This window comes from Sorghum bicolor, chromosome 7 (genome assembly GCF_000003195.3).
Source record: "Sorghum bicolor cultivar BTx623 chromosome 7, Sorghum_bicolor_NCBIv3, whole genome shotgun sequence".
Taxonomy (NCBI): domain Eukaryota; kingdom Viridiplantae; phylum Streptophyta; class Magnoliopsida; order Poales; family Poaceae; genus Sorghum; species Sorghum bicolor.
Window position 1 is genome coordinate 58,473,827 of NC_012876.2, and position 70,183 is coordinate 58,544,009.

General features: G+C 46.9%; 6 protein-coding genes, 1 non-coding gene and 1 pseudogene across 8 annotated transcripts in view; 4 read left to right on the plus strand and 4 right to left on the minus strand.

Moving 5' to 3' along the window:
- On the minus strand, positions 1,197-3,252 carry LOC8083514 (homeobox-leucine zipper protein HOX27). The gene is made up of 4 exons (XM_021464638.1): positions 2,704-3,252; positions 2,215-2,597; positions 2,016-2,095; positions 1,197-1,873 (listed from the first exon to the last, which is right to left on the minus strand). Exons 1-4 carry the CDS (start codon positions 2,981-2,983, stop codon positions 1,468-1,470), a joined length of 1,149 nt encoding a protein of 382 aa, XP_021320313.1. The 5' UTR covers positions 2,984-3,252; the 3' UTR covers positions 1,197-1,467.
- Positions 20,067-20,139, minus strand: TRNAA-AGC. The gene has a single exon. It is a non-coding gene; the product is annotated as a tRNA-Ala (tRNA).
- Positions 22,343-25,270, plus strand: LOC8080656 (eukaryotic translation initiation factor 6-2). The gene is made up of 8 exons (XM_002444437.2): positions 22,343-22,477; positions 22,628-22,686; positions 23,289-23,385; positions 23,493-23,578; positions 23,658-23,702; positions 24,400-24,530; positions 24,621-24,731; positions 24,824-25,270. Exons 2-8 carry the CDS (start codon positions 22,677-22,679, stop codon positions 25,079-25,081), a joined length of 738 nt encoding a protein of 245 aa, XP_002444482.1. The 5' UTR covers positions 22,343-22,477; positions 22,628-22,676; the 3' UTR covers positions 25,082-25,270.
- On the minus strand, positions 26,635-28,521 carry LOC8083515 (annotated as a pseudogene).
- Positions 32,136-33,943, plus strand: LOC8080657 (cytochrome P450 76M5). The gene has a single exon (XM_002444438.2). It carries the CDS (start codon positions 32,220-32,222, stop codon positions 33,783-33,785), a length of 1,566 nt encoding a protein of 521 aa, XP_002444483.1. The 5' UTR covers positions 32,136-32,219; the 3' UTR covers positions 33,786-33,943.
- Positions 51,274-52,859, plus strand: LOC8083516 (cytochrome P450 76M5). Its single transcript, XM_002444439.2, is given in 2 exon segments — positions 51,274-52,565; positions 52,568-52,859. Coding segments are annotated over 2 exon segments (1,329 nt in total). The 5' UTR covers positions 51,274-51,400; the 3' UTR covers positions 52,732-52,859.
- LOC110437016 (glutamate decarboxylase-like) lies at positions 54,998-60,447 on the minus strand. Of its 2 annotated transcripts, none has more exons than XM_021464994.1 (7): positions 60,144-60,447; positions 59,516-59,720; positions 57,029-57,229; positions 56,726-56,940; positions 56,061-56,314; positions 55,918-55,970; positions 54,998-55,771 (listed from the first exon to the last, which is right to left on the minus strand). In XM_021464994.1, the coding sequence occupies exons 1-7, from the start codon at positions 60,239-60,241 to the stop codon at positions 55,286-55,288; spliced, it is 1,512 nt and encodes a 503-aa protein (XP_021320669.1). In that variant the 5' UTR covers positions 60,242-60,447; the 3' UTR covers positions 54,998-55,285. The 2 variants fall into 2 exon arrangements, with proteins under 2 accessions (XP_021320669.1, XP_021320670.1); XM_021464995.1 differs by lacking the exon at positions 60,144-60,447 and adding an exon at positions 59,859-60,114.
- The window catches only part of LOC8083517 (DNA polymerase epsilon subunit B), a 4,709-nt gene continuing 3,534 nt past the window's right edge, over positions 69,009-70,183 (plus strand). The window contains exons 1-3 of the mRNA XM_002444440.2: positions 69,009-69,225; positions 69,333-69,513; positions 69,965-70,118. Coding sequence (XP_002444485.2) covers positions 69,054-69,225; positions 69,333-69,513; positions 69,965-70,118 — 507 coding nt within the window. The 5' untranslated portion in view covers positions 69,009-69,053. The remainder of the gene's footprint in view (positions 69,226-69,332; positions 69,514-69,964; positions 70,119-70,183) is intronic.

Sequence of the window (70,183 nt, forward strand, 5' to 3'; positions counted from 1 at the left end):
ATTTTTTATTAGTATTTAAGGGGGGCGAGCTATGTAATTTGTTTTTTATTAGTATTTGAAAACTCCTCTCGATATTCTTCCAACATATCCGATATCACACCTACAAATTTTCTTTTCTCCAACTAAACAAGGTGTGAATTGGGAATATTATAAAACCCTCCTCCAACGCATCAAGTATGGTATTATGGTATTGAGGCCTAGTTTAGATTATTTTTTTTAGATTTTGACAATATAGCACTTTCGTTTGTATTTAATAATCATTATCCAATTATGGACGAACTAGGCTCAAAAGATTCATCTCGTAAATTATAAATAAACTGTGCAATTAGTTATTTTTTTATCTATATTTAATGCTCCATATATGTGTAGATAATTTTTAGAAATTGCATAGAAAAAATTGCTCCAACAGATATGCTATTTGGTTTTGTAAAATAAAAATTTGACTATCTCTTGAGGTGGCTATATATAACTAACCATTAATACTGACTATCTGATTTTATAAAATAACAAGATTATTATAGACTTCTTTTTTAAGAAGTTTTTTATTTTATAACAAGACTATTAATACTGCTCTTTCATCGGAGAGAAGTGGCCGTGCAAACTGCAGTGACAAGCAACGGCACTCATAAAAGGAGCTGACAGCACGGCGGTGTATGCATCTCTCAAAAAATTTCGTCCCTGGGAACGCGTGCGGCGCCATAATTTCGCAAATCTGCACCCTTGTACGAACCAAAAACTTTTCAAGATTCTCCGTCACATCGAATCTTGTGGCACATGCATGAAATATTAAATATAGACGAAAACAAAAACTAATTACACAGTTTAGCTGTAAATCACGAGACGAATCTTTTGATCCTAGTTAGTTCATAATTAGATAATATTTGTCACAAACAAACGAAAGTGCTACAGTACCGAAAACTTTTCACTTTTCGCAAGTAAACAAGGCCGCAGTCCATAAATAGTGGCAACACTACTTCTTCCTAAGGCGTTTCAAAATATTTTGCAAAATCGACACTGTAGCTTTTTCGTTTGTATTTGACAAATATTGTCAAATTATGGACTAACTAGACTCAAAAGATTCATCTCGTCAATTTCAACCAAACTGTGCAATTAGTTTTTATTTTTGTCTATATTTAATACTTCATGCATGTGTCTAAAGATTCGATGTGACGAGAAATCTGAAAAATTTTGAAAAATTTTTTAGGAACTAAACAAGGCTTAAAACGAGCTTAAACCCTACACCATTCGTGCTTAACATGAACACTTGACGTTCTTTTACTAGAAAGTAGAAAACGTAAACAGAGAGCAAATCAAGGTTAACAGCGCCGTCCCAGCAGCCTCCGCTTCTCGCATCCCAGCCGTCGACGCGACGGCGACGCACGGCCTCGGAAACCCCAAAAATTCTCACGAGAACCAACCCACAGAGGGAAGGAGAGGCTGATGGCGATGGCGCGCGCGCGCGCGTATTTACAAGCAGTTGCTGGCCGGTGCCGGCGCCGGCGGCCGAGGCTGGGATGCCAGCGTGAAGCTGCGTGTGGCCGCGAACAGCGCGGCGAATGACGAGGGCGGCCGGTGCTCGCCTCGCACGACGGGTGCGGCGACGGCGGTGGCGGTGGCTGTGGCAGGCGGCGAGGATGATGACAGTGACACAGGTGCCGAGGTGGAGGCAGCAGGGTTGGGCCCGGAGGCGACGCGCTCGCAGGAGGGGCACATGGACAGGGTGGTGGCCGGGAGCCGCATGAAGAAGGGCGGCGCCGCCTTGAGCGCGCGCAGCTCCGCCAGCTCCTTGTGCAGCCGCCGGTTCTCCTCCGTCAGCGTCTCGCAGCAGCGCTTCAGGTACTCGCAGTCCACCTCCGTCTGCTTCAGCTTCGTCCTGCATGCATGCGAAGGTTAGCTGAGAGCTCCGTGGCCGCCGGCTGGACCGGCCGGAGCGAGGATATCAGGAGAGCTCCGTGGCCGCCGGCTTCAGGTACTCTTTTTTTTTTTTTCTTCTGTATGTGCCTGCACGCACGCACCTGGCTCGGCGGTTCTGGAACCAGACTTCCACCTGTCGCGGCCGGAGGTTGAGCTGCTTCGCCAGCGCCGCCTTCTGCTTCTGCACGCCGGCCGCCGGCGACAAAGGTTAGTTCGTGTCACTCAGCATCAAGACCATGAACGTACAGTACGTACTACTAAGATCGATGAGCAAGTTTCCATGGATTGGATTCTTCTTACAGGGTTGAGGGTGCTGTGCTCCTTGAAGCTCTCCTCCAGGAACGCGGACTGCTCCTTGGAGAGTCGCAGCTTCTTGCGCGCGGACGCGCCGTCGTCCTCATCGCTCGCGCGAGACGACGACCGCTCGCCGCCGCCGCCGGCGGCCTGCGCCGCGGCGCCGCCCTCGGCGTGATGGGCATGCGGGCCACCACCCAGGTCCAGCGGGAAGGAGCCCGCGCTGTCGTTGGGCGACGACGACAGCGCCGCCGCCGCGCCCGGGTCGTCCTCGTCGTCCTCCAGCGCCAGCAGAGCGCTCGCCGCCACCGCCGACGACGACGGCGCCGGCCGGTTCACGTCGAACCCGCGCGCCGCCGGCGCCTCGGCACGCCCTGCATGACAGATGCCTGCAGGAAAGGAACAATGGCATGGCATGGCACGGTCAGTCGGTCACGGCACGCACCACCCAAAATCAGGAATCGGAAGAAACAAGAAGAACACGGCGGCTCTCACCGGCGTCGGAAGGCGGCCACTGAAGGCCGAGGCTGCTGGACACGAGGCTGAGCCGCACCGCCGCCGGCTCAGGCGTGGCCGGCGCCGCCCACCACCTCGTTCCCGTTCCCGTCCCCGTCCCCGGCGCTGCCCTGTTCCCCGTCCCGCCCTCCTCACGCCTTCCGCTTCCGGCGGCGGCGCTGGCTCCAATCCCGACCCCAAGCCCAAGGCCCAGCTCCGGCACCGCCGCCCTCCCTGCGTCCGGCACTGCCGCCTCGCCCAGGCTCAGCCGCAGCTCCATCCCACCAGAACCAAGAAAACAGCAGCAGCCGCCCAGGCTCAGTGCCCGTGTGTGCGAGAGCGTGGCAAGTCACGGCACGGCGTGGGAGTGGGAGAGAGTGATGGAGCAAGCTGGGAGGACGAGGACCGGGGGTTTGGATTGGTTTTGACCCTTGGGGACAGCGGTTTGACGAGCGCACGTGAGTGGCCCGGCAAAAGGGAGCAGGCAGGGGGGATCGAATCATGAGGGCAGGATTAAAAAACCGCAGGGCGATGGGCGATGGCGATGGCGATGGCATGGCATGGCCGCGCTCGGCTCCGTGGGCCGTGGCCGTGCTCTCTTTTTCTTCGGATGGCATGGCGATGGCATGCAGATGCAGCACTGCACAGCGAGCGTTGCAGTGGCAGCGAGAGCAGCAGGGACAGCAGCATGGGCCAAGCTGGCAGCAGCCACTAATAATTATGTTAATCATCGCCGTGGGCGGGGGCGGGCGACGTATCTTTCCCCTTTCGTTAGTAGCGCCCACGATCTTTATCAGAAAGCTGGGAGGGGCAGATGCAAGCTCTTCTCGCCCGGCTCCGCTCGACTCGGCCGGGATGTGCGTATTTCTTGGGGAGCGTATTGTTTTTGTCCCAGGTGCTGCCATCAACAACTTGTAGCAGAACTTCCTTTCTCACTATTTATAATATTCTTTCTAGACAAAACATTACCAAGAACAACCATGATGAATCGCCCCATATAGACAAATAAAATTAAGGTCTTGTTTAGTTAACTTCAAAAACCAAAAACTTTTTAAGATTTTTCATCGTATCGAATCTTACGGCACATGTATGCAGCATTAAATATAGATGAAAATAATAACTAATTACATAGTTTGTCTGTAAATCGCGAGATGAATCTTTTAAGACTAGTTACTCCATGATTGGACAATATTTATCACAAAAACAAAAATGATACAGTATAAAAATTTATTTATTTTTAGATTTAAACAAAGCCTAAATGTTCTTAAGGTTTCATAAGACACCACACCAAAAGAAGTGTGTCTATATACTAGCTTATTAGCTGCAGCAAAATATGGCAGACAGACAGCTATGCCTATACCGTCCCTCAAAACACGTGTATTTTCTGATATATAAAAGGGTTTGACAATGTGTGAAGTGGATTATCTAATACTATGAACTAGTCTTTTAGTAACATACATTGGTAGTTTAGATGCGGATTTAATGTGTGAAGTGGATAACCTAATACTCCACTATGAACTAGTCATGTTTTATACAATAGCTAGATTTGTACTACAAAATAAAACTATCCAATGGCTATTATTGTCAAACATTTAGTGTTTGCCAAAATTGATGACCTTTTCTTTCTTTTTTTGGTTAGAATCTTTATGATTTATGTAAAGACTAATGTGTAGAGGCTTCATTAAGGCCTCAAATTAGTAACAGTAAAGATTACATTGTCGAAACTAATATAAAGTGACCATGATCTTTATCTAAATTACCCACCTATTTTATCAGGAAAAATAATATAAACTAACCCTTAATCTTGCATCTACATCCATATCAATCATCAATACAAATAACCTGCAGCGATCCATTATGCCACTATAAACAAAAATGTAAAGAAAAAAACCCTAAGTTTGCTTCTAAATTGTCACTATAAAAGATATCCCAAAGTGTTTATATTTGTGCTTCCAAGGGCCTGCTTGGATCGCCTATGGATTATTACAATATACATTGTAAACTGGATCATAATAATTTGAATTGTGGATTATCATAAAGCTACTTATAACCCAAAGTGTTTATATTTGTGCTTCATCCAAGGGCCTGCTTGGATCGCCTCTGGATTGTTAGAATATAGATTGTAAACTGGATCGTAATAATTTGAATTGTGAGTTATAGTAAATATGTTATTTGAATCCCTGGATTATATAGTTGCTGCGCTATAGGATTCAGGTTTTGGAGCACCGATAACCTTCTATTAGTAGGCTTGAGAATGATTATATTATTACAATAATCTGTTTGTTGGGCAACCCATAATCTAGGATGTTTGGTTCATGGGACTTTTTTGTCCGATTACTATAATTCAAAAGTGATCTAAATAAGCCCTAAACTACACATTATACCATTATCAATACAGAAAAATAACTCAAGCCCTAAAGGAATACAAAATTGACATGTGGCACCGTTCACACCATGTATATACATATATATACACGAAGCAATGGCCATATCTCTATTTCCACGTCACACACATATCTCAAGCTAAGACTTCAACTAAGCAAACACCATAGAGAACATAGAGTGAAAAGCAGAGAGAGTGACGTTTATTGCAATAATAAAAAATAAGAAAATGTATCGCTATATAGTTTTGTGTTACAACATAAACAAATTAAAGAGATGAAATACAAAGAAAGTTTGATGACATATGGCTATGTGTAAATAATTTTATCCACATGGACTAGTTTGTGTATTTTTTTAGGGTTTTTCCTTTTTTTTTGGCCAAGAGTGGATCTATATAAATTGTAGGGTGTGGGCGGACCCATGAAAAAACGATACGATATATGTATTTCTTGGGTAATGTCCACATACCTCTGTATAAGGCCTCGTTTACTTTCTCCCAAAAACGAGGCCTAAGACAAGTGCATCTCTCTCATATTTGGCCTTGTTTAGTTCGCAAAAATTTTTGTTTTGGCCTTGTTTAGTTCGCAAAAATTTTTGTTTTTGGCTACTGTAGCATTTCGGCTTTATTTGACAAACATTATCCAATCACGGAGTAACTAGACTCAAAAGATTCATCTCACAAATTACAGGTAAATTGTACAGTTAGTTTTTATTTTTGTCTATATTTAATGCTCCGTGCATGCGACCAAAAATTCGATGTGAAGGGGAATCTTAAAAATTTTTGGAACTAAACAAGGCCTTTGTTTTACCTCCGCCCTTGCTTTTGGCCTTTGGACTGGTCAGGGTACCTTTGGCCATGTTGTAAGGTAGTACACAACACTTCTGTGTTCTCTAAAACTAATATTCTACCGGAGCATCTCCAACAACTTGTTATTTCAATATGTTATCCTACCAAATTTTCTAAAAGCATAAAAATCCTCCTCCAACAACTCCTTATCTTAACTTGCTAAATTTCCCAAGTTGCTATCCAGAGGTTTCTACTGCCGAGATTTGTCAAGTTGGGCCTTGTTTAGTTTCAAAATTTTTTGCAAAATCAACACTGTAGCATTTTCGTTTGTATTTGACAAAAATTATCCAATCATAGAGTAACTAGGCTCAAAAGATTCGTCTCGTCAGTTTCGACCAAACTGTGCAATTAGTTTTTATTTTCATCTATATTTAATACTCGATGCATGCGTCTAAAGATTCGATGTGACGGGGAATCTGAAAAATTTTGCAAAATTTTTTGGGAACTAAAACAAGGCCTTGATATCCCAAGTTACTATCCCGAGCGCAACTTGTTGGAGACACATATTCTATTACTAAGTGAGCGGGTTCCATCTCTCATCCTCTATTTTTACCAAGTGAGAATAGCAACTTATTGGAGACACATCCTTTTTTCTTTTGCTAAACAAATTAGCAACTTGCTATAACTTAAGATTTGACAAGTGAATTTTACCAAGTTGTTGGAGATGCTCTTAGCTGTATTTTTTTTTTAAAAAAAAGATACTAGATATTGTACAGTAGAGCGATCGTGGAACCAAACACAGCACGTGATGCACCATACCAATGAGGAATCATAATCTGTACATGTAACCTTTTGCAAGAAAGCCTTGTAAACTCCAAGTCGTAGACGGCATGATGACGACTCGTTGTTCCGGATATAGGCCACGAGCCCACGACATGATACCTCACTGGCTCACTCACACACACACACACACTCGCCTTTGAGCACACAATGATTCTGCGGGCATGTCGCCCTACCCTAGCTAAACCATGTTTAATACTACTACGTAGTAGTACTAGAGTAGTAAACAAGCAAAGCCTAGCAGGAGTCCCTCCGTCCCAAAATAAGTGTCGTTTTCGCTTCCCGAGAAATTACTTTAACTAAATATATAGTAAAAAATATTAATATTTATAATACATAATTAATATCATTGGAAAGATTTTTAAGTCTAGTTTTTTAACAAATTTATTTAGAGATATAAATATTACACGTATTTTCTAAAAATCGAGTCAAACTTGTGGCACGAAAACCTAAAACGACACTCTTTTTGGGACGGAGGGAGTATGTAGGAGTAGTTTGAGCAGAGAGCAAAGCCTTTAACAGTGTCTTGGATAGCTGAGACGATGATGGACCACGCGGCATGCAGGCCAGAGGCAATGCATATATATGCATATGATTACGGCCATCAATCCCTGGTCCGAGGCCATGATGGTCACGGCATGGTGTGTGTCTCCTGACTCGGGCGTGATTGGAGTGTTGCGCAATCGCGGCGATGCTGCTGGGGGAACCGACGGGTTTGTTCTGTTCGCTCGCACCAATCATGGAGGAGCATCATGGTGTCGCCCGGCCCGCTTGTGTTGTGGCCGTGCTCGCTGCTGCTGGCTGCTGTGAGGTCGACGAGTCGAGGTCGATCGCGGCCAAACGTGGATGTGTACTGTGATGACGATCGGCCGGCGATGCTTGCGGTTGGACGGTTGGCAATCAATCATTCGCCATGGAATGGACAGTGTGGTTACTAGCTCCTCCTAGTACATGTGTAGGAGTAGTACATGCATGATGCATGCGTGCTTGGAAGAAACTTGGATGGGTAGGAGTAGCTACTATTACCAGGAGCATCTGGCTGTATGTGTACGGCAACGTAATAGGAGTTGGGAGTAACGTGCCTTTGTTAAGGCCTTGTTTAGTTCCGAAAAGTGAAAACTTTTTGGAACTGTAGCATTTTCGTTTGTTTGTGATAAATATTATCCGATCATGGACTAACTAGGATCAAAAGATTCGTCTTGTGATTTACAGCTAAACTGTGTAATTAGTTTTTGTTTTCGTTTATATTTACACAAGATTCGATGTGACGGGGAATCTTGAAAATTTTTTGGTTTTCAGGGTAAACTAAACAAGGCCTAAGCTGTTCTTGTCACGCCAAAAAGAGACAAAAGTGTGTCTTAATTGAGGCTCGTCCGTCCAGATGAAAAAGACGCTGTGCCTGACTCATTTTCTGTTCTCACATGAAACATGCTAACAAGTTTAGGCCTTGTTTAGTTCGCAAAATTTTTCAAGATTCCCCGTCACATCAAATCTTGCGGCACATGCATAGAGCATTAAATATACATAAAAACAAAAACTATTTGCACAGTTCATCTGTAAACCGCGAGATGAATCTTTTGAGCCTAGTTACTCTATAATTGGACAATGTTTGTCAAATAAAAACGAAAGTGCTACAGTGCCGTTTTTCACAACTTTTTGCGAACTGAACAAGGCCTTAGCCGCAGCATAGTATAGTAGAGCCATGCTTAAACACATCACATGCATGCATGCATGCATGCATGCATGTACTAGAGGCAAAACTAGTGTGTGTCATCAGCGTGTCAGGAGAAGCACGCCGACTGGGCGGGCCGGCAGGCCGCATATCCGTGCACCGCGCTGCCCACACCTCGCGTACAATTACGCAGGCCACGGCGGGTGTGTGGTGGTGGTGTGTTTACGTCGCCCGCCCGCCCTCGTTCCGCGCCCCCCACCCCACCACGGGATCACGCGCGGCGGGAGGGGGCGGGGGGCAGCCGGCGTTAATGCCCGGCCGCGCCGGCGGGGTCGCCGGTGGCCACGCACGGACCGACGGAGGGTACTAGTACGGAGCAGTGCGTACAACTCGTGCCACCCACCCGACCAAGGGCCACCACGACGCGCGCGCGCGGCTGCTCAAGTCCGTCTGTCGCCGCGCGCGCGCATTGAACGCGGCGCCAGGCCACGGACGGTAGCCTGGCTGCTGCTCTGCACGGCATGCACCGGCCCCCCTCGCTCGCTGCTCCTGCTCCTGCGTGCTCGCTGTGTCGCTGGTCCATGGTGGCCTGTGCCTTGTGTGGGTCGCGCATGCAAACGCCAATCTGTAGCCGCACGATGACACGCTTTCCTTCTGCTTTGCCCCCCCGGCCCCGTCGCAGCAGCAGCAGCCATGGCATGTGCGGCAGCGTGTTGTAGCCTAGCTACTGTGTCCCAGCTGCCTGTGCTGTGCCTGGCTGCCCTGCCTGTCCGAGTAGTTCCTCTTCCACGCACCATGCATGTCTTCAGCTGCTGCTAGTGCTACTGCTAGACCTCAGCTGCTGTGCGGTGTAAACACGGGATGCAATGCAATGCAAGGAGGAGTACTGTACTGTCTCGGCTGCTGCTGTTGGTGCATGCATCCGTCCCTCCGTCCGTGTCAGTAGAGGCCTCATCTTCTTGTTGGACGTGATTTCCGTCGCCTTGCCCGTTCCGCCTACGAGTATCTCCGCCTACTGTGTTGTCTGATGGGACTTTGGCTACTCCACCAGTGGTCCTGTGCTGGAGTAAATACGTGTACAGCATGTACTACGACACTCGAGCGATGTCGCCAATACAAATATACAATACGTACGTGTGCATGTACGTATAGTAGAGTAGTAGTACATACTCCTACTCGTATAGCATATCTTACGTAGAGTACTACTACTGGATCGATCTCTCGCGTTCTCCTACCACGACACTGCGTGCGTCTCGGGTCGAGGGCCCTCGCCGAGGCCGAAGCCGAACCCACATGCATTATTGGAGCCCCGGGTCCGCGGGGGCGTGGCGTCACACTTATCTCGCCGGCCAGCCGGGGCCGGCCGCCCCGCCCGGTGGTCACCCCACCGCGCCCGCGCGAGACGGAGAGAGAGAGCTGTGGCTGGCTGGCTGGGCGGCCGGCCGGCCGGCCGCGGCAATTATTGAAGCCACGCAGAGCAATCAAGTGCTTGGCGGAGACCGGACACAACAGACAGACAGACAGCGGCCCCCACACCGACGCGAGGGACTGGCCCCGCCAGGGGAGCACAGGTGACGCGTGAGGCCCCACGGGGAGCACAGCTTGCGGCCACTCTCCCCGTCGCTGTGGCTATCGCGCTCTACGGTCACGTCGTAGCTGCTGTGTTAAAACAGCACGGGAGAGATCTACCATCCATTCTTGGGCCTTGTTTACTTGACTTGTTAGGGCACTCCAAATGCAGCACTCTATCATAAAGTCTAAGACAATTAATTACATATTATTTATAGTATTTTACTGATGTGGCAGCATATTTATTGAAAAAAGAGGTAGAAAAAATAATACTCCAAGTCTTATTTAGACTCTAAATTCACATTGCTCGAGGTAATAAATAATTTTAGACTCCATGATAGAGTCTACATTGTGAGTGCCCTTAGGGCCAGATTGGAGTTGAAAAAATTTTCAGTGTCACGTCGGGAGGGATTTTTAGAAACGAATAAAAAAACAAATTACATAGCTCATCTAGAAACTGTAAGACAAATCTATTAAGCATAATTAATCTATCATTAGCATATGTGGGTTACTGTAGCACTTAAGGCTAATCATGGACTAACTAGGCTTAAAAGATTTGTCTCGTGATTTTCAACTAAACTGTGTAATTAGGCCTTGTTTAGTTCCGAAAAGTGAAAACTTTTCGGTACTGTAGCACTTTCGTTTGTTTGTGACAAATATTATTCAATTATGGACTAACTAGGATCAAAAGATTCGTCTCGTGATTTACAGCTAAACTGTGTAATTAGTTTTTGTTTTCGTCTATATTTAATGTTTCATGCATGTGCCACAAGATTCGATGTGACGGGGAATCTTGAAAACTTTTTGATTTTCAGGGTGAACTAAACAAGGCCTTAGTTTATTTTTTATCTACATTTAATGTTTCATGCATGTGTCTAAATATTCGATGGGATGGATGAAAAAATTTTGGGTGGGGAACTAAACAGGGCCTTAGGTCAGTCTCAGTGGAGGTTTCACCAGGATGTCATGCATATTTATTAGAGCGCCATGTCAGCCAAACTACACTTTTTGCATAAAACGAAGAGGAGAGAGAAGGAAGTAGTTTCACCATGGTGAAACTCCGCTGGCGTTGTTTCCCACGCGGTGAAATAAGATGAAATCCCCACTGAGGACTAAATCGTTTTACCATCTTGCATGTGATCCAATCATTTTGCACTAATTAAATACTTTGCCCAGCCTAGGAAACATTAAGGTGAAACTCATGCATTGTGGAGGTTGTTTCATTGTTCGTTTCATTGATGCTCTGTCAGCAGATTTGTTTTGGAAACAGTGCATTGAAACGGGCCATTGAGACTGGCATTAGGCCAGTCTCGATGCATATTTCATGAGAGTGTTATGTACATTAAATAGGGTGCCGCATAAGCAAAATTGCTGACTTGACAGAGTCATTAAATGAACGAGTTTCATCAGATGAGAGAGGAGTTTTATCCCCATGAAACTCCCGTGGCTCGGTTACCTAATTTATAGTCTTTGTAACTGTGTCATGAAACTATGCATTGAGACTCGCCTTAGGCCTTGTTTAGTTCTAAAATTTTGTGGGAAATTGATACTGTAGCATTTTCGTTTGTATTTGACAAATATTATCCAATCATGGACTAACTAGGCTCAAAAGATTCGTCTCGTCAATTCCAACCAAACTGTGTAATTAGTTTTTATTTTCGTATATATTTAAAACTCCATGCATGCGTCTAAAGATTCGATGTGACGGAAAATCTGAAAAATTTTGCAAAATTTTTTGGGAACTAAACAAGGCCTTAGCCTAGTTTTAATGCATGTTTTATAAAGATGTTATTCACATTAAATAAGGTGGCACATAAGCAAAATTGTTGATTTGATAGGGTTATTAAATAAAGGAGTTTTATCAGACGAGAGAGTAGGTTCATTTTCATGAAACTCAAGTGACTCGGTTACTTAGTTTATAGTTTTGGTAACTGTGCCATAAAATTATGCATTGAGACTAGCCTTGGCCTTGTTTAGTTTACCCCAAAAATCAAAAAAAAAATTAAGTTCTCTGTCACATCGAATCTTGCGACACATGGATAAAACATTAAATGTAGACGAAACTAAAAACTAATTACACAGTTTAGCTGTAAATCGCGAGACGAATCTTTTGATCCTAGTTACCATGATTAGCCTTAAGTGCTACAGTAATTCACATGTGCTAATGACGGATTAATTATGCTTAATAAATTTGTCTTGCAGTTTCCAAACGAGTTATGTAATTTGTTTTTAAGACCCCTTCTGACACATCCGTTGTGATACCTAAAAAATTTTCATCTCTAATCTACGGCCTTGTTTAGATGTGAAAAATTTTTTAGATTTCGCTACTGTAGCACTTTTTGTTTGTTTGTGGTAAATATTATCTAATCATAGACTAACTAGGGTCAAAAGATTCGTCTCGCGATTTACAGTCAAACTGTGTGATTAGTTTTTGTTTTCGTCTATATTTAATGCTTTATGCATGTGCCGCAAGATTCGATGTGACAGAGAATCTTGAAAACTTTTTGGATTTGGGGTCAACTAAGGCCCTGTTTAGTTCTCCACCCAAAATTTTTTCGTCCATCCCATCGAATCTTTGGACACATGCATGGAACATCAAATGTACATAAAAAATAAACTAATTACACAGTTTGATTGAAAAACGTGAGACGAATCTTTTAAGTCTAGTTACTCCATGATTAGCCTTAAGTGCTACAGTAACTCACATGTGCTAATGATAGATTAATTATACTTAATAGATTTGTCTTGTAGTTTCCTAATGAGCTATGTAATTTGTTTTTTTATTAGTTTCTAAAAACCCCTCCCGACATCCTTCCGACACAACCGATGTGACACCCAAAAAATTTTCATCTCTAATCTAAACAGGGCCTAAACAGAGCCTAAACAGGACCTAAACAAAAAATTGTATAGCAATAGCATGCTGGTTAACCTATTTAGATTTGAAATTTTTTGGCCCAAAGAGAAAAAAATTTGTGGAATTGGGGCCTGGGAACTAAACGAGGCTAAAAAATTTTGGAGCAAAAATTTTGGGCTGCAACTATGCACGCACTCCCATGAAAGCCCACCAACGGCAACTGCAAATGCATGCAGCCCAAATTATGTCAAAAAAATTTGTTAAACTAAACATCTAAATTTTTTCGCGTGTTCTAACCACGAAAATTTTTACCACGGCCGTGTAAACAGGCGAACGTGGATCCCTAGCAGTGTTTGCGGCGAAGTCCGAGGTCTAGCCGTCTACTCACGGCCGGCTGGTGGCACAAGATCTTGCGCTCTGGGACTGGGAATGCCACCGTATCTCCCACCAAAGTACGTGCCGTCGCGACGTTGCGTGCGTAGCCGTGAAGGTGGAGGCTCTGCGCCGCCTGCAACGCTGCAACGATCCGCTGCTGCTCATGCTCATGTTCCATCCTAGCACTTCGATCGGTACTGAATTCAGGCTGCTGCCGCACGGCAGAGGTGGCCAAAGACAATACAATGCCAGCACGGCGGAGGTGGAGATCTTACCCGTTCCAAATTTATTACTGGGACCTTAGGCCTTGTTTAGTTCCAAATTTTTTTTCAAAATGTAAATAGTAACAATTTCGTTTGTATTTGATAAATATTAGCCTTGTTTAGTTTCTAAAAAATTTTGCAAAATTTTTCAGATTCCCCGTCACATCGAATCTTTAAACACATGCATGAAGTATTAAATATAGACAAAAATAAAAACTAATTGCACAGTTTGGTCGAAATTGACGAGACGAATCTTTGGATCCTAGTTAGTTCGTGATTGGACAATATTTGTCAAATACAAACGAAAGAGCTACAGTGTCGATTTTGCAAAATATTTTGGAACTAAACAAGGCCATTGTCTAATCATGGACTAACTAGGCTCAAAAGATTTGTCTCGTCAATTCCGATCAAACTGTGTAATTAGTTTTTATTTTCATCTATATTTAATACTTCATGCATACGTCTAAAGATTCGATGTGACGGGGAATCTGAAAAATTTTGCAAAATTTTTTGGGAACTAAACAAGGCCTACCCAAAAAAAATTACAAAATTTTTGAAATTTGTCGTTGCATCGAATATTGTGGCACATATATAAAGCATTAAATATAAATAAAAAGTAATAAATTGTATAGTTTGTCAATAATTTGTGAGACGAAATTTTTGAGTCTAGTTAGTCTATGATTAGATAATATTTGTCAAATACAACAAAAAATATTATAATGTTTACTTTGTAAAAAAAAATTAGAACTAAACAAGACCCTATTACAAAGGTTGAGTAGCCATTGGTCACGAAAGGTTGTTTGGTGTCCAGGCGAATGCCACCCACCTAGGCCTTGTTAGATTTAATTTTTTATTTTTATACTGTAACATTTTCGTTTATATTTGATAATTATTGTCTAATTATAAACTAACTAGATTAAAAAAATTCGGCCACGGTAAACACATGAACCAAACAACAGCCAATGTTCGTGGCAGCCGCTGCATGGCAAGGCAAAGTTTGGCCGCCAACCAAACAGCCTGTATACTCCCACCGTCTCAAAATAAAAATATGATTATAGCTTTGAATTTATAGACAAATGTTTATCCAGATTCAAAGAGATAGTATACTCCCACCGTCTCAAAATAAAAATATGATTATAGCTATAGCTTTGAATTTAGACAAATGTTTATCCAGATTCAAAGAGAGCGTTTCGATCCGTGTTAGGAATGGCAACGGGTACGTACCCGGTGGGTACTGGCCACCCGTACCCGCACCCGCCAGATCAAAACCTATTCCATCGGGTTATCCGCGAAAGCAGACGGGTAAGAAATTCATTCCGTACCCGCACCCGATGGGTAATTCTTACCCGACGGGTATTCCATACCCGAAAATATACCCGAGTTCAATAGAAATATAACAACTTTTAGCAAGTTAAATATCTCAACTTCTAAGAAATTAAACATAACAACTTCCAGCAAATTAATAGCAGCACTAATAGCACACCAACCGCTCAACGCTTCCCACGTTCAGCCAATCAGTTCATGGGCTATATGGGCTAAATTGCTTAGGTTGCTTACTCATTTTGCGGGTATTTCTTACACACGGGTACGCGGGTATGGGTACTACTATTCCACACCCGTACCCGTCATACCCGATGGGTAAAGGATTTCGCCCAATAACGTACCCGCGGGTACAAAATCTATTCCATACCCGCGTTCTTATCGGGTAAAACCCGTCGGGTACTCGGATTTCGGGTACCTATTGCCATTTTGAATCCGTGTAATTTATAAAAATAGAAGGTAGTTTTACATCAGCAATTTTAAAATATTTCTAAATCATCTTTATATATATATATATATATATATATATATATATATATATATATATTCTCTTATACATTTGCATCAGAAATCATGTCTTATTGTTTTTCACCTCCTTCCAACTTTGGATTGACACTTATGCGTGTGTATATATCCGCGCAAAGAGATCAATTGTTTTTAAGTGTGGGAAGATTTGGAGTTGAGATACTAGTCAGCCTGGGCATTTTTTACCCGCAAACCGCAAACCGAACCGAACCGAACCGAAATTGCGGTTTATTCGGTTTTCGGTTGCGGGTTCGGTTATGTTTTTCCTCGTATTCGGTGTTCGGCCTCGGCTTCGGTTTTATACCGAAACCGAACCGAATAACCGAACAAACCGCAATATACGCTACAGACCAGGAACCTCCCTCCGTCACTCCTTCATCGCGGCCCACCACGGCCCACTCGTAGATCCCAGGCCTCAGTCCTCACGCCGCCCAGCGCCCACGCCCAGCGTGCAGGCCGCAGGCGCAGCGCCCGCTCGCGGCTCGCCCGTGACCCGTTGCAGAGTCGCCCCGGACGGCCGGACTCGCCCACCCAGTCGCAGTCTCGCAGAGTCGCCCCCATCCCGATTCACTCGCAAGTCGCAACAACGCAAACCCTAGGCAGAGGGGCGGCGCCGCGGCGGCGGCCCTAGCAGAGCGCGGCGAGCCGACGACGCTCCCAGTCCCAGACGGCCCTCGTTCCAGGCTACAGCGGCGCCCCCGGAAGGCCCTAGCAGAAGAGCGCGGCGGCGCCTGGCGCCTGTGGACTGCCGGCGGCCAACTGGGGCAGGTTGCGGCGAGGAGAAGGTGGTTAGCAACACCCTCCTGAAGTTCTCCGACAAGACAACGGCGGCTACGACGGAGCAGTCCTCCTATGTAAGTTAGATTAAGCTTCTCCTTGTTGTTCTTAAGTCAATGTTCTGATTTCAATCATTTCGTTTGTAGATGGGGGACACAGATGAAACAGTTGCTTGTGAAGTTAATCAGTCTCAAACTCAAGAAACTGAAGCTGGAGCTTCAGTGACTGGTGTGTCATCTACTGGAGTGGTAGATCCAAGCAAGGAGCAACAGCAGACTAACGATGGAGACAAAGCAACTGAAGAATCCAGGAAAAGAAAACCCATGGCTCCTAGATCTGATGTATGGGCCAGTTTCAGCAAGGTCAAACTGGACAATGGGGAAGAGAGAGCCAAGTGCAAGTGGTGTGAAAAGGTGTTTCATTGTGGCTCAAGAACAAATGGTACGTCGTCCTTGAAAACTCATCTGAAGATATGCAAAAAGAATTCTAACAAACCAGTAGTTGATAATCAAGGAACTTTGCAATTGACACCATGTGCTGGCACTAGTAATCTTGGTACTGTATCCACTTGGAAATTTGATCCAGATAAACTTAGAAGGTTGTTTGCTGAAATGATAATTGAAGATGAACAACCATTTGTCTTGTCTGAACGTTCTGGTCTTAGAAAGTTCTTAGCAGAAGCATGTCCACGATTTATTCTGCCATCTAGAAGGACAGTCACTAGAGCTTGTGTTAAAGTATATGAAGATGAGAAAGAAAAGCTCAAGAAATATTTTAAGGAAAATTGTGAAAGAGTTTGCCTCACAACTGACACATGGACAGCTAGGAATAGCCAAAACTACATGTGTGTTACAGCCCATTTTATTGACAATGAATGGATTCTTAGAAAAGCAATTATTGGTTTCTTCTTGGTTAAGGGGCATAGAGGGGAGGACATTGGGAAATCATTAGAGAATTGCTTGGCTGAGTGGGGCATTGAGAAGGTTTTTACAATAACATTAGACAATGCTAGTGCAAACAATAATGCAGTCAAGTACATGAGGCGGATCTTGAATGAGTCAAAAGGTTGTTTTGCTGAAGGAGAGTACGTGCACATGCGATGTGCTGCTCACATTGTCAACCTAATAGTAGGTGATGGCTTGAAGGAAATTGGTACATCAATTCAGCGTGTCCGTGCTGCAGTTAAGTTCATCAGGGGTGGGTCTTCTAGGTTGGTGAAATTTAAGAAATGTGCTGAGTTAGCCAAGGTACAGAGTAAAGCATTTCTGAACTTGGATATTTGCACTAGATGGAACTCAACGTACCTAATGTTACATGCTGCAGAGAAGTACGAGAAAGCATTTGAAAGATACAGTGATGAGGACCCATACTACAGATTAGAATTAGAAGGAGAGAATGGTCCAGGGGTGCCAACAAAAGCAGATTGGGAGAAGGCTAGGAAGATGGCTGACTTTCTTGAACACTTTTATGACCTCACTCTCCGTGTTTCTGTACAAACAAAGTCAACATCTCACACTTATTTTCATGAGATTGCTGAAGTATTACTATTGCTAAGAGAAATGGGTCACAGTGAAGACAACCTGAGCAAAGAAATGGCTGCAAGAATGCTAGTCAAATTCTACAAGTACTGGGGAGAGAAGTATGGTGAGAGGCAGGGGGACAGAGAGAAGAGAGGAGAGAAAGATAAGGGGATCAATTGCTGAACTTTAATGTTTACTATTGTGTTGCTATTGATCCTAGATACAAATTGTCAAATTGCATCAAATTGGGAATCAAGGTGATGTTTGGGGATACAATAGGAGACAAATTGTGGGAAACAGTGAACACTTATTTTCGTGCTTTGTTTGAAGAGTACAAGAAGATGTATGCCCCAAAAGATAAGACTTCACAACCTACTGAGTCTGAATCTACAACTGAAAATGGCAAAAAAAAGGTAGGTGGATGGAAATGGCTCAGCAGATGAACAGTGAGGGTGGCACTGTCAAATCTGAGGTAGACAAGTATCTCTCAGAAGATAATGAGCCGGACACAAAAGATAGCGAGTTGTTGCAAAGCATTTTTTTCAATCTTGCCAAAGAAATCTGGATTGGAAGTGGTTTTGGAAACTCTTAAACGGCGACAGGTTTTTCCACCGAGCCCACCAGCGGCATAGGTATATATTTGCATTAAAGTTTGCTTGGATATTATTTTTACAAAAAAAAAACAAAATTGCAAAGATATAGAAATGAAAAATCTGAACATGAGGAGGCTCTTTGCTGGGCTGGGGTACCAAGAATTGCTAGACTCTAGTCAAGATGTACGGGGAATTTCCGTCGGGGAGTGCTTGACCCTTCCCGTCTCCATGGGCAAAAAAAACTTCCTCTATCCGTATCCCTACCAAATGTTATGGGGAAGATTTTCTTCCTATTTCCGTTCCCACGCGAAAAATAATTTCCGTGGAGTTCTCCATAAACAGTTTAGTTCATATTAGTTTATGTGATATCAACTATTCATATATTCACGAATTCATATTAATGGTATTTAAACAAATCTTTTCTATAAAGATTCACATTTGAGACAAAAAAAAGTAAAGAATTAGGGTTTCAACTTTGCTTATATATCACACTTATTTGACCTTGCAAGTATATGGGCCTTCAGAGTCGGGTCCCTGCGGTGAGCAGGGACGGGGCATGCATACCATCCCTAGCCTGAACCGCTTGTTCGCTTGTCTTATAAGTCACACTTTTTCTGCCAGCCAACAATATTTTTCTCTCATAATAAATCAGTGAACAGTATTTTCAGCCATGTCTTTTCAACCCAGCGAACTTTAGCGGGCTCGTTTAATTCTTCATGGGGCAAAATCTATACCATCCCCGTCCTCTAAGCGGTGAATTCCCCATAGAGAATTGAGGAACGGGCCCCGTTGACATGTCTAGACTCTAGGGTCACAAAGGAGTGCCCCAATACTTTTCGCTTGACTGATAAGCTATGGTTGAAAGTAATGTTCGCCGATTTGTTGCGAGAGAAAAACACCGTTGAATGTTTAGCAGATTTGACAGATAAGCTCAAGCGAAAAGTAAAGACAGGCCGTGTTTGTAGTTTCCACTAGGCCTTGCTCAGTTTCCAAAATATTGTCCAATCATGGACTAACTAAACTCAAAAAATTTATCTCGCGATTTACAGGAAAATTGTGCAATTAGTTTTATTTTTATCTATATTTAATGCACCATCCACGTGGCGTAAGATTCGATGTGATAAAAAATCTTGAAAAGCTTTTGGTTTTTGAGGTGAACTAAACAAGGTCTTTAAAAGACAGTGTCTGTACCTAGTAAACTGAAATCTTTTGTCCAGTGGATGAAAGGGGGTCATGGCAAATGATGGAGGCTTTTTAGTGTTGTTGATTGACATGCTGAAACCTCAAAACTGCGGCCTTGAGTGCAGTAGGTTTCCAAAGATAAAGCGGGTCTTAGAATGTCTTCAACAACCGTGTTCTAAAATATAAAATATAAGACTTATTTATATTTGGGTAATGCTATAGGCAAAAAGTTTAATACATATTTTTTGCTCTTTTCCAACAACAAGACTCAAAAGACAATCCTTTCTGTATATGGGTGTCTAGGAGAGAGAATATCTAAAATTGGGTTATGCCTATGAGACCCAAAATAGGTCTTCTATATAGATACTCTGTTGGAGGCTATAGGTATTATATTGAAGACTCATTATGAATTTGGATTTCATAATTGGTCTCCTGTTGGAGACAGCCTAAGCTCAAGGGTCTCAACAAAATAGGGAAGGCAAGAAAAAAAATAATGGAGAAACAAGCTCAGAGGTCTAAAAAATGAGAAACCGGGCAAGTCCCAACAATATGGTCAAAATTTTAAAAAGCTCAGTGGTTTCAGCAAACAGAAACAGGAAAGGCAAGAGAAAAATTGGAGAGACAAGCTCAAAAAAGACAAGCCGAAACAAAATGGAAAAATTTCAAAAAAAGATGGAGTGGACAAAATTTCAAAAGGGAATAGATGGAGATGCGGGGTATCGATCCCCGTACCTCTCGCATGCTAAGCGAGCGCTCTACCATCTGAGCTACATCCCCTTTTTGTTTTCTAAGCTGCTTAAAATTTTATCAGAACGCAGAGTCTCTGTGACAAAAGATTGGCTAAAGACCATATGTCAGGAAACTCTATTCCATCCCTTGTATCCCAGATTTGTCGATTTGTTTGAATTTGATTAGATCATCGAATATGTGTTTTAAGATTTTAGGTTTTAAAACTTAAACTAAATAAGTTATAGTGCTTGACGCAATATCACTTTATAATAGCCAAGTTGTTTATTTGAAGTCCTTTGCAGTCTCGAATATCAGGTACACCTTCTACAATAGATCAAAGCATGTAGATACAACTTTGTTTAGGACAATGCAGGTGTTCACAGTAAATTTGGGACACAACCAACAGAAAAACTGGCTAAGCCGATTTGTGCAATATTAGCTAGCCCTTCCTGAGAATTATCTAAGATTGTTTCATATAATATATGATTTTTTTTCACTAGCCAATTCTATTTAGATTATGAACAGGGCTTTGTATGTGGTGACTGATGGTCTTTCCTGATTGAAGCTTGGATATTGTGTTTGAATCAGCAAGAATCTAACAATATGTTCTGAGCTTGCAGGTAAGTCGGCGAGAACCTGCTATGGTGGCTTACCGATCTAAAGCCTGAATGTTGAAGTATTTCAAAATCTGTCATGGTGTCTCGCATTAGAATATTTTCTCGAACAGCCTTGTGTTACGATATATTTGTATATAATATATGGTTTATTTTGATATCCATTTCTATTCGGATTGTGAATGGGCCAATACTGTTGTCTCATTGCAGGGCTAGTGGAGATAGATATAGGGCAGTCATGATACAAACTGCTGTACTTGTCTTCACAGACAACAAAATGTATTAGGCCCTGTTTAGATTGGAAATAAAAAATTTTTAGGTGTCACATTGGATGTGTCGGAAGGATGTCGGGAGAGGTTTTTAGAAACTAATAAAAAACAAATTATATAGCTCATCAGGAAACTACAAGACAAATCTATTAAGCATAATTAATCTATCATTAGCACATGTGAGTTACTGTAGCACTTAAGGCTAATCATGGAGTAACTAGGCTTCAAAGATTTATCTCACGTTTTTCAATCAAACTGTGTAATTAGTTTATTTTTTTTATGTATATTTAATGTTCCATGCATGTGTCCAAAGATTCGATGGGATGGACGAAAAATTTTTGGGTGGGAAACTAAACAGAGCCTTAGTTTAGGCTGAGATGATCTTCTCCCAATTTTTTCCAATGGCCGAATGTGTGCAGTTGGCAACAGCTGTAAATGCATTATATCTGCATGATGTAATTGCATAGATGATAAAATTTTGGATTTCACTCGAGCATGTATGCTAAGATATTATTACATGATAAAGTTCTACTTTCCAATCATTATTTTAGATCCTATTTTTTTTCTAAATCTTTGGAATACATTTCAGGGCCAAACAACTCATACTCAATCGAAATCACAAATACAACATTTTTTTGGTAAGAACATGAATGAGAATGGGGAACCTCCCTGGTTCAGAAAATGAAAACTCTTGGAGATGCTATAACCAATTTAAAGTTCTCCAAGCCATGGCAACATATATATAATTGTTAAAAAAAAACCTGCACGCGAGGAGAATCTTGCTGGGCTAGGGCACTGAGAATTGCTAGACTCTAGGGCCAGACGGATTGGGCCTTACTGAAGTTTTTTGGCCAAGGTCCTAGTGATCCTAAGCTATATCCATCAGACCATCACTGATACCATACCAAAGCTAGCAATAAAGCTAGCTTGAGAGGAATTAGACCATAACCTAATCTTGAAAGTGCTCAATTTTTTTGACCGGAGGCAAATATATACCATGCACCTATTAACAGGAAATAAAATAGTTGCTGTTGTTATTATTAGAAAAAAACATTAATCTTTTTATACTATCTTCTAGACCCATACAAAGGTAAATCGCAGCTTCATCATTTGTTTATTACACCAAAAGAAAACCAATAAAATGGTATTGCCATTTCATCTCACTATTACGAACAATTTTGTTTATTCAAATGCAGGCCTGGGCAAAATGCCTAGAATTCTGTTTTTTCATTTCAGTTCTGTAAAGGCAAAGGTCGGCGTGGCCTGTGGTGGGCGCGAGGCCCAGTCTGGCCCGTGAGGCCCAACGAGGCCGGCCCACGACTCCACCGCGCGCCGCCTCGCCTCGCCACGCCAGACGCCACGCGCAGCGCCTCTCATTGTCATCGCGGCTCTGCCCTGCCCTGCCCTTCGCACGCATTCCCCTTCCCTCCCGGCCCCAGAACTGCGCCCAAAACCCTTGCGCCTACACCGCCGCCTCTCTCGTTCCCCGGATCCGCCCCGCAGGTTGGTCTTCTTCCGATCTCCTGCTCGTCTCCCCCCCCCTCCCCGTAGATCGTCATCCCCAATCAGTTTTCTTCGGCTGTTTCGAGTTTCCTTTTTCCCCCGCCCCCGGTGAGTTCCTAATTCCTAATCGGCTCGGCGTTTGATCTGCAGGTGCGCGCGCTTGTAATCGAGGAGCTGCTGCGGCCAACACCAATCGACCATGGCGACCCGTAAGTTTCGATTTTACTTCCTCCGCCCCCATATTTCTCGGTGCGAGTTTTGCGCGTAGACGCTTGGTACGTTAGTTCGTGTTCGCGGTGCTCTAATCTTCGGTTTAAGGTCATTATTGCGTGTTAGTATCGTCGATACATGGTTAATAGATAGATGCCGTAGCTATAACTTCATGATTTGTGCAGCATATCAGAGTCGGGATATGATTTTCGTGTCTAATGCTGCACTTGATTAGCCGATATTATTTTTTTGTCTTGTGCTAAACCGTATTTTGGGTTGGATGGTAGGGTTGCTTCCAGTTTGCTCTGTGTTTTAGCCGCTACACACCAGTGAAGGCTACTTTGTAGTTTGTAGAATCAGTATTTAGAGAATATATCACAGTCATATTGCAATAGTTGGATGTGCTAGTGTAAGAACTGTTATGTTATGGTTTTTATACATGCTATGTTCTCTTTTATTTTTCATCTAGAAAAAAAGAGAGATAAAATATACAGTTCTGTTCTTTAGTCTACATATGGGTTGTTAACCCTTCACCCAGCTGCTAATGAAATTTGTTTTTTCAATTCCTTATCTGCAACTTGTGGTATGAAAACTCTTTCAGGTATTCAGTTTGAGAACAACTGTGAAGTTGGTGTTTTCTCCAAGCTCACAAATGCTTACTGTCTGGTAGCCATAGGAGGCTCAGAGAACTTCTACAGGTTAGTGCTGCATATTTCTTTTGACTTGACATTTTAGTTATTGGGCTCCTTTGATGGAAGTAGAACAAATGCTAACTCTAATAATGTGTTCTTCTAATGTTTTTCAGTGCCTTTGAGGCTGAGCTTGCAGATGCCATTCCTGTGGTGAAGACCTCTATTGGTGGCACCAGAATAATTGGCCGACTCTGTGTTGGTTAATATCTGAAACTTGGCTTTGCTATCTTGTTTGTTCTCTACTAGTCTTCACCTTCCCTTTCACTTTGTTTGCCCAGGAAACAAGAATGGACTTCTATTGCCACATACTACAACTGACCAAGGTAAGCATTTGCTTTATGCTGTGAATGTTGGCTACGTCTGTTAATGCTTATGCACAGCTGCTTATTAGTATTCTGATAACTTATTACCCAGATGTTTTCACATGTACGGTGTTATTTCCATTTTGTATTGTTCACTTCCGTCCATGTTTTATTTCTCAAGTTTATGGTGCTTTTTTTTTCAAAAAAAAAGAACTGCATGTGCTAGGAAATGCTAGTTTTATATCATCATTCACCTTCAAGATGATTTTAATACATAAGCATAATAACTAGTAGGTTGCACTAGGTTTCTCAAACTAGTGTATAAACCACTTAGCATGTAGCACAAATATGCTGCCTTGCTTGCATTTGTTCTTGTAAAATGCTCAGATTTGTATTGTTTTCCTGCACTTAGCTAGTTTCCATAGATAACTTTTAGGCTTTTTATATATTGTACCATTAGGGAGTTATAATGGCTCCAGCTTGGTAGCTGATGCATGGCCATGCTGCTGCTTGCAAATCTGCAATGACTAGAGTTCTAGTTCTGTTCTTTCAAATGTATATCACCTTATCTAAGTGACAAAGAAAACGGTGAGGATAGGTGTCATCTCCAACTATCCTGCCAGCTGGGTTGTATAGGTTGTGATATGATCATATAGTATCCTGGTTTGCCATGAATTATCTGTACTTATGTCCTCCCTGTGCTTTGGAACTCTTGTAGAGCTTCAGCATCTGAGGAACTGCTTGCCTGATCAAGTGGTGGTTCAGCGGATTGATGAGAGGTTGTCTGCCCTTGGCAACTGCATAGCCTGCAATGACCATGTTGCGCTTACACACCCTGACCTTGACAAGGTATACCTATTTATTTTATTGGTAGCACCTGAAACTTTGCACTTCCTTAATTACCTCCAGCTAAAATCTTTGTGCTAATGAATTCAACAGGAGACTGAGGAGTTCATTGCAGATGTGCTTGGTGTTGAGGTGTTTAGGCAGACTATTGCTGGAAATATCCTTGTGGGGAGTTACTGTGCCTTCTCTAACAGGGGTGGCTTGGTACGTAAAGTGTTAGCTACATTTCCATTTCCATTCCATCCATTCTCTTCTGCTTGCAAATGTTCTGCTTAGTGAACGATACATTTATGCAGGTTCATCCCCATACATCCGTTGAAGACCTTGACGAGCTCTCGACGCTCCTGCAAGTCCCTCTTGTCGCTGGAACTGTGAACAGAGGCAGCGAGGTCATTGCTGCAGGCATGACAGTGAACGACTGGACTGCTTTTTGTGGCTCAGACACGACGGCCACCGAGCTCTCAGTCATTGAGAGCGTCTTCAAGCTGAGGGAGGGGCAGCCCACTGCCATTGTGGAGGACATGAGGAAGTCTCTGATAGACAGTTATGTGTAACTTATTTGCCAGCAGATGTGGGTCTCAAGTATTGCCTGTGCTAAAATGTATTGCAAGCTATACTTGAGTTATCAGTAGCACAACATAACCTTATGATATGTTTGTGGTGTATCCGTGGTTTCAGAATCTCGAGACTTTTCCGTGGAAGCTCGTGCTATATCAGTGAAAATTGGCCACTCGTTTTGTTAAGTTTTTTTTTCCGGCATGGACGTTTTACGCTTCTTAGTTGATAAATATCCTAGGAAGTAAAATTTTGAATACATTCATTGGCCCTGAGTTCATTTGCCTAGAAAACCCAAATCTCGAGTGCTACTGATTGTTCATGCCTTTTCCATTTTTTTGTTTTCACACCAACAGCTATATGCCTCACGTTTCATATTACACAACCAGTTCATGCCTTTTCTAATGTTTGTTCACTCCAACAGCTATATGCCTAACATGTTTCATATTATTACACAACCAGGACACAAAGAACGTTATCTTGAAATTGTAGAAATCTATAGCGCAGGGGACACTAATATAGTAAATGGCAAAGGCAAATACTTCCAGATGCCTAATTCCATCTTGGCCGCGGTAGATCACACATGATGATGTATTGGCCTGTGAGGCTGTGAGTGTCACTTCTTTGCCGGCACTTTACCAATAGGTTAGATTGGTAAGGGGTTTTCCTCAATTCTTGGGGGCAGCTCGTAGCTCGTTCTCTCAGCTTTTCTTCAACCATTTCCATGGGAATGGCACCATCAACCACCTTCATCAGACACAATGATGAGTTGCCATTAACAAAAGCAGCGCACACCCGTAGTCCGGAGCAGCATAAAAACAGACACACAAAAAACACAAGTACTAAACGTGCTACATATTTCTTATATTCTCTGTTAGTGTTAGGGGTTTCTAGTTTGCACACAATAAATAATTAAGCACGCGAGTCTGTCTGCTTGAGCTCATCAGCCGGATCTGTCAACCATTCAGCAGTGTTTTTTTCTCATAAAAAAATCAACCAACAGCTGTCATGGCTTATCAGCCAAATGTAGGGCATCGCTCGGTGCCAGAGTCGGAGCCAGCGAGAGCTTGGTCAAACGGGCCCTAAGAGATGTCACCTTTATAAAATAATAAGTTTAGGAAATAGCCGTTCTGATTAATAGACATGGATTTTGAAATCTGAAGTTTTTAAACAACCTGAGATGTTGATATAGTCTATACCAAAGTTATATTTCTTAATACAGCCTACGAATTTGTCGTTTCAAGTCCTAAATATATGTGTTAAGTTCATATATTTTAAAATTCAAAATTTAGAATGTCTAAAACTTGAATATTCATATAGTTAATACCAAATAAGTTATAGTGGCCGACCTGATCTATATAATTGCTGTTTTAAGTTTTTGATTTAAAGTTGTTTACTATCTTAAATATTTGTTTTAAATTCACATATTCTAAGATTCAAATATTGTTCCAGTTTAATTTATTGTATTCCAAATGTGGTAAAGGTGAAATCTATTCCAGTTTAATTGGTTGCATAAAAAAACGTGAAATGGAATCGAATCGATGAGCTGCTGTTTGCCATATGCCTGATTTTAAAGTTTTTTCAGGCGATGAATACTAGCCATTAGAACTTAAATTCAACCATCCAGAAAACCAACACTACACATATACTTCCTCTTCCTCTCGATCTTTCTCCCAGTCCTTTATTTCAGGCATCTATATCTATACTATAGGAAACGTGATAGTTAACAGTTTATCACTACTAGGTTATGACTACGGGCACGGCCCTAAGAGGGACAGCCATCACGTTTGTAGTGGTATACTTCTCGCTCACGTCCAATTGCTCGGCGGAGACACCGTCCGGCAAGCGCCACTCAAACGCGTGCAGCAGGGACGCCAAGACGAGCGGCACGACGCGCTCTGCCATGGGCAGGCCTGGACACTGCCTCCTGCCGGCGCCGAACGGGATGAACCCCAACTCCTTCCCTCTGAACCCCACCATCTCCTCCTCCCTGTCCAGGAACCGCTCCGGGATGAACTCGTCGGGCCTCTCCCACGCCGCCGCGTCTCGCATTATCGACCAAGTGAGGAATATGACGGTGCAGCCCTTGGGCACGGCGTAGCCTCCGATCTCGACGTCGTCCTCCGCGGCCTGGTGCCGCAGAAACGTCGGCACCACCGGGTGCAGCCGCATCGCCTCCTTCACCACGGCCTCAAGGTACGGCAGGCTCAGCGCGTCGTGCTCCTCGACGCTCTCTTTGCCGCCGAGGACGGAGCCCCGGATCTCCTCCCGCACCTTGGCCATGGCGCTCGGGTGTCGGAGCAGCTCGGCCATCGCCCACTCCCGCCGACGAAGACGTCGAACAGGATGCCCGTCGCGTTGTCACGAGTGATCTTCCCCGCCGACAGGAGCTCCAGAAGGATGTCGAGGAAGTCTCCCTGCTGGGATGAAGCAGGGGACGCGTCGTCGGCGGCGGCGTCGGACAACCGCCTGTCGAGTAAGCCATCCAACATCCGAAAGAGGTCGTCGAAGCGGCGTGCCGTGCAGCGACGCCATCCTTGCAGGTCGAGCGGGCGAAGGAAAGGGAAGAAGTCCGACACGTTGGGCTTGGTGATCGCGTCGACGATCTCTACCACGAGCTCCCGCAGGCCTCGCGCGGACTCGGCGGCCACGTCGTCGATCACGTCGACGGAGAAGAGGGCGCTGGACACGAGGTTGACAACGCCGCCGTACACGGCCTGGCCGACGTCCACCTCCTGCCCGGACCGGCGGCGGAGGTAGCCCACCAAGTCCCGCGCCTTGCGCTCCCGGACGCCGCGCCCCGCGTCGAGGCTGCGCCGGGTGAAGACGTGCGCGGCCACGACGCCGCGCAGGGCCTTCCACCGCGGGTCCGACGAGGGGAGCCAGATCATGGACCGCTCGGAGTAGCCCGCCGCGCGGAGCGCGTCCGGGACGGTGCGCGCGGAGAGGGCCCGGTCGTGCCGCGTGAACGCCTCCCTCGCCGCGTCGCGCGAGGAGACGACGACGGCCGTGGTGAGGCCCAGCCTGAGGCGCATGACGGGGCCGTGGACGCGCGCGAGGCGCGCCAGCGCGTGGTGGAGGTTGCCGTTGCCGCCGCGCAGGTCGAGGAGGTTGCCGAGGAGCGGGAGCGGCCTGGGGCCCGGCGGCAGCCGTCGGGATCCGGTGCTGCTGCTGCCGGAGCGTGGTCGTAGTATGCTGGTCAGGTAGTAGAGGAACGGCACGGCGATCAGAGCACACAGCAACCAGTGCTCGCGCTCCATTTTCGTACGTGGCGTCGGCGTGGGCGAGCAGGAGGAGGAGGAGTCCATCTATTTATACCCATTTTATGGACAGTGCACCTTGGCAACAGCAACAGCAGCAGCAGTGTTTCAGGCTCGTGGAAGCAAAGATCGGAATCGTAGAGATCGTAGAGCCGTCGCTTTTTCGACAGCTCTTGCTTATCGCTAGATATGTATATAGACTCGAGCTGTTTGTGTTTTTCTTGTTTTTGATTTGATTTGAAACAAGACTGGAGTTATTTGTACGCAGACAAGCGGATTCCTACGTCATTTCGGACGCTTGACTTCCCGACGACACCAAAACTGATACTGTTTCTCTTGTGACTTACTGTATAGCAAAGATCGGAATCGTAGAGATCGTAGATCCGTTGCTTTTTCGACAGCTCATGCTTATCGCTAGATACATATATATACAGTGTGATTGAACAAGACTCGAGCTGTTTGTTTTTTTCTTGTTTTTGATTTGAAACAAGGCTGGAGCTATTTTGTACGCAGACGCCATACCCTCAAGAGGAGCATCCGCTTTCAGGCGTCCAGCACCATCCCATCACCGCGCAAAATCGACGGACAGTTCAGGTTCCGTGAACAAGTTTCTCAACAACTCGCTCTTAGAGTCAAAGAGGCAGGTGGGAAAATCATGAGAGCCAGTGTTTAGGGTCTGCAGCGGCAGCGCCACTGCCTAAGCCTGTTAGCTTAAGCTTACCTGCTTTAATTATGGCTCTTCAGACAAGCAAACATGTTTATGTTAATTTTAACTATACGCCGAAAACTTCACCAGCTCATCTATCATCAGTTCATCACTCATCAGGCTATTAGCGCTTCTCTCTGTTAGCTATTTGGTGTGGTTCTATCTCGAGTGATGTCTAAATTGATGCCAGAGCCTAAAGAGAAGAAGTTCTAGCTTGTTCACTACTTAGTTATTTACTATGTGTAAACTCGAAACCCCTAACAGTAACAGGACCACAGATGTGCTGCTTTTTGTTAATGACAACTCATTGTTTCTCATGAAGGTGGTTGATGGTTTCTTTCCAATGGAGATGGTTGAAGAAAAGCTAAGAGACCTATCTACGAGCTGCATTTAAGAGTGCCAAGAAAAACGCCTTATTAATCTAACCTAACCTGGTGAAGTGACGTAATCGTGCAAAGAAATGACACTCACAAGCCAATACATCATCTTAATGACACGGAACAAACACATAATCAAAGAATCAAAACTACCAACCCAAAAAACCTGAATGACATTTCAAAAAATAGAACACAACATGAATTAATATAGGAAAAATAAACTTCAAACAACATTTACACCTTGCCAATTAGTGAGATCCAAGTAGTTGGACACAACTATACAAGAAATGACTAATGATTGAAAAACAACTAGATCTAAAACTATATGAGGAACAAAACAGATAGAAAGTGAAAATTCAAAGAATACCTAAAGGCAGGAAGACAACATTTCAGAACATGCAAGGCTTCAAACCAAATGTAAAGGATACACTATGTCAGCAAAAAGAAGAGAGAGGATGATTTAGAAGTAGAGTAGTACCTCAGATTCTGAAAAATCACCGATGACATAGAAAGACCGTCAACAACCCACCTCTCTTGGCCTCTACCTGAACATCTCCACAACACAAATAGCGGCACGGGATAGAAAACCTGTGAGAACAACATTGGATCAGAACAATAGCATGCAGATGTACAACATCTAATAAAAAAATGAATGAAATACTCAATAATGAAACCAAATCAATAAAAAAACGACTGTGCCTCCGCCTCGACCTCCACATACCATAAAAACAAAAAAAACATAAAAAAGGAAAATTTTTATTAATTGAAGCCTAATAGTCACCCGAGTAATCATACTGAACAAAACAGACAAAAAAATATAAAACAAAATTCTCAGCCCATCACAAGAACCAAGAAAATTAACAAAATACAGAAAACAAAATCTTTGTATCGAATGAAAAAACCAAAAACTTTCTGAGGCCATTGGATGAACCAAACAAAATAAACAAAATAGAAAAACAGAAATTTTCTATGAATTTCAAATACCAAAAACAATATGAGAGCACGGCATGTAGTATATATTTTTTGTGTTTCAGCTCCAGCTTCAGCGAAGTGCTGCTGCTCAAGGTCCTAAATACTATTGACTTTGGCTTGCAGGATTTTCTCACTTCTTTTTTTGGTGAGCAGAGAGAGATCTTTTCTTAGCTAGACACGGGAAATTTACAATCGGCTAAAAGGAGGTTCCAAGCACACGCATGTGCTTGGCCCAACCATGACGCAAGTACTTACATCGACTAGCTAACAAAGCTTAGCGTTAGCTACTTGATTACATTCAGTCTTTTGGGATAAACACACTAACACATTTGCTAGTAACAACAGAAACACTTAATTTTATCATAATATGAGGTCATCTTAGGTCACCACATATTCACGAAAGGAAAATGACAGGCATCATCTATTCACCTAGGTTTCTACTGATCCAACATCAAAAGTATAAGGCACCAAATTTAACGTGGAAAACCCCCAAATTGAGATAAAAACCACAGGACAAAGCCAGCCAAATCTTCTTGAGATAAATACGCGCGCGGCACTCGGTTTTGGCAACTGGAGATTTTTGGCAAACATGTTTAGCAAACTGTTGGAGAGGGTCTTTTTCATTGATTTGCCAAAATTTGTGGGATGGCAAGTGATTTAGCAAATTGTTGGAGATGCTCTTAATTGTTGGGGTGAAATGATTTTAGGCACTATAACACTTTTGTTTGTATTTGATAATTATTATCCAACCATGGACTAACTAGGCTTAAAAGTTTCGTCTCGCAAATTACAGATAAATTGTGTAATTAGTTATTTTTTATCTATATTTAATGCTCCATTTATGTACCACAAGATTTAATGTAACAGGAATCTTAAAAAGGTTTTTGACTTTTGGGTAGGCCTTGTTTAGTTCACCCCAAAAACAAAAAAAAAATCAAGATTTTCTGTCACATCGAATCTTGAGACACATGCATGAAGCATTAAATATAGACAAAAACAAAACTAATTACACAGTTTACTTGTAAATCGCGATATGAATCTTTTAAGCCTAATTAATCCATGATTGGACAATAATTATCAAATAAAAATAAAAGTGCTACCATACCCAAAAACCAAAAAATTTCAGAACTGAACAAGGCCTAAATAAGGCCTCAGCGGTGCAGAATGAGGCCTTGTTTAGTTCCAAAAGTTTTAGCAAAATTGATACGGTAGCATTTTTATTTGTATTTGATAAATATTGTCCAATTATGAATTAACTAGGCTCAAAAAAATTGTCTTGTAAATTATAACCAACTATGAAATTAATTATTTTTTATCTATATTTAATACTTCATACATGTGCCGCAAGACTTGATGTGACCGGAAATTAAAAAATTTTACAATTTTTTTTTTAACTAAGACTTTGAGACCGAGTTGGGAAAACACTTGTCCAAGGAACCTGACCGTCGATTTTGCCTTGGTTGGTGATGGGCTGGACGACTGGAAGCGGAAGCTGCTAGCGGGGGGCGGCTACCGTAGCAGTTTTGGTGTCGTCGGGAATTCGAGCGTCCGAAATGACGCGGGAGGCCACAAACACACAAACTTGTGCCGCCGGCCCTCCGCCCGCCACGCGAATCCGCTTTGTCAGCGTCCAAATAGCTCCAGCCATGTTTCAAAAACAAGAGGAAGAAAAAAAAACGGCACAAACAAGTCGACTCTTCTTCGGTCACAGTCACACTATACTGGCGATAAGCATGAGCTGTCGAAAAAACGACTGCTCTACCACTACGATTCCGATAAGACTCCTGCTCGCCCACGCCGACGCACGCCATACACAAAAAAAATGGAGCGCGAGCACTGGTTGCTCTGCGCTCTCATCGCCGTGCCGCTCCTCTACTACCTGACCACCATACTACCACCACGCTCCGGCAGCAGCAGCAGCACCCGACGACGGCTGCCGCCGGGCCCTAGGCCGCTCCCACTCGTCGGCAACCTCCTCGATCTGAGCGGCGGCAACGGCAACCTCCACCACGCGCTCGCGCGCCTCGCGCGCGTCCACGGCCCCGTCATGCGCCTCAAGCTGGGGCTCACCACGGCCGTGGTCATCTCCTCGCGCGACGCCGCGAGGGAGGCGTTCACGCGGCACGACCGTGCGCTCTCGGCGCGCGCCGTCCCGGACATGGCCCGCGCCGCGGGGTTCTCCGCGCGGTCCATGATCTGGCTCCCGGCGTCGGACCCGCGGTGGAAGACGCTGCGCGGCGTCGCGGCCGCGCACGCCTTCTCCCCGCGCAGCCTCGCCGCGGCGCGCGCCGTCCGGGAGCGCAAGGCGCGGGAACTCGTGGGGTACTTCCGCCGGAGGGCGGGGCAGGAGGTGGGGGACGTCGGCGAGGCCGTGTACGGCGGCGTGCTCAACCTCGTGTCCAGCGCGCTCTTCTCCGTCGACGTGGTCGACGTCGACCTGGGCGCCGAGTCCGCACGAGGGCTGCGGCAGCTCGTGGAGGAGATCGTCGACGGTATCGCCAAGCCCAACGTGTCGGACCTCGTCCCTTTCCTTGCCCCGCTCGACCTGCAGGGATGGCGTCGCTGGACGGCACGGCGCTTTCGCGACGTCTTTCGGATCTTGGATGGCATAGTCGACAGGCGGTTGTCCGCCGCCGACGAAGCGTCGTCCCCTGCTGCTGCTTCGTCAGAGGGCGGCACGCATGACGGCGACTCCCTCGACGCGCTTCTGGAGCTGCTGTCCGCGGGGAAGCTCACGCGTGACAACGTGACGACCATCATGTTCGACGTCTTCGCCGCCGGGACCGACACCATCGCCATCACGGTGGAGTGGGCGATGGCCGAGCTGCTCCGCAACCCGAGCGCCATGGCCAAGGTGCGAGCGGAGATCCAGGGCTCCGTCCTCGGCGGCAAAGAGAGCGTCGAGGAGCACGACGCGGTGAGCCTGCCGTACCTTCAGGCCGTGGTGAAGGAGGCGATGCGGCTGCACCCGGTGGCGCCGATCTTTCTGCCGCACCAGGCCGCGGAGGACGGCGTCGAGATCGGAGGCTACGCCGTGCCCAAGGGCTGCACCGTCATATTCCTCGCCTGGTCGATAATGCGGGACCCGGCGGCGTGGGAGAGGCCCGACGAGTTCATCCCGGAGCGGTTCTTGGACAGGGAGGAGGAGATGGGGTTCAGAGGGAAGGAGTTGGAGTTCATCCCGTTCGGCGCCGGCAGGAGGCAGTGTCCCGGCCTGCCCATGGCGGAGCGCGTCGTGCCACTCATCTTGGCGTCCCTGCTGCACGCCTTTGAGTGGCGCTTGCCGAACGGTGTCTCCGCCGAGCAACTGGACGTGAGCGAGAAATTTACCACTGCAAACGTGCTGGCTGTCCCTCTTAGGGCCGTGCCTGTAGTTAGGACCTGCTAATTAAACTGCTAAGTATACTCATCAATTTCTTGATACAGTCAATTAGTCATGCCATGTGGATTGCTATAGGTCTAACGTGGTGTGGCGTTGGTGTTTTACTGTGTTTTTTTTGTTAATATATACAGTGAATTAAACTAGATCAAATTTCACCTTTGCCACATTCGTAATACAATGATCAACTAACGTAGAGCACATGAAAGCCCATTTTGATGAATCCCACCGACACATCTGCTCCTAACGTGGCAAGTTTCGATCCAAATGGCCCCTCTCGCCTGACACAACTTGTCTTCACCATATCTCTTCTTGTATTCTCCTCGATCACTGTTCACCATCGTCTCGGTAGCCTTGATAGTGCTCTTGCTTCATCTTTGCAAGAGCAGCACTCCTGATTGCCAATGCCTACCGCTGGCTATTGCGGTTTGTTTGTACTAATGGTTGAGCCCACTATTCCCGAAGGCGGCGAATACCATTTCGCATGGAGGTTAATTTTCAATTTTAAATTCCAAGCCATCCAATCAACGGTATTTGGAGCTATCCAATGCTAATGCCAATTCTCGAGGCCCAATATCTACATCCAAACACAGCATTAGGCCAGTCTCAATGGGAGTTTCACCAGGATGTCATGCACATTTATTAGAGCGCCATGTCAGCAAAACTGCACTTTTTGCATGAAACGATGAGGAGAGAGAAGGAAGTAGTTTCACCATGGTGAAACTCCACTGGCGTTGTTTCCCACGCGGTGAAACAGGATGAAATCTCCATTGAGGACTAAATCATTTCACCATCTTGCATGTGATCCAATTATTTTGCAGTAATTAAATGCTTTGTCCAGCCTAGGAAACATCAAAGTGAAACTCATGCATTGTGGAGGTTGTTTCATTGATGCTCTGTCAGCAGATTTATTTTGGAAACAGTGTATTGAAATGGGCCATTGACACTGGCCTTAGGGTTTCCTTGCCCCTAGTCAACCGTTGGTTATTGCGGTTTGTTTGTACCATAGGTTGAGCCCACTAGCTCTGCCCTGCCTACATTAGATAAATTCCATTTAACTTATCTGATAAACTGACATAGCCAAGTAGAGCTGATTTTTTTTTGGCATCAAAATAACTAAGTTCATCAAGTGGACAAGTTACAAGACTAATTCCTATAAATGAATTCAAGAACGCATAAAAAACAATCTAAAATTGCTCACAAGTTAGGGTTCCACAAGTAGATGATGACAAAAATGGAACAATCTAAGCAAAAACCCAAAAAATAATTGATTATTTCTTTAAGGTATAAGGTTGTGACGTCCTATTGTGGGCGACCAGGTGGCATGAGTGACTTGGGCATATACCCTAAAACACAGTTAAAGGCCCAACGAGGCTCAAACTGTAACACAACGGAGTCTGCGACAATGGCTTTCTTCGTCTCACATGGATGACCTTATGTCTTTACGCTTACAAACTAAGATAGTGTTTGGTGTGGCTCCAGGGGCTCCAGCTCCTCCTACCTTGGTCCTGTTAGACATTGTTGGTGACTTAGCGGCTCCCAGCAGGGCTCCTGCTCCCTCCAAATTGCACTACGAAAACCAACGAAGCCGGAAGAGCTACGATTTGGAGGCTCCTACAATTGTTGAGCCAGAGCCGTCGGAGCCCCTCCAAACAAGCTCTAACCTTTTTTATGTCTGAGACTTTCATTTTAAGCTTTTGTGTCCTATAATAATTTTGGTTTGATTCCTCACCTATGGTGATGAAGCTAGATGTTTTCCTTCCATTTTCTAAAAAAACATATTGTTCTTCCCTCATAAAAAGTCGCACGACCAATCTAGAGCTAGGATCAAAACTAGGGTAAATATGAGATTGTTAGCTTTTTAAGGACACTCTCAATGTAGAAACCATTATAGTTTCTATAGATATTAATTGTAGTGTCACCTAATCATTTTGTTGATGTGGCAAGGTAGTTATTGAAGAGTGAGCAAAAATTATAGAAACCGGATCTAAGTTAGAAACCATGACTACACGAGACTGAAGGGTCGAGATGGCGGACTAGAGGGGGGGTGAATAGTCCTTTCTAAAAAATATTACGCCAGCTAACCGAAACAAATGCGGAATTAAAACTATCGGTCTAGCCAAGACTACACCCCTCTATCTAAGTTCTCTAGCACCTTGAAAAGATCCTAAACAAGCAAGCAAGGTGCTACCTTAGCAAGAGCTCACCTAAACAATTCTAGGAGCAAGGTCACACAAACCTATGCAACTAGTACTTTGCAAACCGGGGGAGCTCCTACACAAACTAGTAAGCAAAAGCACAAAGCTCCTAAGCTCACTAGCAAGCTCAATAACAAGGCAACTAATGCCAAATTAGAGAGCGCAACTTACTTAGCTACACAAACTAAGCAATGTGACTAACAAGGTTACACAAACCAAATTAGTCACGCAAGAGAACTACTTCTAGCTACACAAGCAAGAAGGTAACTAGCAAGCTACACAAGCTAACTAATTACAAGAGCAACTACACAAGCACAAGTATATGAATGTAAGAACAAGCTTGTGTTAGGGACTTGCAAACCAACGGGAAGAACAATGTTGACACGATGATTTTCTCCCGAGGTTCACTTGGTTGCCACCAAGCTACGTCCCCGTTGAGACAAGCTCCAAGGTTGCCGCCGGTCCTCTTGCTAGTGGTGACCCACAAGTCACACTCTCCCACGTGGAGTGCTTACCACAAGCTCTAGCACTTGACCCGGCCGGACCACTTGTCGCTCTTCACGTCTCGCTCAACTAGAGTTGCTCTTCGCGATCCCCGCGGGGTGAGCACTGTACCCCTCACAATCTCTTCTCCGGAGCACCGCACAATCTCCTTGCGTGCTTCAACGGAGTCACAAGCCACCAAGACGTCTAGGAGGTGGCAACCTCCAAGACTAACAAGCACCACCGGCTTGCAACACGAACACCTAGTGCCACTCGATGCAATCTCACAATGCAACGCACTTGAATCGCTCACTCACACAATCGGATGATCACTATCAAGCATATGTGAGTTAGAGGCTTCACTAGCACTCCCCAAGCATGGACACTAAGTCCCAAGGGTGCTCAGCACCAGCCAAGGCTGGCCACAACTTCTATTTATAGCCCCAAGGGCTAAACTAGCCGTTGCCCCTTCACTGCGCAAAACACGTGGGCACCGGACGCTCACAGGGAGCCACCGGACGCTCAACCCCTAGCGTCCGGTGCTCAGGCGTCTGCCACGTGTCACTAGCCGTTTGAAAACGACCGTTGCCGCCAACGGCTACTACGCGCTCGCTCCTGACACAGCACCACCGGACGCTCAACTAGTCCACACCGGACGCGTCCGGTGCACACCGGACCCGTGCGCAGAGAGCTCCGCGAACTCGCACGGTCACCGGACGCACCCTGAGCGTCCGGTGCTCACCGGACTCACGCGCAGAGAGAGTCGCCAAATCGCCCGCACACCGGACGCAGAGCACCGGACTCTCTCCGGTGCGTCCGGTGCACTCTGTTGCACCCGACAGCACACCGGACGCTAAAGGCCAGCGTCCGGTGCGAGAAACACTCCCGCGACTTCTCCAAATTTCCCACCGGCGCAATAGAAAATATGCACTTAATTTTCTCAAAAGCGCCGAATCCCGCCTCGCAAGCTCGGCGGGAGGGAGAGAGCAACTCACACCTCTCTCAACCCTAGGAACTCCACCTCCTTTGCAAATGTGCCAACACCACCAAGTGTACACCACCATGTGCATGTGTGTTAGCATTTTCACAAACATTTTCCCAAAGGAGTTAGCCTCTCAACTTGCCACGCCACTCGATCCTAACACGTATGCAAAGTTAGATCACTCAAGTGGCACTAGATGACCGATATGTGTCGACGAAAGCTGGTCGGCAGTCTACCTTGGGGTATACCCACGGTAGTAGTTTATCGGTAGACGGTGCGCAAAGTACGAACTCGATGGTGACGCAAGACACGGACAAGCTTTTTATCCAGGTTCGGCCGCCGAGTTGGCGTAATACCTACGTCCTGCGTCTGGTTGTATTGATTTGTGTTGAGAGAATATGATGTGTCCTAGGGGGGTCCCTTGCCCCTCCTTATATAGTCTGGAGGGCAGGGTTACAGATCTGGAAACTAATCCTAGTCGGTTACAGTTGCCATGGATAATTCGATACCAATTCCTATTCTAACCGACTAGAATCCTGCTTGATCTCCCCATCTTGTTTCCTTGCGCGAAACTCCAGGTTGTCTGATCAAGCCTTGAACTCGTCTCGTAATGGGCCAAGCTTCCTGGCTGAAGTCTAGCCGTAAGGGTATAGGGGTTTATACCCCCACAGTGAGGCTTGACGTCTTCAATATGCAGGAAAGTCGTCCAAACAGTTGCAACAGTATTTTGACCAACTCAAAAAACAGTTGATCAACATTGACATCGAAGAAGCGAGTTGTTCGAAGAATGCATGGTGCTCTAAATTAAAAAAGATTTCTTTCTTGGTGAAGTGTGCCCACTTTACTTTTTTGAAAGGTATAAACATCAAAAAAGCAAGCATATTCACCGCAAGGTGAAGTGTGCCCACTTAGTCCCCGAGCCTGGTAGTAGGTGACGTAGGCACGTGGTGCCAGGGTCAAAATAAAAGTCCTCAAAGAAATTCTGTGACTGAGATGCATCGCCAGATGCATCGTACCGATGTAGTCCCCGAGCTTGCTGGAAGGCGAAGTATGAGCCTTGTAGCAAGGTCTAAAAAATTGAATTTACCAGTCCCCGAGCACGGCGTAGGGACCGGTGGACAAGTCCCCGAGCGTGGTTGGGAACGTAAACGTGCTCGGTGGTCGGCACAGTCTTCGAGCACAGCATAGAGAGTAGTCGACAAGTCCCCGAGCGTGGTTGGGAACGTAAACGTGCTCGGTGGTCAGAGCAGTCCCCGGGCACAGCGTAGGGAATAGTCGACGAGTCCCCGGGTGTATGACGACCAGTCCCCAAGCACCAAGTGCGCTCCTTAGAATTCTGCGTTGCTATACTGTACGACCAGTCCCCGAGCATCGAGTGCTCGGTGGTCGGTGCAGTCTTTGAAGTTCCGAGCTGATAGACTGGGCGACCAGTCCCCGAGCGTCGAGTGCTCGGTGGTCGGTGCAGTTCTTGAAGTTCCGAGCTGATAGACTGGGCGACCAGTCCCCGAGCGTCAAGTGCTCGATGGTCGGTGCAGTCCCCGGATTGTTGACTCTCTGGCATATTTGTCTTCTTTTTATTGAAACGATCTTTTCAGTTAAAGTTGACATGACGAGACCTCCTGATGGGTTGTCAGATGGACGCATGAAAAGTTGCGCCTGGCAACTGTACAGCCGCCCTTTGCGTGGTTTGAGAAAAAGGGAACCATCAATTGGTACGAAAACTCCGCCGCATTAATTGTCTATAATCATTATAAACCGAAACGCCGCATCCGCCGCATGGCCTGCCCACTTCCCGAGAATACGGGAAGTGGGAGAGGTGGAGTTGCGGGTTATAAAAGCCTGACAGTTCCGCCTGTACTCCTTACCCTGCCATTGCCCTCAAGCCTTCCATTTTCGCCTCCTTCAATCACCTGCATCCTCGTAACCCAAATCCACTTCTCACCTCCAATGGCGAAGAGCAATGCCAAGAAGAGGGCTGAACTGATGGCCAAGGAGTGGAAGAAGTCCCGCAGCACCACCAAATCCCTCGGTGACCTCGTCGACATGGGACTCCTGCACAGCTCGGAGCTCGGCGGCTGGAGAGCACCGGAAGGAGAAAGCTTCCCCGACCCTCGTGCCGGTGAGATCGTCGTGTTTGAAGATTTCGTTAAGAGGGGCTTTGGGGTTCCGGTTCATCCTTTTCTCCAAGGTCTTCTTCTGTATTATGAGATCGGGATTTGCAATCTGCACCCGAACTCAATTCTCCTTATTTCCACGTTTATTCATCTGTGCGAGGCCTATGTTGGCATAGAGCCGCACTTCGATCTTTTTCGTTACCTTTTCTGCTTGAGGAAGAAGGGAGCAGTTGGAGGCTCCAAGGTTGCAGGTGGAGTGTACCTCAACCTTCGTGATGGAATGAAGAATCACTACCTGCACTGTCTATGGAACACTTACTTGACCGAATGGTATAGGAAGTGGTTCTACGTCAGGGAGGAACCGGGCAGCTCCACGTTCTGCGACGTGGGGTACATTCCCGAGAAGAGGGTAAGCTGGACCTACCGCCCGGAGTTCGACGGTCAAGTGGCGGATCTGATGAAGCTGATCGACTGGTCGCGCCTGGATGGGCTTGGCGTGGTCGGCAACTTCATTTGTCGTCGGGTGATGCCCTGCCAGAAGAGGGTGCACTCGGCGTACGAGTATTCCGGGAGCGTGGACCTGACCAGGATGCGACCGGAGATCCTGGAGAAGGCGGAGGTACAACGGCTGTTGAACGAGCTGTTCAACTTTGTGGACGGAGGCTTCATCCGCGGCAGTGATCGGGTGCAAGCCTTCAAGTTAGGCCAACCAGCACCGAAGGTATGTTGCAGAGTATTTTGTTTTAGCATTCGTATATCGTCTGTAGCTGACTCATCTTTGTTGCTTTTGCAAATCGGAGATGTCGACCGGTGCACAGTGTATGTATCACTGGCACCGGGGATGGAGAATCCTGCGGGAGAAGACTTGCCAGAAGGCAATGCTGCTAGGTGTGCTCGTTACACCAGCAGTGAGGAGGAACAAGCCCGCCCCGTCCCGACCACCGAGGAGAGGGTAGCGGGGAAAAGGCCATTGCCGGCAGATCCCTTGCCGACACCGATGTTGCCGGCAGATCTACCGGCGGAGAGCAGCCAAGCGCCGAAGCGTCGTCGGCTCGTGCGGATCGTTGACGACGACGACGACGACGAGGAGGCTGCGCCGTCGTTAGTCCGACGGCCTCGGAGCCGCCCAGATAATGCGCCGGCCGCTACTGATCGAGTGGCCAGCGACCCCCCTGCACCGCAAGTTGTCGAGATGGGGGCGCAGGTGCCGACCGGCCGGGCGAGGAGGAGGTTCACCGCGACCCACCGTCGATCAGACCTGTAAGTGTTCGACTTACGTATTTTGGACTCCTCTTTGCTTTTTTTTAAATTACACTTTTGTTCCTGTAGTGCGGCGTCGGATGTCGACCCCGGCCAGGCTGCCAGCCAGGGGACGGGCGAGCCTGTCCGCGCTGCTGAAGATACGGCCCCCCAGACCACAGAGCAGCCTACAGCTGCAGCCGCGCCTGGGAGCACCGAGGGGCTCCCGACTGCGGCACCGACTACGACAGGCAGCCCGACCAGGGCTGAAGAGGCTCCCCCAGCTGGCTCCACAGAAGAGGAGGGAAGATCCCCGATCCCTCCTCCTGCCGGGGGGAGTGAAGTCCCCACGCCGCCCCGAGCAGGAACCTCTTCGGCTGCAGGCTCCCCAGGTCTGGTCCGAGGGCCAGTAATGCCTGGGGCCACCACCGGGGGTGACGCAGCGCAAGAGGAAAGCCGGGCGGCCTCCGATGACGAGGTGGAAGAGATTGAGGGTCGCCCCCGTGATGGCCGCCAACACGTGTATGTGTGGCGCCAACGCGGGGATCACTTTATCGGGCATGAGGAGCTCGCCGAGACCGAGGAGGCCGCCAGGGTGGAGCGCGCGGCCAAGCGCCTCGTCGACGAAGTCAAGGTAAGCGACTTTTTGTACTGCTGTACATTCTATGCCTTGTCTTGCATGGTCGTTATATGCTCGCTTTGCAGGGCGCAATGAAAACGGCAAAGTACCGGAAACGGTGCTTTGACCAGATAGAAGGCGTCGTGGCCGAGAACAAGGCCCTTGCCGCGGAGGTAGACCGGCTGCGGTCGGAAGTCGGGGAGAAGGTGGCCGAGATGAGTGCCCAAGAGGAGCGTCGTCTCGACCTCACTCGTCGATTGGCCGACCAGTACCGGCAGCGAGAAGGTTAGTCACACGCTCCGAGCAGCTTTGCATACTTGTGTAGTTTGCTTTACTGACCAGTTTATGATTCACGCAGACTTGGAGGAGGAGGTGGCGCGCCTCCGACAAGAGAAGGAGCAGCTCAGCCAACAGCTCGCCGGTGCGCTGGAGTCCGGGCGGCGAGCAGGAGAGGAATTGGGTCGAAAGGACCGGGAATTATCTGGTAATGGGTGCCGCCTTGTTAGCTGCTGCTTGTCGCCCCTTTGTTTGTTTGGTATGCCGAAAATAACGCTTTGTTTCGTTTGCAGTGCTCAAGGTGAACGCCAAGAAGCACCTGGATGATCTGATCAAGGACCGGGACTCCTGGAAGGTCAACTGTTGCAGGATCTGGAAAGGAGTGTCCCCGGTCCTAGACCTGATCAGTCCCGAGCTCCCGGAGAGCCAGCCCCGCGCGCCGCAGTTGACCCCGGTCGAGAAGGCGCAACGGGCGTGGGACTGGCTCCAGCAGTTCGTGAAGGACGCCGGGGAGTTTGCCGGCGCGCACGTCCTCAGCATGGTGCGCGCCCACTACCCCCTGGTCGACTTGAGCAGGCTGGAGAAGTGGTACCCGAAGGAAGTCGGCCCACAGGAAGCGGCGAGCTTCGGGGTAGTCTGCTAGACTTGTCGTCGACAGTGATCGGCGACATCAATCTGTGCGGAACGGCCACTCCCCCAGACCAGCCGAGTTCAGATAGGTCAGCCAGGGAGTTGTCGGGCGCGTCCGTTGCGGGAGGTGGGCGGTCGACGCCTGCGGTCTCGACCAGCCAGGCGCCGGTGGCCCCGACCCCTTCGTCCGGGCAGCAGGGCCAGGCGGGTGATCAGCCCGAGCAGCTAGGCCAATAGAGTAGTCTGTAGGAATAGACTAGTGTCTGCCCGTCAGGGTATTTATTGTAAACTTTGTATGTAAAGTTTGTAATAAAGTTTGATTTTTGTCATGACTGTTGTTTTGAGCGCTGTAAGAATATCTGAGTGACGTGTCACCGTATTCGTCTTGGTAGTCGTTGAGAGCATCCATTGCAGGAGTTTTGCCGAGTGCTGTGTGCGACAAGGTATAGGCAAAAAATAGAGAATTTCATTATCAACAATTATAAGATACTTACAAAGGAAAGTTATTAAAACTTTATGGATAGAAACGTCGTAGTTTGTCGATGTGCCAAGAGTTAGGCACTCGTGTTCCGTCTGGGTATGCCAATCTGTAGGACGTAGGTCGTGTGACCTCGGTCACCACGAAGGGTCCTTCCCAGGGAGTGGATAGCTTGTGCATTCCCTCCTGGCTTGTTTTCCATCGAAGTACTAGATCGCCGACCACGAAGGAACGGTCCTTGACGTTCCTGTTGTAGTATCGCCTGACTGCCGCGAGATATTTTGCTGTTCGGAGACAAGAATCTAAACGCTTTTCCTCCATGCAATTGATTTCGAGTTCTCTGGCGTTGTCGGCGGTCCCCTGGTCGAAGTGTTCGATTCTAGGAGATCCGAAGTGTAAGTCCGACGGCAGAACCGCCTCTGCACCGTACACCATGAAGTAGGGAGACACCCCTGTGTTTCGACTGGTCTGAGTTCGGAGCCCCAGACCACTGCCGGCAATTCTTTCATCCATCGACCGGGTGCTCTGTCGTTTTCGGTGTACAACCTTTTCTTTAGGGCGTCAACGATCATTCCGTTAGCACGTTCAACTTGACCGTTGGCACGTGGATGTGCCACTGACACATATTTTATGACTATGCCTCTGTCATCGCAGAAGTCCCAAAAAGTGGTGCCAGTAAACTGAGTGCCCAGGTCGGTGATTATGCTGTTCGGGATGCCGAATCTGTGTATGATTTGATTGAGGAACTCCACAGCCTTCTCGGAGGTTGCCTTGACCAGGGGCATGTATTCAATCCACTTGGAGAACTTGTCGATTAACACGAAGACAAACTTGAAATTGCCCGGGGCTGGTTTAAATGGCCCGATCATGTCAAGCCCCCAGCAAGCAAAGGGCCAAGACGACGGGATGGTTTGAATTTCATGGGCAGGTATGTGGGTCCTCTTAGCGAAAAACTGACATCCTTCGCAATGTCGAACCAGTTTTTCTACGTCGCCGACCGCGGTTGGCCAATAAAAGCCTGCTCGGAAAGCCTTTCCGACCAGCGTTCTGGATGCGGCGTGATTGCCGCAGGATCCAGCATGTATGTCCTCTAAGAGCTTGATACCATCATCTTGGGGTATGCACTTGAGCAGTACTTCGGAGCTTGCGTTTTTCCGCATGAGTTTTCCGTCGACCAGGATGTAGTTCTTTGATCGTCGAATGAGGCGCTCGTTCTCTGTTTTGTCCTGAAGGCCTGTCCCATCCGATATGTATTTGATGAACGGGGTACGCCAGTCACGCCCACCGGTTGTCGGAGTGGCGTCGTCTATGAGCATTGCCTCGGTAGGTTGCTTGTCGACCAGAGAGGAGCCTACGCTCGGCTCGTGGATGTCTTGGACGAAAATACCCCGCGGGATCTGGGCCCGAGATGAGCCTAACTTCGACAACGCATCTGCTGCTTGGTTCTTATCCCGGACCACGTGGATGTACTCTATGCCGTAGAAGTTGGTTTCCCATTTGCGAATTTCTTTGCAGTAGAGATCCATCTTCTCGTGGGTTGCGTCCCACTCCTTGTTGAGCTGGTTGATGACCAAAGCGGAGTCGCCATAGACATAGAGTCGCTTGATTCCCAGCTCAACGGCTAGTCTTATGCCATGCAAGCATGCTTCGTATTCGGCGACGTTATTTGACGCCGGAAAAAGGATCCGCAGGACGTAACGCAGTTTGTCCTTGTTGGGTGATACGAACAGTATCCCAGCGCCGGCACCGTTGATGTTCAAGGACCCATCAAAGAACATTGACCAGTGGTCTGAGACATCGGGAACGGGAGGCTCATTGAGATCCGTCCATTCAGCAATGAAATCGACCAGGGCCTGAGACTTGACCGTAGTTCGGCTCTGGAACTCCAGCGAAAATGGGCACAATTCCATCGCCCATTTCACGATTCTGCCATTGGCGTCTTTGTTGCGCAGGATGTCCCCGAGAGGGAAACTGGTTGTCACCAGGACTCGATGGCCGTCGAAGTAGTGCTTCAGCTTTCTTGACGTGATCAGAATGGCGTATATGAGCTTCTGTATTTGTGGATATCTGGCCTTGGACTCGTTTAAGACTTCACTTATGAAGTAAACGGGTCTCTGGACCTTGTAGGCGTGACCTGGTTCATCTCGCTCGACCACTATTGCCGTGGAAACAACCCTGTCGGTTGCAGCAATGTAAAGAAGTAGGTCTTCATTGGGCTGAGGCGCTGTGAGGACAGGTGGTGAAGTGAGGAAGGTCTTAAGCTGAGTGAACGCAGCGTCGGCTTCCTCTGTCCAAGAAAATTTTTCTGACGCTTTCAATAGTTTGAAGAAAGGGAGGCCTTTTTCTCCCAGCCTTGAGATGAAACGACCGAGGGCGGCCATACATCCGGTTAGCTTCTGAATATGCTTGACGTTCTTCGGTGGTCGCATGTCGAGTACGGCTTTGACTTTTGAAGGGTTTGGCCGTATGCCGTCGCGACTGACGACGTTGCCGAGCAGTAGACCGGAAGGAACGCCGAAAATGCATTTCTTGGGGTTGAGCTTCCACTTGTACCTATTGAGTGCCTTGAAAGTTCGGTCTAAGTTGTCGATTAGGGTGCTCGCGTCCCTTGTTTTTACGACCACGTCGTCCACATAGGCCTCGACAAGGTCATCACGAATCTCGTCGTGGAGGCATTGCTGGATGGCCCTTTGATAAGTGGCTCCGGCGTTTTTGAGTCCGAAAGACATGGTTGTGTAGCAGTATGCGCCGAAAGGTGTAATAAAAGACGTTTTGATCTGATCTTCTTCCTTTAGCGAGATCTGGTGATAACCAGAGTAGCAGTCTAGAAAAGAGAGGAGTTCGCATCCGGCCGTTGAGTCGACCACCTCGTCGATGCGAGGGAGACCAAAAGGATCTTTAGGACAGTGTTTATTGAGATCAGTGTAATCAACGTACATTCTCCATTCATTATTCTTTTTGCGTACAAGAACCGGATTGGCGAGCCAATCGGGGTGATACACTTCTTTTATGAATCCGGCTGCTAGAAGCCGTGTTATTTCTGTCCTAATAGCCTCCTTTTTGTCACGAGCGAACCGTCGCAGTTTTTGCTTGATTGGTCTTGCGGTCTTCGAGACATTTAAGGAGTGCTCGATCAGGTTTCGTGGGACACCGGGCATGTCTGCGGGTTTCCATGCGAAAACGCTCACGTTGTCCCTTAGAAACCTGACGAGCGCGTCTTCCTATTTTGGATCCAGGTTGGCCCCGATGAGGGCTGTCTTCTCGGGGCTGCCTTCGACCAGCTGCACTTCTTTGTACTCCTTGGATTTTGAGTTCTTCCTGGGTGTCGCCTGTTCGGGTAGTCGGAGCTGGTCGGGAGGCAGCTGTGCGGCTTGGTTTGCTGTTTCTGCCATGCGGATTGAGAGGTCGATTGCCTCGGTGATCTTGAAGCTTTCTTCTTCGCAGGTGTACGCAGTGTAGACGTTGCCTCTGACAGTTAGGACACCCTTCTCCGTGGGCATCTTAAGGACTAGGTATGAGTAGTGCGGGACTGCCATGAACTTTGTCAGCGATGGTCGGCCCAGTATGGCGTGATGGGTCCCGTCGAAATCCGCGACTACGAAGTTGATGAACTCCGTCCGGAAGTGGTCAGGTGTGCCGAATTGGACAGGCAATGTTATCTGTCTGAGAGGCACTGAACTTTGACCTGGCAAAACCCCCCAGAATTGGGCGTCGTAAGGTTTTAGTTGTGCAGGGGATATCTTGAGGGCGGGCAGGCTGTTGCGGAAGAGGATGTCGATGGAGCTTCCCCCGTCCACGAGCACGCGCTCGAATCTGATGCTGTTGATGCAGGGTTCAAGAATCAGGGGGAAACGACCCGGCTCTGGGATAGCGGCCCACTGGTCCTTCCTGCTGAACGAGATCTCCCTGTGGGACCACGTGGGAAATTTCGGGTCTGCGATCAGCCCGTCCGTGCTGTCTATGTTGAGGCAGGCTCTCTTTAACAGCTTTCTTTCTCGCTTGGACTCAGTGGAGACCTTGCCCCCGAAAATGGAGTGGACCACGTCAGTGGGGCTGACGTATTGGTGTCGGGGGTCCCTATCTTGGTCCTCATCCTCATCTTCGTGGTCGTGCCCGTCGCGCTTGTTATTTTTCTTGGCGGAGTCGTCTTGGGCGGCCCGCCGTGTATAGATACTTTTGAGGACGCGGCACTCTTCCATGGTATGATTGGACTTTGGATGTAGTTGGCATGGTCCCTTCAACGTTTTGTTGTAGTCTTCTTGGTAGTTCCGTCGTCCATTGGGACGTTTGACCGTATTTACTTCATGGTCGTAATCGCGAGGGCGCTTTCCTCTGAAGTCGTCGCGGCTGTCGCGCCGCCGATCCCAACCCTCTCGGTGATCGCGGTTGTCGGAGCGGCGGTGGTTTCTGCTGTCGTAGCGACCACGACCGTCATCTCGCCGGGGAGGCTGGTCGGGACCTCTCGCATCGTCTCGGATTAGTTTTTCTGCGTCATCGGCATCGGCGTAATTTTTGGCCGTGGCGAGGAGCTCTGCTACCGTTGTTGGACGCTTACGCAACAGCTTGTTCCTCAGCGCTTCGTGGAAACGCAGGCCCTTAATGAAGGCTGAGATGGCCTCATCATGGGAAATCTTCGGGATTTTGAGACGCATATCCGAGAATCGTCGGATGTAATCGCGCAGAGGTTCGTTCTTCCTGTCCCTTATCCTTTCAAGGTCATACTTGTTTCCAGGCTGCTCGCATGTGGCGATGAAGTTGTCGATGAAAGCCTGGCGTAGCTCTTCCCAAGAGTCGAAGGAGTCCTCGGGCAAGCCGAGAAGCCACTGATGACCAGCCTGGTCGAGGACTACGGGGAAGTAGTTAGCCATGACGTGCTCATCCCCTGCCGCTGATCGGACGGCGATTTCATAGAGGGTGATCCAGTTCTCTGGATTTTCCTTGCCGTCGTATTTTTTAAGTTTTTCGAGCTTGAAATTGCGGGGCCACACGACCTGGCGGAGGTGTGAGGAGAACTGTCTTAGGCCTGGAGGACCGTGCGTTGCATCGTACTCGATGCGGCGCAGGTTTTCGTGGACTGCTCTTTCTGCGGCGCGCCTGTTGATGCGGTCCCGGGCATCTTTGGAAGGGATGTTGTGGCGGAGATCCCTGTGCTGATTTACTTCTTGGCCGCGTACGCGGTTCTGCTTGCGGCGACCGTCGGCGTCCCGACCACCATCGTCGCGCCGTGAGTCCCCTCGACAGTTGTCGGGGGAGCGGCTGCGGTGACGCCTGCTGGGTGAGGCCCGGCTACGAGTAGTCTGGTCGGAGGCGGCTTCCGTATAAGAGACGTCCTGGACTCTCTTGAGCAGAGTGGCTGTCTGTCCCATTGCGGCGATCAGGTGTGCTCGGATGCTGGTCCGGACTCCCTGGCATTCGGGGGTATCAGGAAGCCGATCTAGGTTAGCCATGGCGACAGCCACGTTGGCGCTTGGCGTTTTGTAGACTGGCTGGTCCCCGACCATGTCAAAGGCATCGTTGAGATTATTTGGTGGCATTTGTTGTTGCTCGTCTGCGCGTCGTCAGGCGCGATCGGCGTTACGCTGTTCGCGGAGTTGCCTCTGGTCATCTGTTTCTCCATCAACGACCGGTTCGTCGGCGCTGACATTGAACACAATATCCCCTCGCCGGGGGGGGGGGAATATCGGGAATCGGTTGAAACCCGGAGGGTGTGAAGGAAAATCCAGGTCGTAGTCCTCGTCTTCGGTGTTTATAACCTCGGTGGAGACGGAACCGGTGCTTGAGTTGGTGCTGGAAACCTGGTCGTCCCGTAGTTCTCGGATTGTCACCATGTTGACGTAGTGACGATTGTTCCTTGTCGGCGACCAACCCGCCTTGCTGAAAACGGATTGGGTGTGCTGTGAGTAAACAGAGGCCGAGTTGTTCAGGCCGCAAGGATAGTCTTCCTTCTTGAGCTCGACGGATCGTCCTGAGGGTGTTGAGGTTATCGTCAGAGACGTTCCCAGCCGTTCGTGTGTGGCGACACGAGTTGGCCGGCGGGATTTGAAAAAATCCGCTAGAGCAGCTTGGTCGGGCTGACGCAGAACTCCGTCTATTAGTTGGGAAACTTCGAGTAGCTTGGAGTCAGCGCAATCAAGCGCTTGGAGAAGGTCCGAGCAGTCGATCTTCTTTCCCTTGTAGAGTGGGAACGGTGGTCGGGCGCTTGGTGCCGTCACGCGTGTGGTCGGAGACGACGTGATCTCAGATTGGATCTGGATCTCTTTCGAAACCGTGGTCGTGAGGCCGCCGCTGCACGTCGTCCACGTGATCTGGCCGACGGTGAACGTGAGGCCTTCGGGCACGGTCGCGGAAGCTGGGATCGTGACCATCTTGTTCGCCGAAAAAGTTGCACGCACACCCCCTACCTGGCGCGCCACTGTCGACGAAAGCTGGTCGGCAGTCTACCTTGGGGTATACCCACGGTAGTAGTTTATCGGTAGACGGTGCGCAAACTACGAACTCGATGGTGACGCAAGACACGGACAAGCTTTTTATCCAGGTTCGGCCGCCGAGTTGGCGTAATACCTACGTCCTGCGTCTGGTTGTATTGATTTGTGTTGAGAGAATATGATGTGTCCTAGGGGGGTCCCTTGCCCCTCCTTATATAGTCTGGAGGGCAGGGTTACAGATCTAGAAACTAATCCTAGTCGGTTACAATTGCCATGGATAATTCGATACCAATTCCTATTCTAACCGACTAGAATCCTGCTTGATCTCCCCATCTTGTTTCCTTGCGCGAAACTCCAGGTTGTCTGATCAAGCCTTGAACTCGTCTCGTAATGGGCCAAGCTTCCTGGCCGAAGTCTAGCCGTAAGGGTATAGGGGTTTATACCCCCACAATATGCAAACAAGTTTGCCCCTCTTGATAGTACGGCCATCTATCCTAAATCCGGTCATAAACTTCTCTACACACCTATGACCGGTGAAATGGAAAAGCCCTAGGTTATACCTTTGCCTTGCGCTTTCCATTCCAACTCCTCCAATATTGATGCAACACATGCACCAACCAATCACCAAATGATATGATCCACTTCATATCATCACGTGACCGTATTGGTTCATCGATCTTGACCTCACTTGCTCTTCACCGTTGCCTCGGTCCATCGGCGCCAAGTCTTGCTCAAGCTTCACTGTCACACGCGGTCCCTCGCTTCAAAGCCTTCGACTTGCCCTTCACTCTTGCAACCGGTCCATCAAGCCAAGCCTCATCTTGATCTTCTCCACCTTGGTCACATGACTCCATGTCATGTCTCATATGCAATGAGCTCCTTCATCATCACATAATCACCTGTGGACTAATCTCCTGTGTATCTCACATAAACACTATTAGTCCACCTAAGTTGTCACTCAATTACCAAAACCAAACAAGGACCTTTCAGAGACCCAAGACATTAAGTGATATGATTGGTTGAGATTGAAGAGAGAATGAACATGATTGGATAAAAAAATTGTTCTGTAGAAATAGTTTTCATATATAGTGTCTATAAAAACTAATAGTTATAGAAACTACATATAGTTTCTAACATTGGCATTGTCCTAATGCATGAAACTTCCTTCATTGGAATCCGTAAAAGGGAGCTATCTCTAATTTAGTGCAAGGCTATTACTAAAACAGAACTTTGACTAAGAGTTGAAGTTGGTTTGAGCTCTAGACCACTTGACCTATCGCGTACTGCTCCTTTCATGCGGGCAGCTAGCCAAGCCTCTCCCGTGCGGCCGTGCCTTGCGCAGTCTCCGCGAACCAGGCCCTGACATTTACCTAGCTAGTCATGGCCGGAAAGATAACAACATTTGTCCACCACGTCCTCCAGCTTGAAGGCGGTGTCGCGAACCTGCTCAATTCACTCCGCGGCGAGGGTGTCTGTGCCTCTAAGGGAATCAACGATGTGGAGGAAGGCGCACATGGCATCTAGATCTTGCACGGTGGTGGCGATTTCGTCTGACGCCGGCCGAATAGGGACGAGAGGCCAGCCCAACTTGCGCGTGAGGAGGAGCGGCATCCTCCAAGTTGTGCGTGCTTGTGGCAGCAGCGACCGGCCACGGCAGCCGGCATCTGCAAGGTTGAGGCGGGTCGCGAGTGGCCACGTGCTAGGTGGGCATCGAGCGGCGGTGGGCGGACGGAGGGAACAACAAAGCAGGGGCGTAGGAGTCAAATTGGCGGCAGCGACGCAAGAAATCCAGACGAGAGGAGGAAGAAACTAGCTGAGTCTTCCTATTGTTGGTTGCGTCGTTTTTTAGTGCATGGGTACAAGAGACGACTCGGGTTCCTTGTGAGGAAGCGGTTTCTAATTTATTTTTTTCTCTCTCTTTATAATAAAGCTACTGCCACATCAGCAATTTGCTAAATTGTTAAAATAATTAAAATAGATAGAAACTATCATTAATGCCACGTTGAACAAAAGACTCGCTGATCATAGTCGATGCAGGAAGAACAGCTTTGTTTGCTGTGGGCAATGCGCGGCTGCCGCCGGGCCCCAGGCCGCTCCCGGTCGTCGGCAACATCCTCGACTTGCGCGGCGGCAACCTCCACCACAAGCTCGCGTGCCTCGCGCGCGTCCACGGCCCCGTCATGCGCCTCAAGCTCGGGGTCACCACGGCCGTGGTCATCTCCACCCGCGACGCGGCGAGGGAGGCGTTCACGCGGCAGGACCGGCGTCTCGCCGCGCGAGCGATCCCGGACGCCACCCGCGCGCTCAGGTTCCACGAGCGGTCCATGGTGTGGCTGCCGAGCTCCGACCCGCGCTGGAAGAACCTGCGCGGCATCGTGGCCGCGCACGTCTTCTCCCCGCGGAGCCTCGAGGCGGCGCGCGGCGTCCGCGAGCGGAAGGTGCGGGACCTGGTGAGCTACCTCCGTGGGCGCGCCGGCGAGGAGGTGGACTTTGGCCGGGCCATGTACGGCGGAGTGCTCAACCTCGTGTCGAACGCCTTCTGCTCCGTCGACGTCGTCGATCTGGGCGCCGAGTCGTCGGTGCAGGGGCTGCGGGAGGTCGTCGATGACCTGGTTAAGTTGATCGCCAAGCCCAACGTCTCCGACCTTTTCCCTTTCCTCCGGCCGCTTGACCTGCAGGGATGTCGGCGCCATGCCGCTACGCAGGTCGCGAAAGTTCTGCAGGTCTTGGACGGCATCATCGACCGCCGGCTGGACGAGGACGATGCCTCCTCCTCCTCCTCCTCCTCCTCCTCCTCGTCATCAAACAAGCACGGTGACTTCCTCGACGCACTCCTGGAGCTCATGTCCACGGGCAAGATCACTCGTGAGGACGTGACGACCATCGTGTTCGACATGTTCGTGGCCGGCAGCGACACGATCGCCATCACGGTGGAGTGGGCAATGGCCGAGCTCCTCCGCAGCCCGAGCACCATGGACAAGGTGCGCGCAGAGATCAAGGCCGCCATCGGCAGCAAGGAAACCATCGAGGAGACCGACACGGCGAGCCTGCCGTACCTCCAGGCCGTGACGAAGGAGGCAATGCGGCTGCACCCCGTGGCGCCGATTCTGCTGCCCCACCAGTGCGGCGAGGACGGTGTCGAGGTCGGCGGCTACGCCGTGCCCAAGGGCTGCATGGTGATCTTCAACTCGTGGGCGATGATGCGTGACCCGGCGGCGTGGGAGAGGCCCGACGAGTTCCGGCCGGAGCGGTTCTTGGAGGAGGCGATCGAGGTAGACTTCAGGGGGAAGGACTTCGAGTTCCTGCCGTTCGGGTCTGGACGAAGGGTGTGCCCTGGCGTGCCAATGGCAGACGTGTGGTGCCGCTCGTACTGGCGTCGCTGCTGCACGCGTTCGAGTGGCGCCTGCCGGACGGCGTGTCCGTTGAGCGGTTGGACGTGAGCGAAAAGTTCACCACCGCCAACGTCATGGCCGTCCCTCTCAAGGCCGTGCCGTTCGTTGTCATTTCGTAGTCACTGATCTTGTGGCATGCCTAATTAATTGGAATCAGCATGTACCGTACATATCGTCTATTTCAGCAGATATAGGAAAGCCACAGCCCACAGTATGCAGTTGACAACTTTCTTTTTTAGGATCCGGATACCAGGCTTTGATTGATAATAAGAAGAAGTTAGTATAGAGCATCTCCAAGAGTTATGGAAAACTCACTTGCCAAATCTTATGATTTGGCAAGTTGCTAAAACATATGGCAAGTGTAAATTTGTGGCCTCTCCAATGGTTTGGCATATGGGCTTGACAAAACTAAAAAAGTAGGCCCACTTCCAACCTCCGTCAACTGATTCCAGTCCGACGTTTCACCTGGGCGCTCGATCGACATCACTCATCGCCTGGCCGCCACTGACCTCGCGCGCGCCGCCACACATGTTATCTGTGATTTATCTATATATATATATATATATATTTCAATGGGTGTTACCGGTTGTGCACAATCTTTCAGTACCGGCAGCTGGTGTTCCCTGGCGATTTGCCTGCCACGCTGCTACTGCACCATCGCAAGGACAAACTGAGACTGCATCAGCTGCTGTTGCCGTCCATCATCAATGTTTGCCGGCCACTCGCACTACTACACGACACAGCAGCGCGGTGAAGTTTCCATCTGCGCGCGGGAGAGGAGGCGGGGTCGGGATTTCGGGCGATGGCAACGCGATGGCAAGTCCCCCAACGCGCGCAAATATCCGCGTGAAGGACCGGTGGATGCCAAGTTCGGAAAATTTGCCAACTTAGAGCATCTCTAAGGGCTTTGCAAACAAACTTTGCATTGCCCTATTTGCAAAAAAGAGTAGAAAATACCCCTCCAATGGTTTTGCAAATAAGATTTGCAATTTGGTTAACTTTGCAAATAGAGGTTGAGGCTTTGCATATATGCAAACCTTCCCACCACTTTGCATCTACAATTTCGGTCTTCCACGTCGGACTCCGTCACCCCGCCCCTCCCCCCACCCCGCACGATTTCTCTACGCCCGTCCGCCCGCCCTCCAGCTGCCGCGCGTGCCCGTCGTCCCTCCAGTTGCCGTGCGCGCCCGCCCTCCCAACCGCGCGCGTCCACAGACGACGACGTACGCGGCCACGTCTGGACGACGTACGCGGCCACGGCGCGGGAACGGAGGTGGACCTTCCCTCGCGGGGACCTTCCCTCGGAGGAAGACGGAGCCGAACTGACGCGAACGACGACGGCGACGAACGACGAACACGCCCTGGGCTGGGCGGCGACTGGCGCGAAGACCTGGGCTGGGCGGCAACTGGCGGTGACCTGGCCTGGGCGGCGACTGGCACGCACGACATACATCAAAATGGCATGAAGGAAAAAAAACGCGCGGGCGCGATCGTTGAAAAAAATTTCGGGGGTGGGGTTCACGCTTTGGGTTTGCCAAGTCTAAATGCAAAGTCCCTTGGAGTTGGACTATTTTTAGACTTTGCAAATGAGTTTGAGACTTTGCAAACAACACCAAATGCAAAATTCATTTGCAAAGTCCCTTGGAGATGCTCTTATATGCCAAACTGTTGGATCTAGATTTTTTCTAATTTTGCCAAAAAAACAAGGATGGCAAGTGCTTTTGGGGAACTCTTGGAGATGCTCTAACAATGATTACCTGCACGAGAAGCGCTCCCTACCACAACCTAGACTGCGGAAGTTTTAGGATTTTAGAAACTGATTACTCCTACCTGTTTGAGTGACTATTGCGGGCTTTAGAGTTGTTCCTCCACTAAGGACCAGCTACACTTTCTTTCGCAAGAACAAAGGACCAGCTACACTTGTTTTGATCTTGATCTTGATCCCAGGCAACCAGATTCTCATTCATTGTTTCATATGCCAGTAGGTATACAGAACTGTCACTGAAATTTTGCTCTCTGCTTTCCGCATTATTATTTAGTAAGTCCCCTTGGCGGTGGCACAGAGCTAGGCAACATTGATCAAACTAATGCTACAGCTTTCTGGCTGCAAAAGATCATTTGGCCTCCACTGCATCAGATTCAGATTCATCAGCCATTGCCGCTAAGGTCTTCGCTAGCTCAGGCGTGTTGCTGCTCTGAGTGCCTTGATGGCCTAGCAGTCCACGATATCTAGTTGGGCATTGGTAATTTGGCACGTGATGTCCTTTCGGAAAAGAATTTGGCATGTATATGAACAACAAACACAATGATGAGTTGTCCAGCTTTTTCTTAGGTCGCCCAAACTCCACCAATATTGCATTGCTACGAGCTCCCCCCGACAGTAAATGTCTTAAGTACGGTAAATCTCGTCATTATTGAAAAGAAAAATAGTCTGAAGTGTAACGATGGACTTGAACAGTGACACAAATCCAACATTTACATACCGCATACCGCTCACAACACCTTGTGCACACTGCACACACACGTAACTGGACGTGCCCCGGGGCTACACCTACACGGAACTGGACCAACCGCATCCAGCGTCTTCACACACACAAGCACGCACATGCAAACGAAGCTGCCATGGTGAATGAAACATCCAACTCACACCCTCGGCTCTCCCGTCGTCACGCATCAACAGACCCCCGTCTTCTTCTTGTTCACAGCGTTCCTCCACCTCGCGGCGACCTCCCGCTCGATCTCCAGCGCGCTCTTCTTTCCCACGACGGCGCCGTCGTCCGCCTGCACAGCGGCGGCGGCGGCGGTGGAGACCCAGGTCACGGCGTGGGTGGCGCGCGCGTCCAGCTCGTGCAGGATCTTCTTGATGTCCGAGACGAGCCGCTCGCAGAGGCTCCGGCTGAAGTCCTCCCTGATGACCACGCGGAGCACCGCCACGTGCTCCGCGTCCGCCGGCATCGTGTACGCCGGCACGATCCAGCTGAACCGCCGCAGGTTCTCGGAGATGTCGAACACGCTGAACCGGCTGCTGTCCTTGAGCGAGAAGGCCACCAGCGGCACGCCCGTGTCCTTGGACAGGACGTCGAACCGCCCCGTCGCTGCGATGCCTTCCCGCAGTATCGCCGCGTTCTCCTGGCAGTTCTCCATGATGTTTTTGTATCCCTACAACAGAAAAAATGGCACCAAAATATAGAGCAGATTGCAGGCTAGGGAAAACTGAAAGAAAAAAAGATATGATCTGAAGAATGTATCAGACAGAAACATTTTGTTCCCTGTTCGATAAAGATTCAAGAGGAGCAAAATAGTACCTCGAAGCCTAGGCGAATGAGCTGATAGTATTGTGCGATGATCTGACTGGAACCTGAAGAAAATTGCCAAGCACTCAATTCCCTGCAACATGAGAAAGACCGGAAAAATGACATGAACCTGAGAAGAATGGATGAAAGATTACCTTTGGAGAAGTTGAGAGTGAATGTAGGCTGATCTGTCCCTAGGTAGTTTATATGGAAAATGAGCTCTTCAGGCAAATCCTCCTTGCTCCGCCAGATGACCCAGCCAACACCAGCATAGACAAGGCCATACTTGTGCCCACTGACATTGATGCTCTTCACCAAAGGTAGCCTGAAGTCCCACTCAAGTTCAGGGTAGAGGAAAGGTGCTATGAATCCTCCACTCGCAGCATCGACATGAATAGGCACATCCCATCTTCATTGCATGCAGAAGAGAGTAAGCATCTTGACAGAAACTAGAACAGAGTATGGTCATATCCATAAGAAAGATATGGAGCACGATCTTTTGGATGGTTTCAGGATAATGCAACTATGATTGCTTAGACTGACATGGCACTGTTAGCAATGTTCATTTATCATTCACCTAAAGTCCTTTTTTTGGAAATAAGTTTTGACTTGCCCATGGACTATGGCACAGTCCATTTGTTACCCAAACAATGCAAGAATGGTTCATTTTTGGAAATAAGTTTGCAGCATTTCTTTCAAGGAATCGTTAAACTTTGAAACCAAAATATACATTGCCTCAATGCTACTGGACCGATGCACTGTTATGGTTGCATTCAGAATAATACCCTACAACCCCAGACAGGGGGGTGGGGATGCTTACCCAGTTTCCTTGTTCTTTTTTGTAAGAAGGTCGTTCAATAGTTTGACATCTTCAAACTCTCCAGTGAGAGTTGATCCCAAGATTGCCGCAACACAAATAGTGTTCTCGTCCACCATCTCAACAGCCTTGACAGGGTCCATGACATAATATCCTTCTGATAACTTAACCTCCTTCAGTTCTACTTCAAAATACCTTGCAAATTTCTCCCAGCAAACCTAGGACATTAGAAATCACCAAAGGCATATTTCAGACACTTATGGTGGTTGCGATCCGACAGTTTCACACAATGACACAAACAAATACCTGAACATTAGCACCAGTGACAATGTTGGGTTTGTCACATGGTTTCCCCTGTTCCTTCCTCTTGTTTTGCCATTTCCTCTTGAATGCTAGACCTGCAAGCATGATTGCTTCTGAGGACCCCACTGTTCCGACTCCAATAGCCGTCTCCTCCTCCTTAATCGGTGCATTGAACAAGTGAGCTATCATATTTACACAGCGGTTCTGCAAAAATAGCAACAGGCAATAAGCAAAAGCACAGCAGCAACCGAACTGTATAAACAAGTCCCAGTAGGTTCTGCAAATAACCAAAGTAGTAGTATCAGTAACCAGATAAAAGCTGCGGCACAACACAACTTGGTATTGCCAGACAAGTTAAACACACCTACAAAGTACAAACCATCTGTTATAACTTCGCCACTAACTATCATCCCATCCAACTGAACCGAACTACTATGTGCTAATAAAGGTAATTGGTTGGTCTGTCGCTCAAACCAACCAGTTTGGCTCTTAACCGAACATTAATAGTGCAACACAATCCAGCAAATACTGATTTCAGGGACGTTACTCAGCAGAGACAGTATCAAAATACAGTCAAGAACCAAACCAAATTCAGCAAGAAGTTAAAAGACCAGCGCAAATGTTTGAGTTGAAAGAGCATATCTTTATCGTGTCAGTCAATAACTATCGACTCACTATTGAACTTTTTTCTCTTCAGAAGTTCATATCCTTGTTTGTTGTTTATCAGGTTTTCAGGAATTCGGGCCTTACAACAGAAAAAATCAAACTTTTAGCATGCTAACACTCAACCTTTTAGAAATACTAGCAAATATGCTTGTGTTGTAATGGGAGAAAAGAAATCCTAGCATGCTCAAGCCCAATAACACAACGCCTCCACCTTGCTGGCAACCTTGCATTTGTATGAGCACAAGCAGAGGAAAAAAAAGATGTGATTTGGTTATACATGAGCAAAGTGTAATTAATTAATCAATGGTCCAAGGAAATCACATCCGGACATGTAAAGCCATGCAAACAATCACTTGCGCTTGCGTGCGTAAGCAATCCCTGCTAGAAGTAAAGGTTTCACTGTCTCAACACTCAAGTCAGTAAATAAAAAATCATCTTTGGAAAAAGTTACCGGACGGCCATACACAAAAAGAGAAAATAAACAATGTATATTTGGACTTAGAAAGGGTAAAATCGTTACATTCTGAGTGTCAATATCTTAATAGATGATAGAAGCCTTAGATGCGATGTTGTCTGGATTGGCTAGAGATTATAGAGGATTGGTCTCCCAAAAAAAAAACTTCTTTGTAATACACATTATGTTCCATAAAAAAATGCATACTTATTCAAACTCATGTCTAAAGTTCTAAATCTCGAGGTATAATTTGTTAAGCCAGGCTAAGCTAAGCTATTTCTATCCATGTACAGCTATAGTCCACTACAACCTCATTTAACTCTGCTACTGGCTTCTTGAGAAGCCATCCGCTAAAACATTGCTCAATTACAATTGGAAATCTTCTTTCTTAGAGTCAAAACAATAAGTTTGCTTAAATATATATAATAAAAGTTACTAATACTCATATGATGCCCAATAAGTATCATCGAATCAATCATAAAATATTAAAGCATATGTTTATAATAAGTCTATTTGAAAATATATATTGGTACTATGTGTTAGATTTATATATTGTATTTTCTCTTTTTGGAGGTTCTCCTTGCATATGTACACACCATATATATTTGCCCCTTTGGGCCTAGAATAGAGGCTTGGTTGGCCATGTTAGAATGAATGGCCAACCAAGCTTCTATTCTAGGCCCAAAGGGGCAAATATACATGGTGTATACATATGCAAGGAGAAGCTATGTTAGAATGAATGGTCAACCAAGCCTCAAGCCTCTATTCTAGACTCAAAGGGGCAAATATACATAATGTGTACATATAGAAGAAGAACCTCCAAGAAAGAGAAAATACACATAACACATACTCCCTCCGTCCTTGAAAGCTGTAATTTTTAGTGTTGTCCTAAGTCAAACATTTACAATTTTGACCAAATTTATAGAAAAAATACTAAGATTTATAGTACCAAATTAATATTATAGAATATATTTTCATAAGATACTTATTTTATGTCATAGATATTAATAATCTTTTCTATAAAGTTGATCAAAGTTAGAAAAGTTTGACTGGCACGGATTGAGTTGAAGCTTTCGGGGACAGAGGGAGTATATACATAACACTATGAAGCGATATTTCCTTTATTTTTTTTCTTTTTAGATGGAGGGAGTATTTTTCAGAACTCTAAAATGCGTGGGGACTTGGGGTGGTCAGACCCTTTCCATTCCTGGCAAGTACTGGGCACTTCTGAGTTTTGAGGCTCCATTTGGACATATCCATGACTTCATATGGAAATAGGATGGACGCGGCAGCAAAAGACCGACAGAACCTTGCCATGTATAACTATGCCAAGAACGAGTTCAATGTTTTCCCCTTTGTACGTAACGTACCTGGAGCTCGGTGGTGACGGGGTACTCGTCCATGTCGACGTAGTTCTTGTTGACGGAGTCCATGATGAGCTTGTCGCACTCGGGCTCCATCCACGTGGTGACGAAGGACGCCAGGTTCAGCCTCGGGTTGCCGTCCAGCATCAGCTCGTCGCTGATGATCTGGTACGCCGCCTCCCGCGGGATCGACCGCTCCGGCATCCGGTACCTGCGGCGAAGCAAAGCACCGGATGATCAGCACACGCACGCACGCAGAGGCCATCACCACCAGCGGAGCAGAGGCAGCGAAACCGCCGCCGCCGCCACCCGCCGCCCGGATCTGGTCGGAAACTGCACGGCACGTCACCGCGGCAGGCGCTCCCGCACGTAGCGCGACGCGAAGGTGGAGGCCACCGCGTCGTCGTCCCGGCTGGAGCTCGCGTGCGAGAGCACCATGGCTGCCCGCTTGTGCCCGGATTCGTTCTCGCCTTTCTGTGGTGGGTGCTGGTGGTTTGTGAGTGCTACTGCTACTAATAATGGAATGGAAGCCGTGGTGTGTGTCTCGTGGCCAACCAGCGGCGTCCGCGGCGGGCTGGAGACGGAACTGCCACTACCAAAAGCAGGAAGGAAAGGAACTGGCTGACTGACTGACCGTGGGAGTGGGTCGCGGACGTAGCGGGACGCGAAGGTGGTGGAGCTCACCGGCTCGGCGTCCGTGCCGGGCCCCGTCGCGGCCACGCTAACCACCATCGTTTTCGCTCGCGCGGTCTCGCTCGGCTCGGCCGGCGATACCGACGGCCCCGCTGGATGGATGGAGAAGCTTGAGAGCGAGCGGGCTCCGGAATCGATTCGCTGAGCGGCAGACTAGCTAGGTGCGCGCGGTGTCGCTGGAGGCTGCCTGGCCCGGACCCCGGCGCGACGGGGACGTGGGGGGGTGTTGTGGTGGCGGATCGGGAGCCAGAGGTCGCTGCTCGGGGTGCCGCGCGGGCATTTGTTTAGTGGCCGCGTCGCACACGTACGCGTGTCTCGTATGCCCCCCGCGCACGCGTCCGCGCGGCGAGGGGTCCGCGTGCCAGCCGATGGCGGCGGTTGTTTATTGCGGATCATTACCTGCGGGCCTCGATCACTCCTGCCTGCGTGTCGGCGGATCGTGGGCGCGAGGAAAGTGCCATCGATCGACTCCGGTGCGCCCACCGCCTATGCTGTCAAAGTGCCATCGATCGGTCAAGTTGCTGTGTGGCGTGAGTGTGCGTGGAGTGGACTCATCGCGAACCATGCATGAGTTCGGTCGTGTGTGGATGGGGGATGGGGCTCTGGAGTCTGGACTGGAGTGTTCTTGGTGAATCACGTACGCTGTGATGCTATGATATGCTATCGGATCGCACACTAGCAGTGACGGGTCACTACTCACTCGACGTAACGACGACAGATGTGTCGGCAGCAAAAACCACCAGAAACACGTATTTTCTAATCCATCTGTTAGTGTTTTGATTTTTTTTTTAATATGTAAATTTTGCTACTCCGTATGTAATATATATGGAACAAAACAAAGAGATTTTAATATAAATTAGAAGGGAGAGAGTACTACAGCTATTTTAAAACGACATCAATATGCATTGGTATCAAAAGCTGCCGTGGATGATGTCATTTTTATCGAAACGATTCCCGGCCGGTAGCCCCATTTCTACTATTTCATCGTCCCTAGTTAATTGGTAGCCACTAGAATGGTTGCAGAGCAAGTAGAATAGAATGGTTCTATCTCTAGTTGGATACAGAGCAAGTAGAATATAATAGTTTTGTCCCTATTTTTAGGAATAATGGAATGGTTCTATTCTCTCGTGTTTTTGGTTTAGAATGCTGGAGAACTTCTGCGGATCTAGGAATTTCCTAGAGCCTACACACCCACATAACAACGGATAACAAGTTCATATAAACATATCGACCACTGGTATAAGCCAAGTTTATAGCCATGATTGTTTCGAAAATTAAAATCACCATTCAGCATTACACATGAATATGCAAATATTAAAGCCTCATTTAGTGTACCTTTGAATACCTTGGGCTTCTTATTATAGTGCATAGAGTAGACGGAGCCAATGAAGCTAAAAAAATATGTCTTCATTGACTCCTGTTCATTTTTAGAAGAAAGATAAAGTTGATTACTTGCTACAATGTACTCCCTCCATCCTAAATTATAAGTCACTTAAAAAATCTTGGAGAGTTAAACTATCATAAGTTTGACCAAATTATATGATAAAATAATAATTATTATGATACCAACTAAGTATCATTAGATTTTTCTTTAATTATATTTTTATAGTATACTCACTTTATGTTATAAATCTTAGTATTTTTCTTTATAATTTTGGTCAAACTTAAAAATACTTTGATTCTTCAAGATTCTTGGAATGACTTATAATTTGAAATGGAGGGAGTACAAAGGAGGTAGAGCCGGAGCCAGTCGGACCAAAAACCAGTAAGGAAAAGGAGACGTCACCAATTGTCTAAATAATATATACATGACAATCAACTATGCATTAACAAATTGCCACACCAAAAGTTCAATATACAAGCCCTTAAGTTCTCAGAGCATCGATGAGTAGTAATTTGACTGTTGAGTGAAAATGGAAAGTTAATTATGAATTACTATAGCCGGTAGCTAGTACTATCCGCTGCTTGTCTAATTTCCTTTTTTAAGGCTTATGAGAGCATCTCCAACAGTTTATTATTTCTCATTTGCCAAATCCTGTGTTTTAGCAAGTTGTTACAATTATTTACCAAGTTGAAAAGAGGTCATCTCTAACAATTTGCTATATTTCACTTGCCAAATAAAAAAAAGATGGTTCACCAGATTCGGTTGTTGACCGGTACCCCGATGCCTTCCCTTCATCGCGACCCTGGTTCTTCCCCTTCCATCGCATGAACAGGTCACCCGACGCCTTCCCTCCCTTCCCGTCGCGCCGCTGCAGGACCTCCTCCCGTCGTGCCACAGGAACTCCGTCGGGGTCGGCTCGTTTCGTCGGGATCGACCCTAACGAGCATTTTGATTACGGTGGTGACAATGTCAAATCTGATCGTGGTCGAGCTCATCGTATACTTGAAGAATATATTGACGCGCATAGATAGATTAAAAACAAGGAGACACATCAACAGTTGAAAAGAAGACCTCATCGAGCACCTATAGAACTATCATCCAGATTTATACTCCTATGCTATATGAATTTTTATGGTATATACATTTATAGATTGAACAATTATATGTAATCGGTTTATTAGCTATGATTTTTATTACCTATATATTTATATTTCATCAAGTGTAATCGGTGAACCATTGCAATGATTTCATGGTCCATATTTCATCAATTTTTTATTATACTTTTCTTGTCGTATCTATGCCTGAGCTCTAATCAGCAGGAGCGTGGAGCGCTGTCCCATCAGCTGTCATAATCACCAAGCCATCATCGACGCTCCGTCCTTTGGCGCGTGGAAGTGGATGCATGCGGCGTGCGGGATATGATGGAAATCTCTAACTTCGGGCGGGAAAAAGCTCCGACAAACGCGGGTGAGCGATCGCGTGTAAATATACGTGCGTGGCTTCCACGTATAGCAAGTGGGATGAGATGGCAAGCAAGTTTAGCAAACGGTTGGAGAACATTTTTTCTATATTTTGCTAAATTTCAAAGTTTAGCAAGTCATATACCAAATTGTTGGAGATGCTCTGACGGGAAAGGAGCCCCTACTCCAGCTTACATCAAATAAAGAAGATCAAGTTCAGTTACAAAAAGAAACAACATGACAGAAGCAGGAACTAAAAAGGGGAATCTAAAGAATAGTAGTGCCCAAACTAAGGGCCTCCAAATTACATTAAGTTGTCTATCCATTCTTGAATTTTGGGAAAGTATTTCCTCTTTGCTCTGCATAACAGCCAAAGGAACCCAGACTTGAAAATTCTTTTGCATCCTTGAATTGATGGTGGTACCTCCTTGAACATACAGTTGTGTTCTTGCTCATCCAAATTGCCCAACAGAAAAACAATGATTTCATAAATAAGCTTAGGTTGATCTCAGCTCTGAGGTGTTCTTTATATTCATCCCAGAGTTCGCATTTTGGTGAAAATGAAGGGAGATCTATGAACAAGTGCTTGTCTATTGCTCCGTGAAACATGAGAATCACGAATCAAGTGATTGGTTTTGGCATTGTTGCCTTTCACTGTGTCACGTGGTCACCAAGGAGAGCTCGGGCAGGTGCCCAGGGTTGCCGGGCCCTGGGTCCACCCAAGGTTCTGCATGTCGTTACAAGTCTCCAAGTACCTCAGTTTTTTCTGCTTTCTATATAAAAAAAATCTAATTCTAGATTTATAAAAATATATTATAAAAAACTTTGACTTTAGGTACAAAAACTATATTAGGTTTATTATTATAAAAAAATATATCTCATGATTAATCTAATCTATACCTACATATCATCTAATATTAAGTACAAAAACTTCTTCCTCCATCCATTGGTCCATCATTTTTCACTGTCACTACTCTTCTTCCGTCATTTACTTTGACTTTTTCGCTCATAACTCTTTTCTTTCAACCCTTGGTTTATCATCTCTCAGTTATAGTTGCAAAACTTTATTGGTGCTGCATTATTCATGTTATGGAATAGCCAGCAAAATCTGAGCCATGTGCGTCGAAACTTGGCACGCACCCATGTGGCCTATTTTTTTTAACCTCACAATAGATATAGGTAATTGTAACACTCTGGTGTTAAGCGAACTAAAACCTGACATGTCATCATGAGCATTGCATCGTAAATTTGTTAAGCACACACTGATGCCCGAACTTAAAATAAGTTTAAATTTTGGTTGGATGTGCTTAAGAATTTAAGTGTGTTTACTTTATGTATGGATGCTTGTTTTGGAGACCTTGGGTGATAGTTTTCCGAGAAGCTTAGGGGGGAAACCCTAGTTTTAAAAAACCCTAGATTTGCCCCTTTTGTGCAATTCAAAAACCAAACACAATTTGAAGTTGAGTTTAAAAGCAAAGTTGTAGATCTTGTCAAGATGTACAACTTTGGTGTTTTGAGTTTTTGAAGATTTAGTACAAAATCCAAAGTAATTTTGAAAATACAGATTTCTGGAAAATGTCCCCTTTTCCAATTTGTATCCCCAATTCAAAATCTATTTGGAATTTTGAAAAATGGTCAACATGAAAGTTGTAGGGCTCAAAAAGTTGAACGACTTTCATGTTGGAAGTTTTTCAAGTTGTTATGCAAAATCAAAAGTAATTTTAGAATTTCTGATTTGCCCCAATTCAAAAATTTGATTTTCTTTGAATTGAGTTTGAATTTCAAAAATGTTTGGCCAATTTAGCTAATTTCCACTCAGAATTAGCTCTGGCCACCAAAAGATGTTTTGTAGCTCACAAAATTTTACACAAGTTTCTTTTTGGTGAAAATTTGACTTCACTTCAACTTTTGGTCGATTTTCGCAAAAAGACAGAAAGGGGTAAATGGGGAAGAGGGGGATAAGCCTTGGCTTCTGTTCATGGCGGTGGACCGCCGAGCTTGAATCGGTGTTGCCAGCGTGTGAGCCACCGTTTTCCCTCGTCCAAGCACGTGCTCGCGTCCGTGGCGATGTGGAGCAGCTGCTGGCAACCTCGAGCGCGACGTGCCTTTCTCTCTTGCGCTCACCGACGTCGTTTTGCCACGGAGCACCGACGGGCAGCATGTCACTCCAATCCAAAATTCACCGCCACGGTTGATCCATATCCAAATTCACCGTGGGCATATCTTTGGTACATCCTTGCGCATCTCCAGAACCCATCCTTCTGTTCCCTTTCGCACCAGAGCACCGGAATTCCTCGTTTCAATCCTCGCCGGAGTAAATCGCCGCCGAGTTCGAGTTTCTCGTGGTTGGCCCGTCTGGGCAACTCTCTGCTCTCTCTTTCTCTCGTCTTTGCTTCGTCATGACCTTGTGATGCTCATCGGCTCGTTCTTTTCTCCGTTGCTTCACAGCTGTCACCGGAACGTCGGCTTCTTCGTCGGAGCTCGCCGCCGGAGTCACTGGTCGCGTGGACGAGCAACACCCGGCTGTTCTCCGCTCCTTCTCTCTGCGTCAGCACACCCAGGGTGAGACGCCGATGCTTCCTGACCTCTTATTCCTATCTCTACCGGTCTAGAGCCACCGGCGTAAGCACCGCCGCGGCCATGTCCGCCGCCGCTCGTGGCCAGAGCTCGCTAGAGCAGTAGAGTGCGGGTTTGCTAGCTTGTTCGGTTGCGGGTTGCTTGCTGGTCCTCGTGCTCGCCTCAGTTTAGTTCGGGGTGGCCGGAGTTGCCCGGCGTAACCCACACCACCGCGTTCTGCCGCGCTCTGGTCAGCCGGGGTATCGGAGACCTCGTGGTTGTAAAGATGAGAAAGGGGAGGGGTTTGTTTGCGAAGCCGTAGACTCATGTGAATAGTTGGCTGGTCTGCGGGTTGGTTTCAAAGAAAGCCGAGGGCTTTTCTGCTAAACCGTCAGCGCGCGCGGGGGGAGGCCGGCTGGGCCAAGTCTTCGCGCGAGCTTGGGCCGAGCTTCTGGGCCGCAGTGGCACAGTAGCGTTTTCTTTTTCTTTTTCTGCAGTTTTTGAGTTATGTTTGATTTTATGTATTAAATCATGTGCTGGTTCAAAAATTGTGAAAATTTTTGTATAGCTTCCATAAAATGGATAGAGCATAAGAAAAATGTTAGGTTTTATTTTCTGGTAATTTTCAGATATACATAAATTGCCTTTGTTTATTAATAGATAAACCTCCTATGATTTTTAATAAATTATGGGTATATCCAAAAATCATGAAATTTAATATGTGAACTTGTGTTACTGTTATCTAGCTTTAGGAATATTTTCAGCTCTTTTTGATAAAGTATGATCTGTTTAATAATAAAGCTATTTAAAATGCTTATAAAAGAAATAGAAATAATTAATCCCTTTAGGATTTGGGTGATATTTTGGATTGATTGACAACCAGTGGTTACTTAACATAATATACTCCCTGGTTATGGTTTATTTTCATATAAATGATCTTTATGGTATGATGGATTCACAACATTGTTTAATAAAAATAATAAAATTGATTTAGTAATAACCCATGCTTTGATAGCTAGATTAGTTTATTTCTTTACCATGAAGGTAAATTGTACTCGAGGTAGTCATGTTTGTTGTTGTCATCCAAGAACATGTAACCTGTCTTTATCATGCCATGAGTGTATCATAATCATGCATATGCACTTTTACGTATAGAATACGCTCCGGAAGAATCTGATCCTCAGTGGGTTGCTTCCGAGTTTGTGGATCCTTCGGGTTTTGCTGAGTTGCCGAACTTCCCTTCCGGTCAAGGCAAGCCTCGGACATTAAACCCTATCCTTGTATTTTCATAAAGTTATTTATATCACTTGAGTTAATATGATGCATTAGGTGAGTAGGAGTTGAGTGAATCCTATTTGCTGCATTACCTACCTTGATGATTTCCATATTAACCTTGATACTTGTTTTATGAAAATACTTAGTATGCTTAGCCCTGCTTATTAGATAAGTTTTCAAATGAGAAAGTTTGAAGGGTTGTTGTGGAATACTTTTAAGGTCAATACTGTTCAACTTGAGACCGGTCGGTGGACTTGCTTTAAGAATGGAGTCTTAAAGTAGTGTCTCCAACTGTGTCGATTAAGGACCGTTCCGTTGTTGGCCTGTTGTGATTGAGACCTTTGAGTACAGCCCACATGCGCTGGTAAGCCTTACCTATAGCTATTCCGATACTTGAGAACGGCTAACCGCGTACTGGGAGTGGAGAGATGGCGAGAGTAGCGTGTACCCACCTTACGGATCTGAGATGACCGGGAAACATCTAGATTGGCTGTAGGATGGTGGTGTACTGTACTCTCGGGTGACGCTGGACCCGTTCTTGTATGGGAGGATCTATAGAAACAGGTTGACATATGCAAGATTAAGTTCTACATATGTCGTGTGGTACTGAATCCCCAGCTGGGTTTAATCGATTCGAATCGCCGTGTTTCCTCGGATATGGAGCCTCAATCCTCACCCCATCATCGTAGTAATAAGTGAACCTTTGGTATAAGAAAGATATGGTATGCTTATGCAAGTTTGATAACAATTTTGGTTAGTCATAAATAATGATCTTGAGTTAAAACTTGAAAGTAGGTTTTACTCTTAGTAAGCTTTTATGCAAAAGAAATGCTTTGATCCTGTTAAGGTTTTACCTTGAATCCCTATAGCCTGCATACCTGAGTCTTCACCTCTTTTATAGTCGGTTAAGTCTTGTTGAGTACTTTTGTACTCAGGGTTTATTAACCCCTATTGCAGGTGAACCTTTTGATAATCCTTTTGATGGTCGTTGTTACTTTACTCTTGTGGAGGAGAGTGATGATGAGGAATCTGATGTGTGACCATGGGCAAGTAAAAACTTGTTGTGTGATCTATGGTTTATGTAATAATAAGTTCCGAACCTTTTGTGTACTAAATACTTATGGTTTGTAACCGTTGAACTTAAGTTTCAATCTATGTTATGTAACCTTTCCGCTTTTACTCTGATTTCCCTTATCTATGAAATGTTGTAATACTGTGATGCTTGATGAGGGAATTCCTGAATAGCATGTAATGTGGATGATTCGGGTTTTCCGAGGACACCCGACAGACTTCTTGAGTTACTTGGAACTCGTACACGCCGATCGGAAGTCTTTGAGACAACGATGGGTGTATGTGGGCCACTTAATTCAGGAGGTTCTGCCACAGTAATAGCCATCTATTTAAACCGAGTCAATTTCTTAAATGAGATTAGTCTTTTATTACAACTATAATTTATTCCGGGCCTTAGGGTTTAATTCAAATAAGGTTAGGTCATGCCCAACCAAATACACCACGATAACGAGCTAATTATGGGTCTTAGGGCCACATAACATGATGTACTTTTCCGTTGGAACATGTGAACAAAAGCCCTCTAAGAGCAACTCCAACAACTTTGCTATTCTTGTTATGGAGGCCTTTTAGAACTTCTATAGTAGAAAAATAGGCTCCAACAGACGTGCTATTTGGTTTTGTAAAATAGAAAGTTTGCTATCCCTTAATTTTCGCTGGCCATATATAGCCAACCACTGGCACTAGCTATCTGATAGCAAGGCTGTTGTGAACCTCTTCTTTTTTAAGAAGTTATCTATTTTACAAAATGACTAAACATTAAAATTTGACTATTAAGTTTAATCAAACTCTTGGAGATGCTCTAAGGAAGTAAATTGGATAGCTTTGAAAATTACCTTAGTCTAAATATCGATTGAGGGAGGCAAATCAAAGGTTAGATAGACTTTTTTCATGTGAATAAATATATCTCTAAGACCTCACAGCCATCCAAATTCGAAAAGCCTGTTGGGCTACTTTCATTTGGATATATCTCAGGCCCAACTGCTCTGGCCTTTTCAGAGACGCAAGAATACAAAACCGGAGAATCGCCAATTATTATCCCGCCATCTCGCCCAAACCCCAACCCCGCTTTCCCGCCACACCCTCTCCCCCGCCGCCCCCCTCTCCCATGGCGGCGCCGTCGGCGGCCACGCGCAGGAAACTGCAGCGCAAGTTCCGCCTGCGAGGCTTCACCCTCAAGGTGGACGCCCTCGAGGAGGCCGCCGCCTTCATGGACCGCTTCCCCGACGCCGAGGACGACGCGCTCGACCTCCTCCTCGACGAGCTCGACAAGGAACCGCGTAAGCTAGCTCTCCCGTCGAGGCCCCTGTGCGCCGTTTGCTGTCTGCTGCTGTTACTGGCGTCTGTCGATTTCATTTTGATGCTTGTGGCTGTTTGGTGGGTGCAGTGCAGTCGTCGATACTGGATCGGGACGCGGTCCGGCGCGTGGTGGCGCTGCTTGTCGAGGCCGAGGAGGCGCTCGATGCGGCGTCGCCAGCGGTTACAAGCGCAAGGTCTGCGCTGCGAGTGGTGGACGCGTTCCTCGTGCCGCGGTTCCACTACGACCCAATCAAGAAAGTGTTTTACGAGTATGTGAACGCTGCCTTTTCTTTGTGGATCTGGGCAGTTCTCCGTGGGGACTATTGGTTCGTTATTTTTAGGCTTCTCTATTGAACTGGGGTTAAAGATTTTGCTATTTTGCCAAATTGGATGTTAAAATAGGGATTTTATATTCATGGTTGGTACCTTATGCCACAAAGGCACTAATCTAAGTATCTGATTCGCTTTAACAGCTGCTAATTCGCAGAATAAATGTGTTAGGTTAGTTTGAGTGGTGCCAATATTCTACTGTGTTTTACAAAGGTGTTAGATGAATCATATTAGGAAATTGCTGCTGAATACTTATAATTGTCTGGTCATATAGCACATCACTTGCTGAAAGAGCCTGTTCTGTGTATAATTTGTCCATACTTCAGGAAGTGTACATGACCCTCATGTTTCTATTTGTTACTCTATGCTGGGATTTTCTATGCATAACAGGCACACAGGCAGATTAGCTGTCCATGGAGAAGCTGGCGATAAAGCTTCCCTTTATAGGGATAGGTATCAAGTGTTGCTTCAGAGGCTGGCTCGTGATAAATATTTCTCTAAGCCAGCTTTTGACACAGTTGCGACCGAAGATAGTAGTTGCGAGGTATTTCTCCCTGCTGTGTTCTATCTATCTATCATAGATTGATTTCTTTGATCCTTATGTCTTAA

Excerpts from the sequence above, each read along its gene's own strand:
- LOC8083514 (XM_021464638.1), bottom strand. The coding sequence starts at position 2,983 with ATGGAGCTGCGGCTGAGCCTGGGCGAGGCGGCAGTGCCGGACGCAGGG. Across the intron at positions 2,096-2,214 it reads AGCACAGCACCCTCAACCCT|AAGCAGAAGGCGGCGCTGGC; the intron begins GTAAGAAGAATC and ends GCCGGCGTGCAG. Across the intron at positions 1,874-2,015 it reads TTCCAGAACCGCCGAGCCAG|GACGAAGCTGAAGCAGACGG; the intron begins GTGCGTGCGTGC and ends GCATGCATGCAG.
- LOC8080656 (XM_002444437.2), top strand. Across the intron at positions 23,386-23,492 it reads GGCTCAGAGAACTTCTACAG|TGCCTTTGAGGCTGAGCTTG; the intron begins GTTAGTGCTGCA and ends AATGTTTTTCAG. Across the intron at positions 24,531-24,620 it reads CACACCCTGACCTTGACAAG|GAGACTGAGGAGTTCATTGC; the intron begins GTATACCTATTT and ends TGAATTCAACAG.
- LOC8080657 (XM_002444438.2), top strand. The coding sequence starts at position 32,220 with ATGGAGCGCGAGCACTGGTTGCTCTGCGCTCTCATCGCCGTGCCGCTC.
- LOC110437016 (XM_021464994.1), bottom strand. The coding sequence starts at position 60,241 with ATGGTGGTTAGCGTGGCCGCGACGGGGCCCGGCACGGACGCCGAGCCG. Across the intron at positions 57,230-59,515 it reads CCGTCACCACCGAGCTCCAG|AACCGCTGTGTAAATATGAT; the intron begins GTACGTTACGTA and ends CTATTTTTGCAG. Across the intron at positions 56,315-56,725 it reads AAAAAGAACAAGGAAACTGG|ATGGGATGTGCCTATTCATG; the intron begins GTAAGCATCCCC and ends CATGCAATGAAG.